Below are 70,302 nucleotides of genomic sequence, written 5' to 3'. Positions count from 1 at the left end.
ATGCCCCGGGGTTGTGCTTCTTCGCAAAGGCATCGAGCTCAGACAGGACCCACTTAAGTCTTCATTGGGATGCGGTGGAAATCGGGTATTGGGTGGCAAGGTCCCAGGCCCCCAGGTTGCCCTGTGAAAGCCTAAAGCCCCCCGTTCTGTCTGGACCACATCCCAGATGCGTGGCTGGTTGGGGATGGCTGCACGGGTGTGGGCCTGTCCACCCACCTGCGAACCTGTTCCCTACTCAGCTCAGCTCAGCTCAGCTCACGTTGAGTCCTTGTGCAAACACAGGCCTTGCAGGGGTGTGTATGCAGAGGACCCCGTGAGCCCCTCACACTCAGGGTTTCCCAGCAGGTGAACCACCGGCCGAAAACGGTGTTTCCCAGCGAAAGAGCTGACCCGTGCTGGGGCGCCCGTCCCCCAAGTCTTCCCAGGGCCCGTCTATGTGGTCTCGGAAGCCCCGAAACGCGTACGGGAGGGAAGAGTAACAACGAGGCAACAAACTGCATCAAACTCTCGCCCCAAGAGATGCATTAAAATGCAGCAACACTCTGTCCTGTCACCTGCACCCCAGCCGCAAGTGTCCCCCCATCCAGTGTCACACAGTGCACAGGGCCCAGGAACACCTCCGCCCCTCGCTGCTCAAACACACCTTACGAGCTAGTTCACGGTAATTTAGGGCCGCGATAAGCCAAATGCAACATAACACCTTCTTTACTATGCATGACAGCGTGTGTGTGTGTAATACGGTATATGTACCCTCTATATAGTTATGAATATGGTGCATAGAGTATATATACTTATATAACCGTATGCATAGCATATATGCGGTATATATGGTGTATATATGGTGTATATATGTGGTATATATAATATATGGTATAATATATATAGTATATAATATAGTATATATTATACCCCATATAATATATATGGGGTATATATAGTATATATACTTATATAACCATATGCATAGCATATATGCAGTATATATGGTGTATATATGTGGTATATATAATATATAGTATAATATATATAGTATATAATATAGTATATATTATGCCCCATATTATATGGGGTATATATAGTATATATACTTATATGACCATATGCATAGCATATATGTGGTATATATGGTGTATATATGTGGTATATATAGTATATATACACATATATGGTTATATGTGGTATATATGTAGTATATACATATATAGTATATACTATATTATATATACTAACATAGTATATATAATATATATACTTACACATATGATATACATAGCATATATATACACACATATATATGGTATTCAAAGTATATATGTTATATGTATTTATATACATACAGTAATGCACAGCATATGTTATATATAATACATATACTATGATAGTTATATATAGTAGTATATAGTATACATATTATGTATAGAATACATATCATATATGGTCACATATAGCATATATCATATATGCTATATATATTTACAATATAATATGTATTATATATTATTTATAGGGGCGCCTAGGTGGCTCCATCGGTTGAGCATCCGACTTCGGCCCAGGTCATGATCTCGTGGTCTGTGGGTTCGAGCCCCGCGTTGGACTCTGTGCTGACAGCTCAGAGCCCGGAGCCTGCTTCCGATTCTGTGTCTCCCTCTCTCTCTGCCCCTCCCCTGCTCATGCTCTGTCTCTCTCTCTGTCTCAAAAATAAAGTAAAAAACATTAAAAATTTTTAAAAATTAATAAATATTATTTATAGTTAGATGTATAGTAGCACATAGTATATATTATACATAGTATACATTTTATATATAGTACATCATCTATGGTATGTATATTACATATTATATGTGTGATATATATACTCTATAAAGCTATTTATAGTACATAAACTATGTGTATATTATATTTAGTATATGTTTTATATAAAGTATGTATTACATATAGCACATACATTTTTTAATTAATTAATTTAAGCATATATTTTTAAAACTTTTAATGTTTATTCATTTTTGAGAGAGAGAGAGAGAGAGAGAGAGAGAGTAGGAGCAGGGGAGGGGCAGAGAGACAGGGAGACACAGAATCGGAAGCAGGCTCCAGGCTCCGAGCTGTCAGCACAGAGCCCGACGCAGGGTTCAAACTCAGGAGCTGTGAGATCGTGACCTGAGCTGAAGTCGGACGCTTCACCGACTGAGCCGCCCAGGCGTCCTACATATAGCATATATATTTAATGTATATATTATACATAGATATACAGGAATATGTAGTTTATATATTAGATATAGTGTGCATATTATGTGTAGGATACGTATCACATATAGTATATATTTTATATGTAGAATATACATCATATATATACAATACATCGTATGTATACAATATATCCTGCAATGTGATAGGGGACGGGCCATATTCTGCTAGAAAAGAAAGCTCCCGCTTTGCAGTTTTCTGCCATTTCCCCTCTGAAAGAACTCGTAAACGTGCCCAACTACCTACACTGGCTCCCATCTGCCTCATGGCTGAATCGTTCGCAACCCTCCCCCCCAGCCCCATCCACAGATGTGTGAGGCCAATACTGAAAATACCACCCTGTCGCCTAAATCGTCAATTCCACACGAGCACGTTCACATAATGCTGGGTGGCCACGCGACCATGATTTTTGAAACAGCTAAAAGACACGTACTCTAAGTGCACGGAATTTCAGCCGCGTCCCCATTTCAGAGGGTCCCAGGCCCAGTTCGGCAAAGCAACGGGAGGGGGCCCCCTTTCCGTCTTCTCAGGAGCCCGTACGTCCAAGCCCCAGAAGCAATGGCAGGTGCCTTATACCTCATCAACTATTAGAAAATTAAACTTCATGAGCAATATGTCTCCGTCGTGTGCAACGCACCTGCTAACGGGATGGTTGCATCTGTCTTGTGTTCCTGCAGCATTAGGCGGCCTTGCCTGTGAATAAAACTCATTTCATTAGGGCGACTTGTGAGGCAGACAGAGAAGATCCCTCGCAGACCCAACACCTCCCTCTCCCGCGCGCAGCATTTGAACCTGACTTGCCCCAGATTCGTGACCAAACCTGTGGGGGGGGGGGGGAAGGGACGTGCGGTGCATACAATCAAGGGGCAGGATTTCTGCCAGGATGCCCGGAGGCTGAGCCCCACGCCCCCGCGTGAGCAGAACCCAGGCCTTTCGCCAAAGCCGGTTTTCAAGCACCAAGAACCCGGCCCTCTCCTTGGAAAGCGTCCCCGTGGTGTGAATTTACAATTGTTGAAGGAAATCACGTGTACACAGTTTGTAAATCAATTGCCGACTGCCCGCACCCGAAGGCTTTCCCAAACACCTCGGTAATTAATCAAATCCAGAGTCGAGCGGAACCCGAGTCAGAAAAGAATTTACAACCTGTGTCGAAACACAAACGTCTCCAGGGGTCTCCGACATCGAGGTCTGGGGGCTCCCGGGGTCTGCCGAGACTCACGCGCGCCCGGCACCATCCATGCTAAACCGGGCTGGGGCGCCGGACGGGATGGCAGGACACGGTCCGAGTGGGGCGCTTTTCGCGCAAACCAAATGCCCTTTCCGCGGGAGCGTGGCGGCTGAGGGCGGCCCGCAGCAGGTTTTCGGGGGTGCGTGTGGGGTTTGCTATAAATCTCAGGGCGGACTTGGCTTCGGGCAAAGAAAACACAAGGCCCTTGGCTCCCGCGGTGCAGCGGATCTGAGCAACACCAGGGGCTCAAAATTCCGCAGGGATTTTGTCGAAACACCCAGACGCATGACCCCAGAGTCACCAGGAACAGCACCACCGGCTGGATCCCGTCTCTTCCGCTGCGCCCGGATGCCGCCTCGGGAAGCTTCATTCTGGCGGCCGCCAACGCGCCCCTCGAGCATGCTCTGTGTCTGGCCCCCTGGGTCACCCCCCAACCCCAACTCCGCACCGGATCCCAAGCGATTTTCCCAACTGTAATTGGGATCTCTTCCCGTCCCCGCCCAAAGCGCCTGCTTGCCTCCCCTCCGAGCCCCCAGCTCCTGGGGCCCCAGGACAAAGTCCACCTCTGGCGGGGGGAGGAGGGGGGTCAGCGGCTGGCATCCGGAGGGGGCCCCGTCCTCTCCCTCACCTCCTCTTGGGCACATCCGTTCTCTTCCTGAGAACGTCCACTCGCCTGCCCCAGGTAGCCCTCCCGGACTGCTGGCCCTGCTTTCGAGCACTGTGTCCCTCTGTGACCTGAGGCTGCCATAGAACCCCGGGGGCCCCCTGCCCTGCTCCAGGGGACCTGGGGTTCCCCAAAACAGGCACCCGCATGGCCGTCTGTGCACCTGGGTCCCCGGAGCTGAGCACGCTTGGTGCCTACTAAGCGCTCAAAAGACCCCTGTGTCCACGTGTGTAAACCAAGCCACGAGTGCGTTTTGTTCCAGGCCACATAAGCCCCCAGTCGCCGTGGCTCCCCGAGGGACCGAGGCGTGGGGCCCAGAGTCGCCCACACGGCCCCAAACCGGGGAGCGGCTGCCTCACACGCCCGCTTTTCGGCGCCTGAGGTCAGCGGCCCGACTTCCTCCAAAGGCCGTTTCCCGCGAAGAACAGAGAAGTCCCTGGGGACGCCCTGCTCTGTGCCCCCGGAACTCGCCCGACCACCCCCGACACGGGAGGCAGGAGAAACGCTGCCTTATTTTACCCAGAAAACGAAACGGTCTCCCTCCGCGTCGTCCGTCCCCAGTGTCGTCGAGGACGACGGCTTTACAGGAGGCAGCGTGCGTTTTCTGCCCAAACGGGAGGACACTGGTCACTCGCGGCCCGCCTGGGCACTTGCGCAGCCGTCCTCAGAGGTCGGGACTCAAAGAGGCGAGCAGGCGACTGTGTTTCACACGGACCCGCCCCCCTGTGCCCGTGGCCCTTCGTCCTTCGCGATTTGGGGGGTCTGGTTTCCGCGCACGTGTGGGCTCAGCCGGACTCCCCAGGGCGGGGGCGGGGGACTCTGCTCTGCCCAACGGGCACCTGTGTGCCCCTTTCCACGTCCTACGCGCCCCAGGAGGGGCCGGTCCTCACGGCGTCTCCTCGGCCACCTCGAGGCACGCTGTCCCTGTCTCTCTGTGTCTCCATATCTGTCTCTCTCCGTCTCTGTCTCTCTGTCTTGCAGCGAGGGCCCCAGGCGATGCGCGCCTCACCATCCGGCGACCTGGTAACAGAGACAGTCACCGCCAGGGACAGGGTGTGCGTGTCCCCCAAATCTGAGCCCGCCGCCGGATGGCGTTTGCAGGCGGCGCCTTGGGGAGAGCACCAGGCCGCCGGGGAGGCACCCGCGGTGAGATTCCAGTCCTTCCTCATCAAGGGGACCCCAGAAGGCCCCCTGCACCGCCCAGCGTCTGAGGCCCCGCGAGCAGACAGCCGCCCACGAGCCTGGAAGACAGAGCAGGTGCGCCGTGCGCGGTGCGGACGCACTTCCCGATCCCTGAGGAGTGATGTCCACTCTGTGACCCGCCCCTCCGTACCCGCACCGTCCGCCGAGACGCTGCCCGTGGTGCGAACACAGACTGACGCGCAGCCCCCACCCGGGCGCAGCCGGACCCACGCATCCGTCCACGCAGCAGCCGCGGCCTGCGAGCCCTGACCAGACCCGCCGTCGGAGGCACAGAAATTGCGCCTAAACATTCGCGGATGGACACGGCGCGAATCCCAACGCCCCAGAAGCCGCTGGCGGCCCCAACGAGGGTCTCCGTGGTGGCTTCTGCCGCGGCCACCCTGAGCGGCCGCACAGGCGCGTGGGGGACACACACGGGCTGCGGGGCTTCCCGGGGCCTCCCCCGTGTCCGCGCCTTGCGACGCGTGAACTCGGAGCTGGGTGCGGGGATGGTGACCCGGGCTGGACGCACGCACGCGCGTGCACACACAGGGTTCACAAGGAAGCAGCAAATATTAAGTGGTCCCAACACACTTGTTGGGCGGGAATCGGGGGGCTGGAACACGGTGCTGGGGAAACCCTGTGGCCGCCCACGCAGACGCACAGCTGTGTTCTCCCTCCTCCCCGCCCCCCTGCCCTCACCACGCGGACGGAGGACGGCTGTGTAAAACACTCCCACCGAGTGTTTATCATGTTTGACGGCCGGCCCTGCCGCCAGACGCCGGGTTATGGTTCTGCAGCGGCTAATGCGCTGGCCTTTCCCCTTTGGAAACGCACGGGCGCCCTTCTGCTCACTCCCCGCGAGCTCGTGTGAACCCCATAGACCCTGCGAGCCCCTTGTGACCGTGCGCATGTCCTGGATCTCCCGCCAGGACGCTCCCTGCTTCCCGCGGAAGGGTCCGCACAGAGGTCGGCGTGGGGCGCACGAGCGGGCAGGTGCGCACGGGTATGGTCGGTACCCACCGTGTGGGTACCAGGGGCGCGGGGAGCGCTTCTGTCCCTTCCTAGTTCCTTCGCTGTCCCCCCACCCCGGGGCTGGAGCCAGAGCCTGCGGGAGCCCCGTAGTGCTCCCCCCCAGCCCCCGGGCCCCCCCCCACCTCCCCAACCCCCCAGAGGTTGGCGGCGCTGCGCTCCCGTCCGCGCGCTCTAGGGAGCATTCGGTGGCCGCGCCCTGTCCTGCTGGCTGTGGGCAGACGTCAGTGCCCCGCGTGTTCAGGACCCAGGTCCCCGCGCCCTCGCTGGCTGTATCCCCACAATGTCTCCCTCACAGCTAACGAATTGGCTCAGTGTCGCTTCGCCCACTTGCCTGCTGTTCGAGAGCATTCCGCGGCGGTCCAGAGGAAAGGTCCCTCCCTGGGACAGCCGCCCAGAAGGGCTGTCGGAACAGCGGGCGTCCTCACCGGCTTGCTCAGTGTGCAGCCTGGGAGCGCGTGCAGTCCTGGCCGGTCGCGCGGGGCTTCCCACCCACCCCCACCGCCACACCTGCTCCCCACCAGTCCTGAGCTCCGTCCAGTTGCCTCGGGGACTTTGCTGCCCGGACCGCCCCCCTTGACCCCAACCACCCTCCACTTTTGTCCGCCCAGAAAGTCCCCCTCACTGGCCTGGGCCCCAAGGCCACCCTCTTCCCCACAAGGGGGACACACCATGATTTGGAGCATCCTGTCGGCCCTTGGGGGGCTCCTGGGTCGCTGGCATTGTTGATGCACTTTCTGTGTCTGACCTCAGAGCAGGAACTGGGCAACCCCCACCCCCACCCCCAGCCCCGCCAGGCCTTTCCACCAGGCTGCAAACGCGAGTCTGGGGGAAACAGAGCTTCCCGCGGATGGTGCCCGGGCGTCTGTAGGACACGGGGTTTCCAGAGTAAGGGGGCTGTGACCCCTGCACCCACCCAGGCCGCCCAGCCCCTGCGCAGGAACCCACCGGGAGAGGTGGGAGCCGACTGGAAGCGAGGGGAGGCTGAGATCACAGAGCACACTGGTCACCCGGCTGGTGACCGAATTTCTCAGAGCAAAGACCTCACAGCGGCCGCCTCCCTGGGGCACCTTCCCCGGCACCGACGGCCCCTCTCAGACGCTTTCCCTGCCTGTGCTCTGAACGCTCCGTTCCTCCTACCCTGGACACCTCAATTCACTTAGAACTCGTCCTCCCCCAGAGTCTTGACAATAGGTGTAACAAGGACGCACAAAATGCGATCATCAAACGGCACGGCTCCCATGAGGGGTGGCTCTGTCTCTGGGTTTCCTGGCAGCCACAGGAAAAAGGGAACGATGTTTATCCTGCGTCCAGCCGACGGGCTCCAGGGTGCCCAGATCCGACGTGGCTCTGAGTGTGTCCGTCAGGGCGTTTCTGGATGCGATTCACGTTGGGATCCGTACCCTGGGTCCGGCGCGTGGTCCTCCACCGCCCAATGTGGGTGGGCCTCGTCTAATCGGTTGAAGGCCGAATTGACTCAAAGACAGAAGAAGGAAGAGTTCACTCCTTTGTTTTTCTTTTTTTTTTCCCCTGCCTGCTTGCTTGAGCTGGCACATGTCACCTCACCCTCTCCTGCCTCCCGGCTGGGACGAATGCCGTCCCTGCTTCTGCAGACTTCACACTTGCTCTCAACTATGCCACAGGCTCTCCAGAGCCTCTGGGCCTGCGGACAGCAGACCCTGCGGCTTTGCAGCTCTGTAGCTGTGTGAGGTGATTCCTCACACCTATGAGGGGAATCCATACCTGTCTGCACATCTGCGGGGCATGTACACCTGTCTGCACACCTGCGGGATATCTACACCTCTCTGCACACCTGCGGGCTATCTACACCTGTCTGCACACCTGCGGGGTATCTACACCTGTCTGCACACCTGCGGGGTATCTACACCTGTCCGCACACCTGCGGGGTATCTACACCTGTCCGCACACCTGCAGGGTATCTACACCTGTCCGCACACCTGCGGGCTATCTACACCTGTCCGCACACCTGCGGGGTATCTACACCTGTCCGCACACCTGCGGGCTATCTACACGTGTCCTCACACCTGCAGGATATCTACACCTGTCTGCACACCTGCGGGGTATCTACACCTGTCTGCACACCTGCGGGGTATCTACACCTGTCCACACACCTGCGGGCTATCTACACGTGTCCTCACACCTGCAGGATATCTACACCTGTCTGCACACCGGCGGGGTATCTACACCTGTCTGCACACCTGCAGGGTATCTACACCTGTCCGCACACCTGCGGGCTATCTACACCTGTCTGCACACCTGCGGGGTATCTACACCTGTCCGCACACCTGCGGGCTATCTACACGTGTCCTCACACCTGCAGGATATCTACACCTGTCTGCACACCTGCGGGGTATCTACATCTGTCTGCACACCTGCAGGGTATCTACACCTGTCTGCACACCTGCGGGGATCTACACCTGTCTGCACACCTGTGGGGTATCTACACCTGTCTGCACACCTGCGGGCTATCTACACGTGTCCTCACACCTGCAGGGTATCTACACCTGTCTGTACACCTGCGGGGATCTACACCTGTCTGCACACCTGTGGGGTATCTACACCTGTCGGCACACCTGCGGGCTATCTACACGTGTCCTCACACCTGCAGGATATCTACACCTGTCTGCACCCCTGCAGGGCATCTCGAGACGTCTGCACACATGTGATGCATCTACCGATCTCTGCAGACACGAAAGCACTTTACGGAGGGGTACCCCAGTGCAAATGTGTCATGAAGGTGCCTCATGAGGGTGCACCCCCCCCCCACTCCGTGGAAGGCAGGCTCAGGTGTGGGAGGTCCAGGACCAGGTGATTTGCAAAAGAGCTGTGTGTGCACCCTCCCGGGGCTGGGGGGGTGGGGTCAGCCATCCTGACTGGTGGTAACCCTAATATCCCACCTGTCCCCGGATGAGTGACGATCCCATTAGCCACCTTGAACTCAGACCTCTGTTCCCAGGCAGACCCTTCAAGATAGATGGAGCCTCGCGAAGCTGCCGCTATTAACACGATTCATTCTGCCGCGAGTTGTCAACTTTAGTAAATTGCTCGTAATTGGCCATCAAGGGAGGGAAACACGAGGCGGTCCCGTGCCCTGTTATGATGATATTGATTTTCAATGATCGCGGCCTCTCTTGGAGCTGCCTGCGTGCCGTGGGCGTGAGCGGAAGAACGCAGAGGGGCAGGCGCGTCCGCCGGGCCTCCGGGGACCCACGGCGGGAAGCTGGTGCGCCGCGATCCTGTGCCCGGCCCTCATGGCAAGTCGCACACGGCCACGGCTGTGTTCTCGGAACCGGTTTATGTGGTCACAGGGCTGGGAGCCGCAGACCACGGACAAGCCCACATGCCCGTCTTTGGGACACACCCAGGGCGCACCTGTTGCCTTCCAGGGCAAAAGGTGGGGTCTTGGGGGACAGAGGAGGGGGTCAGGTGGGGTCCCTGCTTTCCCAGAGACCCCCGTCCACGGGTGTGGATGCCTCCTCGTGGACCCACACAGCCTCTCCACGGCTGTGCTCCTGGGAAACCCGCAGTCCCCTGCACGCCTGACTCCAAGGGCACTGCACTCTGAGGGCGTCTTGGACGAAGACCCCTCCCCAGCAGGACCTCCCGGCCTCCCGTTCCCGGCTCTGGTCTCTGGGCCCCATACCATTCGTATGATGTCACTCACCGAGGCTCCCAGCCTTCTGTACCCTGTGCCTACACGGCCGTGGGGGACCCGTCCTAACCACCCGCCTCTTTTCTTCGTGGTGGCCTTTCGTGCTGTGTATATGTATGTATATTTCCAATGTATATATGCTTTTATGTGTTGACATATGTATAAATAATTTTAGAGGCGCCTGGGGGCTCAGTTGATTAAGCCTCCGACTTCCGCTCAGGTCATGATCTCTCGGTCGGTGGGTTCGAGACCCGCGTCGGGCTCTGTGCTGACAGCTCAGAGCCTGGAGCCTGTTTCGGATTCTGTGTCTCCCTCTCTCTCTACCGCACCCTTGCTCATGCTCTCTGTCTGAGAAATAACATAAAAAAATTTATAATTTTATATATTTATATATTTTCATATATTATATGTATACGTATATGTATATACTTGTACATTTATACATTATAAATATATACTTATATACGTTGATCTATATTATTTATATACATATATAGTCCTATATGTATGTGTATATTTTATATTTTTATATATACTTATATATGTATACTTATGTGTGTGTATGAATTTATGTGTATAAATGTGTATGAACATACTTATATTTATTTATACATATTTATATGTGCATATGTATTTGTGCATGTGTATATATTTCTACATGTGTACATATTTGTAGTTACACGTGTTTAACGTGCATGTACTCAACGCGTGCGCCCCTACACACGCCCTAAATGCTCATTCCCATTCTATATCTCAGACAAAGCCGTTATCCGTAACTTGGGGCCTCCAGGGCCACAGAAACGGAGTTTCAAGAATCCTCGCGCAGTCTCCTTCGGGTGGAGGAGAACGTTCTGGAACAGACCCAGGTGGTGTTTGCCCAGCATCACCGATGCGCGCGCGGCCTCCGAGGCGACCCCTGGTCCTCGGTGAACCTGGGGCCCTGCCGATCCGCGTAAACAAGACGAGAAAACCCAGGTGCACGGAGGGCGCACAGGACCCCCGGCGCAGGGCGCAGAGCAGCGGGTTCCGGGACCTTCCGGCTGTCCTGACGCGCTCCCCGCACCCGGGAGAAGAACCCCACGCACTCCGCTGTCTGTTCTTGCTCAGAAGACACCCGGTGACCCACTGGATGGGGGAAGCGGGCCCCGCATCGTTGGCGCGTCGGTGCCCGGGGGGGGGGGGTCTGCCCCTGGGAGCCTGTGGACTCCCCGACCAGCCCCCCGTTACCGCACACCGCTCCTTCCCATGACGCATCCAGGGGCCTCTCCAAGGCCTCACACGGGCTCCCCCGGCCTTGTTGCACGGATCACGGATGCACCTGCCACGTGGGCCCCCTCCGCGAAGCAAAACCGGGGTTCGAGGCCGGTCCCCGCCTGGCTGGCACCTGCAGGCCTCACACACGGAACCGGGGTTTGCGGCTGGTGCCTCGCCTGGTTGGAGACGCAGGAACAATCGTGGGGCCCTTACAGGCCTCCAGGAAGCGGGGCCGACGGCCCTCAGCTCGTCCTCGGCGGGGGCGGCGACAGCGCCGGGCACAGACGGTGAGGGCTCTGTGCGCCGAGCGCAGAGTTCAAAGAGACCCCCTTGATGGCGAGCTTTTGTTCTCCCAGCACTTCATCCCTCATAACCATTATTTAATGAAGTTTTATTGGAAAAGCATGGCCGCGCTTATGAATTTATTGTGTTCCCTCCGAAAGCAGGGGGGCCGTGTGTTTTCCCTGGCATTAGAGTCTGTGTATTTTAATATCGGGTTTGCACCGACGTTCACTCCGGGGCTCACTCTGGAATCAAGGGCCAACAAAGGGATGCCAGCAGGAAAGGAAACGATGCGCAGAATCCGGGAGGAGGGGGCAGGAAACCAGAGCGTGCCTGCCCCCCCCCCACCTCGCTGCGTCCGCCTGGTCCCCTTGTGGGGGCGGGGGCTGCGGGGCTGGGCAGGCCCGGGGGGCCGCACATATGCCCTTCTTCCAACGCCCAGCGCATCTACGCCCCCAGGTTTCTTTCCTCCTGCAGGAAACGTCAAAACGCACAGAGTGGGGGCCCCTGGGTGGCTCAGTCGGTTAACCGCCTGACTTCAGCTCAGGTCGTGATCTCCCAGTTCATGGGTTCAAGCCCCGCATCGGGCTCTGTGCTGACAGCGCAGAGCCCAGAGACTGCTTTGGATTCCGTGTCTCCCTCTCTCTCTCTCTCCCCCTGCCCCGCTTGTGCTCTGTTTCTGTGTCTCAAAAATGAATAAATGTTTTAAAAAATTGTTTTAATCAAAAAAAATACACAGAGCGGAGTAAGCTTCATCGCAGAAATCCCTCCAATGCAAGGGGGTGCGGGCGAGTCGTCTGGGGGCGCTCACAGGGACCCAGAAGGGACTCCCCAGTTCCTGGCAACACAGGACCCGGACTCTCTGACTTTGGTCACGGTTTGTGCAAAGAAGCGCGCACACCCCCGGACGAGGCGGTGATCCCCACCTCCCCAGAAGATCCCCCACGTGGACGCGTCTCTGGGCACAGAGGACAATCCTTCCCGAGGGCCCAGTTCGTTCACTCCCCACACAGGACAATCCCAGCCCCCCTGGTTGCATACCTGCGGTATATCCAGGTGCTTGTATTATTCCGCACCTTGGGTCCCATGGCGTCGCATATCGCCCACCTGGACCGCTGCGCGTTCGCGCGTTCAGACAGCTCCCCAGACGGTCCACACGCACCGAGTGCCTGGAACAGTGCCTGGAACACACTGGTCCCTCCGCACGCACCTGATCCGGTCAACACCCTGAGCTGGCGGACGGGTGGCCAAGCCATCCGTCCTTAAATAGCACAGGGGAGGCTTCAGGCGGGGGGGGGGGGTGTGTGAGAGGGGGCATTTCACACCCCTGAGCTTCTGCATGCAGAACTCTGGCCGCTGAAAGCCAAGCAGCCCCTCGCTGGGTGCAGAAAACCCTTGCGTCCTCACCCACCTGCACTGGGTGCGTGCGCGCTGCGTCCTCCCGCCACGTTCAGTGCGCATCCATGCGAACAGAATTCATTCGGAGGCAGAAGGTGCTACTTACTCTGTTCAACCGCCACAAGTGAAAATTTGCAAAGCCCTTTGCAAATGCGGTTCCCACGACGGGAACCGTGAACGGGAGCACCGAGGGTGACCCAGGGACCGAGGACCGCTTACATCTTGGACGTGAATGCCTCACCTGGACGGTGACCAGCCCTCCTGGTTGGCCCGGGACGATGGCCGTCCCGGGATGCGGGGCTTCAGCTGAGAGGAACAAGGAAAAATGCAGGCAAAGCTGGGCACCCTGAAGGGGCCTCGCCAAGCTGTGCGCCCGTCCCTGAGGTTCCCGCAGCACGTCTGGGGCTCAGTTCCAGGACGCGGACTTGGCACCCGGAAGAGAGACGGGTCACCTGGACCAGGGGCCACAGGCACTGGGCAAGCAGCCGGCCACCTCCCTGCTGCCCCGTCGTCAGCCTGCAGGGGACACAAGCACGATGCTTGGCGTGTTTGGACGCAGGCGAGGCTCTTCACCAACAGCAGCCCCCACAGAGTCAGGGACACGGACAGGGACAGGGTCCACACCCCACGTCCTTTCCCCTATGAACACCGCCTTCCTGGAAACTGTGTGAAACCACACGCATGACCTGAATTTCACTGAATTTAGTTTAATTATAGTTTCAAGTAGCTTCTTCAGGTCCGTTATTTCCAAGGGGGGGGACGAGCTCTCGGATTCTAGCAAGTCAAACAAAAGAAAACCCAGGACGTGTAGGAACACCAGGGAAGTGGGCCTCAGTGGTGCCCTGGAGCCCAGATGGGGACCCAAGTGTCCCCAAGTGTCCCTGCATCCAAGATCCATGGCCATATATCAAAGATAACATATATATGCTGTGACTTAAGTTTATGAAGTTAATTAACCATAGTGTATGTTAGCTTATGTATAAAGTTACAATATATATTAGTTATATATATTGTATATTAGTTTAGATATAAAGTTACCATATGTATCCATTATATATAGTATATTAGCTTATATATATATAAAGTTAACATATATATTAATTCTATATATTGTATATTAGTTTAGATGTAAAGTTACCATATGCATTAATTCTATATATTGTACATTAGTTTAGATACATATAGAAACTCACCATAAAATGCTACCACTAGCTGCAAAGTAAGAAAAACAAAAAACAACCCTCACCATGTTTATAACATTTGCCATAATTAAAAGAGTGGTTTTGCCCTAATTATCAGTTTCCTGAAGCACAAGACAGAGAGAGCATGATCAGGGAACCTTAACATTCTTTACACCTGGCTAGAAGGAAGCTTTAAACTTGTTTTAAAATGCGGGATTTCCCCCCTTAACGATATTACGGGTTCTTATCCTACGTACTCATTATCCACGTTATTATGTTATAAACTATGTATTGTATATTCATTATATATATTAGTCTGCTCATGCGGCCATAATAAATGCCCCACACAGGGCATCTTAACACACATTTATTCCCTCCCAGTGCTGGAGGCCAGGAGTCTGAGATCCAGGCAGGGCCTAGGCTCAGGGTCTGAGGTCCAAGCAGGGCGGAGGCTGGGAGTCTGAGGTCCAGGAGGGGCTGCAGCTGGGGGTCTGAGATCCAGGTAGGGCTCTGGTTGCGAGTCTGACGTCCAGGAAGCACCAAGGCTGGGAGTCTGAGATCCAGACAGGGTTGGAGGCTAAGAGTCTGAGATCCAGGCAGGGCCGAGGCTGGGGTCTGAGGTCCAGGCAGGGCTGAGGCTGGGGGTCTGAGGTCCAGGAGGGGCTGAGGCTGGGGGTCTGAGGTCCAGGAGGGGCTGAGGCTGGGAGTCTGAGGTCCAGGCAGGGCCGAGGCTGGGGGTCTGAGGTCCAGGCAGGGCCAAGGCTGGGGGTCTGAGGTCCAGGCAGGGCTGAGGCTGGGGGTCTGAGATCCAGGCAGGGCTGAGGCTGGGGGTCTGAGATCCAGGCAGGGCCGAGGCTGAGGGTCTGAGGTTCAGGCAGTGCCGAGGCTGAGGGTCTGAGGTCCAGGCAGGGCTGAGGCTGGGAGTCTGAGGTCCAGGCAGGGCCGAGGCTGGGGGTCTGAGGTCCAGGCAGGGCCAAGGCTGGGGGTCTGAGGTCCAGGCAGGGCCGAGGCTGGGGGTCTGAGATCCAGGCAGGGCTGAGGCTGGGGGTCTGAGGTCCAGGCAGGGCCGAGGCTGGGGTGTGAGTTCCAGCAGGGACTGAGGTTGGTTCCCCTTGAGGCCTCCTTCCTGGGTGTAGACGTCGTCTCCTCTCCCTGTGTCCTCACGTGGCCGTCCCTCTGTACGTGTCTGTGTCCTGACCTCTTCCGATAGGGACCCCAGTCCTATGGGATCAGGACCCACTGTGGCGACCTCATGTTACCTCGATCCCTACTTTAAAGACCCCACCTCCAAAGTCACCACGTTCTGAGGTCCTGGGGCAAGGGTTCAACATGAGAACTTGGGGGGACACAGTGTAACCCTTCGCATGATGTTACTAGATAGTTTGGACTCAAAAGTCAACAAGAACATTTATCAAAAAAGGTTGTACGTTTTCTTCGCTTCTGGGTTAACAAAAGCAGGGAGACACGTGTGTTCTTGTCTGGTCCTCGCTTGCCTCCATCACTTGCCTGGGGGGTGGGGGGTGCTGAGATCCACACAGGTTACAGGACCGGCCCCAAGCCCCCCCAGAGTGTGGGTGCTGGGTGCTGAGTGCTGGGTGCTGAGCGCTCAGTCTTCTCCGTGGCCCATCATCGATCGGTCTGGGCCGAGGAGAAAGTGGAGGCTGTCCTCAGGGAGGTGGGCAGGTTTCCACAGGGTGAGAGCCAGCTCCAGGCACACGGGGGGCTCGTGGCCGAACCCTGAGAGCCAGACCCTGTGCCCCCTGCGCCTCTGTGAACGTCACGTGTTCAGCAAACGAGACGGGAGACGCAGGGCTTATGACAAAGCCTCTTCCGGCTGTGTAGACGGCGCCCGGGTTCACAGGGGCGGGGGGCTCAGGGCAGCTCCTAGGACCAGCTCGGCTGGGCTGGAACAAGACAGCGGCTGATGGAAATATCCAGAAAGATGAGGGACACTCAGGCCTTTCTTCACATGCTGCTGTCACGTGACCGGGTGCCACACGTGTTAACACGCCTGCCCCCCCTTCTGCTCCCCCGTCACCCCGGAACGGGGCCGGGCCAGGGACAGGGGCATGCATGCAGGTGGGGGGGGGGCGGTCTCATCGCTGGGGGCGCCCAGAACCAAAACCTTGTGCCCTTTTGGGAGCCTGGGGCCCGGGAGGCAGAGGAGGGAGGGTCGGATGGAAACCACGACGTGCCAAGTCGGGGTCCAGGAAAGGGTCTTTGAAGGCCCGTCCTCTGTCCCTAAGGAGGGGTCCACAGAGGCTCCTGGGCCAGCGGTGCAGATGTGGACAAGAGCACGGCCGGGGTCGGGGTCCTTACTGTGCTCCCCCTCGAGACTACCGTGTCCCAGGCCTGGGCAGGGGGCGGCAGTGACCCTGAGGGGCCCCCAGGGACACCTTGTCATTGCCCCTGGTGCGGATCAAAGGGTCACACAGCATAACCATTTGTACCTCTGTCATTCATTCAACAAACGTTTGTGGAGCCCCGATTATGTGCTGGCACCACATTGAGGCCACCAGGAGCCCCCTGTTCCAGGTGGGCGATGGGGAGACCGGCCAGTATAAGTCAGTCAAGGATGCGGCCTTCTAGACTCGGCGGGGAGGGAAGGAGGGCGAGGGATCAGAACGTGGGGTGCGGGTGCGGGAATCTCATGACCCAGGAGCCATCGACCGCTGTGAAAGTGACACTGGGGCAGACTCAAAGGAAGGTGGCCCCTCGGACGTCTGCGGAAAGGGCATCGAGGACCGAGGGAACAGCCATTGCGGGATCCCTGAGTCTCACCCAAGAGCACACCCCGCTGATCCCGCAGCCTCCCAATCGTTTTCCTAAACGACCCTCGCGACCGCGCCATGTGGCGTGCACGTGGCCTCGCGGTGGGTTGCCGTGGCTCGTCCCCACGTGCGGGTCCGCGGGGACCGCACAACGAGCTGGGGTCGTGACCACCCTTTTGTGTCCACGCTCTGGAGCCCAGCCAGCAGCCTCGCAGGGAAGGTAACGGATAGAAACCCGGGGGCGGCTGAGCACCGCCGAGCGTGGCTTTACTCCCTCGCGAGCCACGGGAGGACGCTTCATTTGCGTTAGTAATTACGTGTTATTGTATTAGTTCTTCCCGCTGAGGACACGGGAGCAGCCCACCACGTGCTCACGCAGTGGCATTCACGAACACTGTCTGTGAATAAATGAATACAAGATTTATTAGTGCGGAACCTGTGCGACAACCCGGGCGCCCTGCCCCACCAAAATCCGCCTTAGGCTCTGTTGTAACCACACGCTGTCTCTTCAGACGTACGCCCTCCCGGTGTAGACCCGCAGGGAGATAGGGCACCGGGGACCGGGGGTTCCCGGCCACACACTCAACCCCAGGTGTTAATAATTATGAAGTTTTGGTCTCGTGAAAACGTTAGCTCCAAAGATGAGTTGGGGCCGCGTCCCTTTCAAACCAGCTGCAGACAGAACGTTCTCAAAGCAGAATCCACAGCAACGAGACAGGACGTGCCTGCAACGTAGGCACCAGGCCCCCGTGCCCAGAGCAACCTGCCCTTGTGAGGCTGTGCCTTTGGTGACCGGAGAGCCTTAGAAACGTCTGCAGACGGGAGGCTGACGCGACGCATCACGTATGCTGCAGGCCCACCCACAGCGGACTCGGCCGGGCTACGAAGGAGCGGATGTACACAGACGGACTGCCTCCGGGCGGCGCTAAGCTGTGTCTGCGAGACGGCTCTCCGTGATTCATCCGTCTGCAACGCGCGCGCGAGCTCCCACAGGCACGCATTAGCGGCTAAAATATTTGTCACTTCGGCCACGTCCCCAGCAGCAGATTCCCGACGAGGCTGTGCGACCCAGGGGTGTGACCCAGGAGGCGTCCCTGGGAGTTCGGGCAGGACAGTGGGAGGAGAGAGGGGGGACGGGAGAGCAAGAACTCCAGAGTGTGTGTCCCCAAACCTGCCTCCTAACCAGGTGGGGGCTGCTGACGGCCAGGAGAGTCCTGGGGCGGCTGTGACAAATGACCACACACTTGGGGGTTCCACACACAGGAATTTGCGCTCACCCAGCTCTGGAGACCAGGGTCTGAGATGCAGACAGGGCAGGGCTGCTGAGATCGAGGGGCAGGACCACTGAGACCCAGGCAGAGCAGGACCCCTGAGATCCATGCAGGACCACTGAGATCCAGAAGGGGCAGGGCCACTGAGATCCAGGCAGGGCCGGGCTGATGCGATCCAGGCAGGGCAGGGCCACTGAGATCCAGGCAGGGAAGGCCCGCTGAGATCCAGGAGGGGCAGGACCACTGAGATCCAGGCAGGGCAGGACCCCTGAGACCCAGGCAGGGCAGGGCCGCTGAGATCCAGGAGGGGCAGGGCCCCTGAGATGCAGGCAGGACAGGGCCGCTGAGATCCAGGAGGGGCAGGACCACTGAGATCGAGGAGATGCAGGACCACTGAGATCCAGGCAGGGAAGGGCCACTGAGATCCAGGCAGGGCAGGGTCGCTGAGATCCAGGAGGGGCAGGACTTCTGAGATCCAGGAGGGGCAGGGCCACTGAGATCCAGGCAAGGCAGGGTCGCTGAGATCCACCCAGGGCAGGGCTGCTGAGATTCACACGGGCAGGACCACACACACATGCACAGACACACACACACACACAGACACACACACACATACACACGCACATCTTCCAGTAAATCGGCAAACCTGAGCTCAAGTTTCTCCAAGAAACATGGGCTCTGACTTTCTCCCCACAAGCAGTTGGGAGGTTCCAACTCTGCCGGCTACTCTTGGCCAAGAGCCACTTTCAAAGCCTCCCGTCCATCCCGTGACCATCAGACGTCTCTTCCAGACCGTTGCTGGGATGGTGGGACTATCACAGGATCAAAACTCTGAGGGCTGAGTTTCCGCCTTCTATTCATACGAGTTCAAAAACAGAGAGGAAGGAGTACTTGGCAGGAAAAAAATGAGCTTGGAATTCCTATCAAGCAGAAGCATTTGAACACAGCCAGAGGCCTCAGATGTGTCCGGAACGTGGCCAGCCCATCATTCCGTCTGCTGAGCAAAGAGGGGCTTTTCAACTCTGCCTCTCTCAGCGACGATCCTCCTCAGAATGAAAATGCGTCGGAGGCAGGACTGTTCGCGAGAAGACAGCCACGGGGCAAATGTTTTCCTTGCTGGTGCCCCCTGTGGCTTCAGCTCTGCAGACCTCAGGGACGCTCGGTTCATGGAAGACTGGACAGCAGCAGAACCCCCAGCAGGCAAAGCTGCTGACTGGAACTTCCCAGCACTGGGGGTGAGCACAGGACAGCCCTGGGGGTGCTGTAAAAATTACCACAAAGTGGATGGCTGAGAACACTAGGGAGTTATCACAGCTCTGGAGACCGGAAGTCTCAGATCCGGGAGGGGCAGGGCTGCTGAGATCCAGAGGGGACAGGGCCACTGAGATCCAGGCAGGGCAGGGCCACTGAGATCCAGGCAGGGCAGGACCACTGAGATCCAGGCAGGGCAGGGCCACTGAGATCCAGGCAGGGCAGGGCCGCTGAGATCCAGGCAGGGCAGGACCACTGAGATCCAGGCAGGGCAGGGCCACTGAGATCCAGGCAGGGCAGGGCCACTGAGATCCAGGCAGGGCAAGGCCACTGAGATCCAGGCAGGGCAGGGCAACTGAGTTCCAAGAGGGGCAGGACCACTGAGATCCAGGCAGGGCAGGGCCCCTGAGATCCAGGCAGGGCAGGGCCACTGAGATCCAGGCAGGGCAGGGCCACTGAGACCCAGGCAGGGCAGGGCCACTGAAATCCAGGAGGGGCAGGATCACTGAGATCCAGGAGGGGAAGGGCTGCTGAGATACAGGCAGGGGAGGGCCGCTGAGATACAGGAGGGGCAGGGCCACTGAGATCCAGGAGGGGCAGGGCTGCCGAGACCCAGGTGGGGCAGGGCCACCGAGATCCAGGAGGGGCAGGACCCCTGAGATCCAGGAGGGGCAGGGCCACTGAGATCCAGGCAGGGCAGGGCCACTGAGATCCAGGCAGGGCAGGGCCGCTGAGATCCAGGCAGGGCAGGACCACTGAGATCCAGGAGGGGCAGGGCCACTGAGATCCAGGAGGGGCAGGGCCGCTGAGATCCAGGCAGGGCAGGACCGCTGAGATCCAGGCAGGGCAGGGCCGCTGAGATCCAGGCAGGGAAGGGCCGCTGAGATCCAGGAGGGGCAGGACCACTGACATCCAGGAGGGGCAGGGCCACTGAGAACCAGGCAGGGCAGGACCACTGAGATCCAGGCAGGGCAGGGCCGCTGAGATCCAGGCAGGGAAGGGCCGCTGAGATCCAGGCAGGGAAGGGCCGCTGAGATCCAGGAGGGGCAGGACCACTGACATCCAGGAGGGGCAGGGCCACTGAGATCCAGGCAGGGCAGGGCCACTGAGATCCAGGAGGAGTAGGACCACTGAGATCCAGGCAGGGCAGGACCGCTGAGATCCAGGCAGGGCAGGGCCACTGAGATCCAGGCAGGGCAGGGCCACTGAGATCCAGGAGGGGCAGGGCCACTGAGATCCAGGCAGGGCAGGGCCACTGAGATCCAGGCAGGGCAGGGCCACTGAGATCCAGGAGGGGCAGGACCACTGAGATCCAGGCAGGGCAGGGCCACTGAGATCCAGGAGGGGCAGGACCACTGAGATCCAGGCAGGGCAGGACCACTGAGATCCAGGCAGGGCAGGGCCGCTGAGATCCAGGCAGGGCAGGGTTGCTGAGATCCAGGCAGGGCAGGGCCACTGAGATCCAGGCAGGGCAGGGCCACTGAGATCCAGGCAGGGCAGGACCACTGAGATCCAGGAGGGGCAGGGCCGCTGAGATCCAGGCAGGGCAGGGCCACTGAGATCCAGGCAGGGAAGGACCACTGAGATCCAGGAGGGACAGGGCCACTGGGATCCAGGCAGGGCAGGGCCACTGAGATCCAGGCGGGGCAGGGCCACTGAGATCCAGGAGGGGCAGGACCACTGAGATCCAGGCAGGGCAGGACCACTGAGATCCAGGCAGGGCAGGGCCGCTGAGATCCAGGCAGGGCAGGGTTGCTGAGATCCAGGCAGGGCAGGGCCACTGAGATCCAGGCAGGGCAGGACCACTGAGATCCAGGAGAGGCAGGGCCGCTGAGATCCAGGCAGGGCAGGGCCACTGAGATCCAGGCAGGGCAGGGCCGCTGAGACCCAGGCAGGGCAGGGCCACTGAGATCCAGGCAGGGCAGGGCCGCTGAGATCCAGGCAGGGCAGGGCCACTGAGATCCAGGAGGGGCAGGGCCACTGAGATCCAGGCAGGGCAGGGCCAGTGAGATCCAGGAGGGACAGGACCCCTGAGGTCCTGGCAGGGCAGGGCTGCTGAGCTCCAGGTAAGGCTGGACCCCTGAGATCCAGGCAGGGCAAGACCAGTTAGATCCAGGCAGGGCTGCTGAGATCCAGGAGGGGCAGGACCACTGAGATCCAGGCAGGGGAGGACCACTGAGACCCAGGAGGGGCAGGGCTGCTGAGACCCAGGCAGGGCAGGGCCACTGAGATCCAGGAGGGGCAGGGCCACTGAGATCCAGGAGGGGCAGGACCGCTGAGATCCAGGCAGGGCAGGGCCACTGAGATCCAGGAGGGGCAGGACCGCTGAGATCCAGGCAGGGCAGGACCACTGAGATCCAGGAGGGGCAGGACCACTGAGATCCAGGCAGGGCAAGACCCCTGAGATCCAGGAGGGGCAGGGCCACTGAGGTCCAGCCAGGGCAGGACCGCTGAGATCCAGGCAGGGCAGGACCACTGAGATCCAGGAGGGGCAGGACCGCTGAGATCCAGGAGGGGCAGGGCCACTGAGACCCAGGCAGGGCAGGGCCACTGAGATCCAGGAGGGGCAGGGCCACTGAGATCCAGGCAGGGCAGGGCCACTGAGATCCAGGAGGGGCAGGGCCACTGAGATCCAGGAGGGCAGGGCCACTGAGATCCAGGAGGGGCAGGGCCACGGAGATCCAGGCAGAGCTGTGCTCCCTCCAGAGGCTCCAGGGGACGGTCCTTCCTGTCTCTCCCAGCTTCTGGGGCTCCAGGTGTCCCTGGAATTGTGGCCTCATCCCTCCCGTCTCCGCCTCCGGCTTCACGGGGCTCCTCCTCTGTCTCTGTCTCTCCCCTTCTGTCTCTTAAGGCACCTGCCATTGGAGTCAGGGCCCCCCTGGTCCAGGAGGGGCTCATCCCAGATCCTTCACTTACCCACATCTGCAAACACAGTTGTGCTCACGGGTTCTGGAGGTCAGGGCCTGAACTTCTCTTTGGGGAATAAATGTATGTCACCTACAATTCGACCCAATGTTTTCCACGTGCCCAGACGGAGAGTCGTGGTAATGAACGCTTGCATTCGAACGGACACGTGTGCTGGCGAATAACCAGAAGCATCTGGCCACGCTTTTCGAAACACGTGTGCCAGCGAGCCAAGAGCCGCCGCGTGGAGGGACCGCTCACGGAGCGTGCGTGGGCTCTGCGCGTGGGCTCATCTGCCAAGACCCTCGGCCACGGATTGGGCGGCAGGCGCTGTGGGGAAGGAGCACGCCCGGCAAAGGCATCCGTCGGGTCTCAGCTGGCAGGCCGAGCTCCGTGCACGCGGCCCCACGCGCACAACCCGGGCCGGCCCGTGTCGACTGCTGGCAGCCGCCTCTGCCCCAGGTCGTCGTTAATCTGCAGTTGTTGACGGGGACAAACAGTAACCGGTCTCTCCTGTGACTCTCGTGGAGCCCACACCGTGCGCCCCAGCACCGTCCTCCTGCCCCCGGAGAGACCACACCGTGCGCCCCGACACTATCCTCCCACCTCCAGGGAGCCCACACCGTGCGCCCCAACCTCGTCCTCCCACCCCCGCGTAGCCCACACCGTGCACCCCGACCCCGTCCGCCCGGCCCCGCGGAGCCCACACCGTGCACCCCGACACTATCCTCCCACCTCGAGGGAGCCCACACCGTGCTCCCCGACACCGTCCTCCTGCCCCTGCAGAGCCCACACCGTGCGCCCCGACCCAGTCCGCCCGCCCCCGCGGAAGCCACACCGTGCGCCCCGACACCATCCTCCCACCTCCAGGGAGCCCACACCATGCGCCCCGACCCCCTCCACCCGCCCCCGCGGAGCCCACACCGTGCACCCCAACCCCGTCCTCCCACCTCCAGGGAGCCCACACCGTGCGCCCCAACACCATCCTCCCGCCCCCGCGGAGCCCACACCGTGCGCCCCGACACCGTCCTCCCACCTCCAGGGAGCTCACACCGTGCGCCCCGACCCCGTCCTCCCACCTCCAGGGAGCCCACACCGTGCGCCCCGACCCCGTCCTCCCACCTCCAGGGAGCCCACACCGTGCGCCCCGACCCCGTCCTCCCACCTCCAGGGAGCCCACACCGTGCGCCCCGACCCCGTCCGCCCGCCCCCACGGAGCCCACACCGTGCGCCCCGACCTCGTCCTCCCACCTCCAGAGAGCCCACACCGTGCGCCCCAACACCATCCTCCCGCCCCCGCGGAGCCCACACAGTGCGCCCCAACACCGTTCCGCTGCCTCTGCCTGGGTGGGACACCCACTTAACTTGAGTTTCCAACTCTCATTAAGCTGTATTTTAGAATTGATTTTTTTTTAACCAGTAGACTTCCCTTGCGTCACGGCGAATGTTTACACTGGCGAGTCCGAGCGCTGGTGTGAATCTGGCAGCCGTATTTCTTAATATAAATGAGTGTGCCCTACCTCATGCTTCGAGGCTAGATGGGGAAAGAAACGGGCAAAAGTGCATAAGGTGTTATTATAACTGTGTCAAAAGTATGTTCGAAGCCTGCGGAGACTATAGACACGTGGAAACAGATGCTTCTCGCGAGGGGTAAGCGTCAGGGCGATTATTTTCCATCACGGTCACGCTGTGTTCCTGCTGTCGTCCTTGTCTCCCATTTCTGTCATGTCTGTCCCTGTGTCTCTCTTTCCCTGTCTCTGGCTCTCTCTGCCTCTCTTTCTCTCCCTGTCTCTCTGATTTCGTCCTGCGCTCTCCCACCCTTGTCCAGCTCCGTGCTGACAGCTCGGAGCCTGGAGCCTGCTTCGGATTCTGTGTCTCCCTCTCTGTCTGCCCCTCCCCTGCTCGTGCTCTGTCTCTCTCTGTCTCTCAAAAATAAATAAATGTAAAGAAAAAAATGTTAAAAAAAAGACTGTAGAACAAAATAAGTAAAATAAAATATAACAAAATGAAGTAAAATAAAATTAAATGAAGTTAAATTAAAATTAAATTAAAATTAAATAAAATAGGGACGCCTGGGTGGCTCAGTCGGTTAAGCAGCTGACTTCGGCTCGGGTCATGATCTCACGGTTCATGGGTTCGAGCCCCACACTGGGCTTTGTGCTGACCGCTCAGAGCCTGGAGCCTGTTTCCGATTCTGTGTCTCCCTCTCTCTCTGCCCCTCCCCTGCTCACACTCTGTCTCTCTCTGTCTCAGAAATAAATAAACATTAAAAAATTTTTTTTAAATCCTTCCCCTGAAGGAAAACCCGAGTCCCAGTGGGTCTCACAGGTGAATTCTGGTAGATATTTAAAGAATTTACACCAACTCTTCATAATTTCTTCCAAAAATAGTAAAATAGTGTTATCTTCAAAAAGGAGCAGGACGTTGGAGGACTCACTTGCCCTTCCTGATTTTGCAACTTAATAAAAAGCTCTCATAATCCCGACTGTGTGGTTGGGGCACACGGTATATACAGACTGATAGAACAGAATGGGGAGTCCATTGTTAAAGCCATATACTACAGCTAATTGATGGTCGCCGAGGGTGCCACCCAGAGGCGCTGGGAAAACTGTACATCAACACGAGAAAGAGGACGGCTGGATCCCTACCTCACAGGATATACAAAGACCAAAACCATAAAACTCTCAGAAGAAAACATCGGTATACGTCTTCCCAAGCTTGGATTAAGCTGTGGCTTCTTAGGCACAAATCCAAAAGCATAAACAATCAAAGTGAAACCATACGTCAGTTTGGATTTCTCCCAAACCAAAAACCTTTTGTGCTTCAACGCACAGCACAGGAAATGATATGTGCAAGCCGCATATGTGATATGAGCCTCGAATCCACGATATGTAAAGAACCATGACAACTAAACAATAAAAAGGGCATTGAAAATTGGGGCAAGGATGTGAATGCACATTTCTGCCTGCAAAGATACACAAGCGGCTGAGGAGCATGTGAACTATGGAATAAGACTGTTCCCCGTGACGATTTGCCGAAGAAAGAGGAATCGGTAGCCCATCCATGGCTGGCACGTTCGTTTTGGGAAACAGTCAACTCCTTCACATTTTTTTAACGCTCTTATTTATTTTTGAGAGGGAGACAGAATACAAGTGGGGGAGGGGCAGAGAGAAAAGGAGACACAGAATCGGAAGCAGGCTCCAGGCCCCGAGCTGTCAGCACAGAGCCCGACGCGGGTCTCGAAGTCACAAACCGCGAGATCATGACCTGAGCCGAACTTGGGCGCTCAACCAACTGGGCCACCCAGGCGCCCCAACAGCCGATTCCTTTAAAACCTCGGTGTACACTTGACCTATGACCCTGCAAGTCCATTGCCCGCACAAAAGCTCCTACATGGATGCATTATTCATAATTAACCCCAAACGGAAAGCAGCCCAAATGCCCATGAAATTGTCAGAGGAGGCAAATCTGTAAAAGTGGAAAAGACATTCCCGATGAACTACATCCAAGGAACATCTGGGGGCGGGGGAGGGGAGAGGGTTGGAAAAGACAGCTTCACGGGTACAGAGTTCCCTTTGGCGGGTGACGAAAATGTTCTGCAACGGGTGAGGCTTGCACAGCATCTTGAACATACTAACAAACCCCGGAATCGCACACACCGAGAAGGTGAATCTCGGGGTATGTGAATTTCGTTGCGGCCGAGAAGCAAAAAACAAATTATTAAAACGTTTTACAAGATGACGCGGTGCTCTCTACCCGGGAAGGTAATTACGGAGGTCATTAGCACACATTAGCGCTGAGTTCTCGAATAACCCAGGAAACGCCTCTCAGGTTTCGGACTCTATATCCAGAAACAGAATACGCCATAAAGCAAAGGCAACACAGTGACGTTGGGGACCGATGATGGTTAAATGCCCACCCAGGCAGACCCAGCCTTGTGTCAGCACGCAGGGTCAGGGAGATTTTAAAACAAGGGCCCTTATGTCACCGGGTCAGCCCCGGGCTGTGCGTCCCTCTCCAGACCCGACTGCCCGGACGTTGACAATAAATGTCCAACACGTGCCATTTTCCCTCTGAGGTCGTGCATTTGGAGAAATACCTGTATGTATGAAAAAATATATTTCCTTGGAGAACAATTTTACATACATAGGCTGTGGCTCACTCTCTATGGCTGTTTCTGAAACATCTATTGAGCAGAAATTAACCCCATGTTGTAAGCCGTCATAACTGCCAGGTTTCTTAGATTCAGGACATAAATACTCAGACATGATGTGACGCCCGCCTTCCCCAGCCCAGGTCTGACCAGGGCCCTCGAGATTTACGTCCTCTGTACCCTCACAAGGGACCGTATTTGGAAACAGGGTCTTTTCAGATGTGCTGAAGGGAAGGATCTGAGATGAGCCCATCCTGGGTCAGGGTGGCCCTGACTCCAATGGCAGGTGTCCTTGTAGGAGACAGAAGGGGACACACAGACACAGAGGAGAAGCCACGTGAAGGCAGAGGCAGAGACGGGAAGGATGCGGCCACAAGCCCAGGGACGCCTGGAGCCCCAGACGCTGGAAGAGGAGGAGGGACCCTCCCCTGGAGACTCTGGAGGGAGTACAGCTCTGTCCTGCCTGGATCTCAGTGGTCCTGCCCTGCCTGGTCTCAGTGGCCCTTCCCCTCCTGAATCTCAGCAGCCCTGCCCACCTTGGATCTCAGCAGCCCTGCCCTGCCTGGATCTCAGCGGCCCTGCCCTGCCTGGATCTCAGTGGTCCTGCCCCTCCTGGATCTCAGTTGCCCTGCCCTGCCTGGATCTCAGTGGTCCTGCCCTGCGTGGATCTCAGTGGTCCTGCCCTGCCTGGATCTCAGGGGTCCTTCCCCTCCTGGATCTCAGGGGTCCTGCCCCTCCTGGGTCTCAGTGGCCCTGCCCTGCCTGGATCTCAGTGGCCCTGCCCTGCCCTGCCTGGATCTCAGCGGTCCTGCCCCGCCTGGATCTCAGGGGTCCTGCCCTGCCTGGATCTCAGGGGTCCTGCCCTGCCTGGATCTCAGCAGCCCTGCCCACCGCCCCCCCCACCCCCCACCCCCACCCCCGGAGGTCTCAGCTGCCCTTTGCTGCCTGGATCTCATGGATCCTGCCCTGCTTGATCTCAGTGGCCCTGCCCCTCCTCGATCTCAGCGACCCTGCCCCTCCTGGATCTCAGTGGCCCTGCCCCGCCAGGATCTCAGGGGTCCTGCCCTGCCTGGATCTCAGGGGCCTTGCCCTGCCTGGATCTCAGGGGTCCTGCCCTCCTGGGTCTCAGGGGTCCTGCCCCTCCTGGATCTCAGTGGCCCTGCCCTGCCTGGTCTCAGTGGCCCTTCCCCTCCTGAATCTCAGCAGCCCTGCCCACCCTGGATCTCAGCGGCCCTGCCCTGCCTGGATCTCAGTGGTCCTGCCCTGCCTGGATCTCAGGGGCCCTGCCCCTCCTGGATCTCCGTGGTCCTGCCCTGCCTGGATCTCAGTGGCCCTGACCCTCCTGGATCTCAGTGGTCCTTCCCTGCCTGGATCTCAGCGGCCCTGCCCCGCCTGGATCTCAGGGGTCCTGCCCTGCCTGGATCTCAGGGGCCCTGCCCCTCCTCGATCTCAGTGGTCCTGCCCTGCCTGGATCTCAGTGGCCCTGCCCTGCCTGGATCTCAGTGGTCGGACCCCTCCTGGATCTCCGTGGTCCTGCCCCTCCTGGGTCTCAGTGGTCCTGCCCTGCCTGGATCTCAGTGGTCCTGCCCTGCCTGGATCTCAGGGGTCCTTCCCTCCTGGGTCTCAGGGGTCCTGCCCCTCCTGGATCTCAGTGGCCCTGCCCTGCCTGGATCTCAGTGGTCCTGTCCCTCCTGGATCTCAGTGGTCCTACTTGCTTGGATCTCTACAGTCCTTCCCTACCTGAGTCTCAGCAGTCCTGCCCTACCTGGATCTCAGTGGTCCTGCCCCTCAGTGGTCCTGTTCTGCCTGGATCTCAGGGGTCCTGCCCTGCCTGGATCTCAGGGGTCCTGTCCCCCCTGGATCCCAGCAGCCCTGCCCTACCTGGATCTCAGCGGCCCTGCCCACCGCCCCCCCCCCACCCCCCACCCCCACCCCCGGAGGTCTCAGCTGCCCTTTGCTGCCTGGATCTCATGGGTCCTGCCCTGCTTGATCTCAGTGGCCCTGCCCCTCCTCGATCTCAGTGGTCCTGCCCCTCCTGGATCTCAGTGGCCCTGCCCTGCCTGGTCTCAGTGGCCCTTCCCCTCCTGAATCTCAGCAGCCCTGCCCACCCTGGATCTCAGCAGCCCTGCCCTGCCTGGATCTCAGCGACCCTGCCCTGCCTGGATCTCAGTGGTCCTGCCCTGCCTGGATCTCAGGGGTCCTGCCCTCCTGGGTCTCAGGGGTCCTGTCCCTCCTGGATCTCAGTGGTCCTTCCCTGCCTGGATCTCAGTGGCCCTGCCCTGCCTGGATCTCAGTGGTCCTGCCCCTCCTGGAACTCAGCGGCCCTGCCCTGCCTGGATCTCAGCAGCTCTGCCCTGCCTGGATCTCAGTGGTCCTGTCCCTCCTGGATCTCAGTGGTCCTACTTGCTTGGATCTCAACAGTCCTTCCCTACCTGAGTCTCAGCAGTCCTGCCCTACCTGGATCTCAGTGGTCCTGCCCCTCAGTGGTCCTGTTCTGCCTGGATCTCAGGGGTCCTGCCCTGCCTGGATCTCAGGGGTCCTGCCCTGCCTGGATCTCAGCGGCCCTGCCCACCGCCCCCCCCCCACCCCCCACCTGCCACTCCTGGATCTCAGTGGCCCTGCCCTGCCTGGATCTCAGTGGTCCTGCTCTGCCTGGAACTCAGTAGCCCCGCCCCTTCTTGATCTCAGCGGCCCCACCCCTTCTCGATCTCAGTGGTCCTGCCCCTCCTGGATCTCAGCGGCCCTGCCCTGCCTGGATCTCAGTGGTCCTGCTCTGCCTGGAACTCAGTAGCCCTGCCCCGCCTGGGTCTCAGCGGCCCTGCCCTGCCTGGATCTCAGTGGTCCTGCCCCTCCTGGATCTCAGGGGTCCTGCCCTGACTGGATCTCAGCAGCCATGCCCTGCCTCGATCTCAGGGGTCCTGCCCTGCCTGGATCTCAGTGGCCCTGCCCCTCCTGGGTCTCAGTGGCCCTGCCCTGCCTGGATCTCAGCGGCCCTGCCCCTCCTGGGTCTCAGTGGCCCTGCCCTGCCTGGATCTCAGTGGCCCTTCCCCTCCTGGATCTCAGTGATCTTGCCCCTCCTGGATCTCAGTGGCCCTTCCCTGCCTGGATCTCAGTGGCCCTTCTCTGCCTGGATCTCAGTGGCCCTGCCCTGCCTGTGTCTCAGGGGCCCTGCCCTGGCTGGATCTCAGCAGCCCTGCCCCTCCTGGATCTCAGTGGCCCTGCCCTGCCTGGATCTCAGTGGCCCTGCCCCTCCTGGATCTCAGCGGCCCTGCCCTGCCTGGATCTCAGTGGCCCTGCTCTGCCTGGAACTCAGTGGCCCTGCCCCGCCTGGATCTCAGGGGCCCTGCCCCTCCTGGATCTCAGTGGCTCTGCCCTGCCCGGATCTCAGTGGTCCTGCCCTGCCTGGATCTCAGTGGTCCTGCCCTGCCTGGGTCTCAGCAGCCCTGCCCCTCCTGGATCTCAGGGGTCCTGCCCTGCTTGGATCTCAGTGGCTCTGCCCCTCCTGGATCTCAGTGGCCCTGCCCTGCCTGTGTCTCAGGGGCCCTGCCCCGCCTGGATCTCAGCGGCCCTTCCCTACCTGGATCTCAGCGGTCCTGCCCTTCCTGGATCTCAGAGGCCCTGCCCCTCCTGCATCTCAGTGGCCCTGCCCTGCCTGGATCTCAGCGGCTTTGCCCCTCCTGGATCTCAGTGGCCCTGCCCCTCCTGGATCTCAGTGGTCCTTCCCTGCCTGGATCTCAGGGGTCCCGCCCCTCCTGGATCTCAGTGGCCCTGCCCTGCCTGGATCTCAGTGGCTCTGCCCTGCCTGGATCTCAGTGGTCCTGCCCCTCCTGGATCTCAGGGGTCCTGCCCCTCCTGGATCTCAGTTGCTCTGCCCTGCCTGGATCTCAGTGGCCCTGCCCTGCCTGGATCTCAGTGGCCCTGCCCTGCCTGGATCTCAGTGGCTCTGCCCTGCCTGGATCTCAGTGGTCCTGCCCCTCCTGGATCTCAGGGGTCCTGCCCCTCCTGGAACTCAGTGGCCCTGCCCTGCCTGGATCTCAGTGGCCCTGCCCTGCCTGGATCTCAGCGGCCCTGCCCTGCCTGGATCTCAGGGGTCCTGCCCTGCCTGGATCTCAGGGGCCTTGCCCTGCCTGGATCTCAGCGGCCCTGCCCCTCCTCGATCTCAGTGGTCCTGCCCCTCCTGGATCTCAGTGGTCCTGCCCTGCCTGTGTCTCAGGGGCCCTGCCCTGCCTGGATCTCAGTGGCCCTGCCCCTCCTGGATCTCAGTGGCTCTGCCCTGCCCGGAACTCAGACTCTGGTCTCCAGAGCTGATACAGGATTAATCTCTGTTGACTGAAGCCACAGAACTTTTGGCAATGAGTTGTGGCTGGCCCAGGAAACCCCGTGCAAAGCAGGTTCTGGTGCCCGTCAGCCACAGGACAGAATCTCAACGTCATCTGAGGTGCATTTCATGGGCATCTATGTCAGAAGAGGAGAACGAATCAGGAGTGTAACCGCTGGGTGTAAATGCAGCTCTGGGTGTTGTTTGCACCGGCTCGGCCAACGTAACGTCCCAACTGAGGCTAAATTTGTCTTGTTCCTGACGGTCCTGTAACACGTACAGAAGAAACATCTATGTGACTGCATATGGGGCACTTAGTATGACAGGAAAGTTGTCAGGAGCTTGTAGAAAAGCTTGGGGACTTGCACTATGTCAGCAGTGACACCTACTTAGATATCTCGTTTGCAACAGCAGGAGTGGGTCCAGACGCTACGGTGAGAGGAGGAAAGTTAGCACCACGCCCTGGGATCCCACCTGGATGTGCTGGTGATTCCTGGTGCCGGGGCCCCTGTGGATTCCTCCTTTATTCCCCATCTCAGTGTAGAATCTACCTGCTTTCTGGTTCCCCAGGACGTGACCCAAACTATCAACTCGTCTCAGAGCACACTGAAGAGGACGCATTAAAAGGTTGCTCCCAGGGGCACCTGGGGGGTTCAGTCGGTTAAGCCCCCGACTTCGGCTCAGGTCACGATCTCCCGGTTCGTGGGTTGGAGCCCCGCATCCAGTTCTGTGCTGACAGCTCGGAGCCTGGAGCCTGCTTCCGATTCTGTGTCTCCGTCTCTCTGTCCTCCCCCCACCCCACCAAAAAAATGAATAAATAAATAAATGGAACTTAAAAAAAAAAGAAAAAAAAAAAACACTGCTCCCATCGTCTTCCTCCCAGCGGTGCAAGCGGATAGGAACGAGCAGGGGTCACAGTGATACTGGTGATGACAGTAACCACCGGGAATCTAGGAAGACACGAAATTGTGTCAGACACGCACACACTCAGGCTGTATAATTAACAGAGATGAAAGAGAAGGGCAGAAAGTTAGCACAGCTACGCAGATGCCGGGTGTGGAGGTGACGACCAGGTACCTCTGAATAAAGAATGCCAACAATGCGTATGGCACTGAATGCTTTCGGCTGGTTTCTTCTCGTTTCTGTTGGGGGAAACCACTCTGATTTCTATGTATAGGCTCGATCAGAGTGCAGGGTTCTTACTCTGATACCCGCTAAGGGGGCCACCTGGGCGACTGGGAATTTCACAAGCAGTCGCTGCGGTCAGTGTGTGCATGGCCTCGCGCCGTAAAGGGGCTGGGGAAATTTCCCTGTGCCGACTTTGCTCCTCCAGAAAATCAACCAAAACATGTGGTCATACTCCATGTAACTTCCTGAATACACAGCATAATTTTAATGCGTTAAATGTTTCCACTCTGTGTGTGTGTGCCTGATACTGACTCTTTTGCAACCATTGTTAAACCCTCCTGCATCATCGTGAATCTTTTGCAACAATTGTTCAACCCTCCTGCATCATAGTGAATCTTTTGCAACAATTGTTAAACCCTCTTGCACCTCCCTGAATCTTTTGCAACAATTGTTAAACCCTCCTGCACACCTGAATCTTTTGCAACAATTGTTCAACCCTCCTGCACACCTGAATCTTTTGCAACAATTGTTCAACCCTCCTGCATCATAGTGAATCTTTTGCAACAATTGTTAAACTCTCCTGCGTCCGAGTACATTATGTTTTCAGATGAACGGTAGCTCGTGGGGAAACAGCGTGTTTGGGGCATCTTTGGATTGTGTTATCTCAGTGTAGACTCTGTGCAGAGTGCATTGTGATGGCATAACATTTGAGTACACTCTTCTGGGGGTGGGGGGGCGGGAAGCACACGGTGTGTCCCAAAGGCATCAGCCATAATGTTGCATACGGCTTTCCGGGTCCAGCAGGATGCAGACCCTTTGCTCGCCACAGCACAAAGTGCCCATAAAAGCACATCCTGTTTCAACTGGCAGGTCCTGGTCCTAGGAATGTGGGATCAAAGCAAGACCCTGTGTTGGGTCTCAAGGCTGCACTTCAACCGTTGAGACCACAAATCTGCCCGGACTTACAAGGTACTAGTTACCCTCCACGGGACCCAGAAGCAAGCTTCCTCCCCCACCAGGAAGGAAACTCGTTAGCCGCCTTAATGGGTCTGCTCAGTGCACAGGACGATACTGCTTTATATTTGAACTGCTTTTGGGGCGCCTCGGTGGCTCAGTCGGTTGGGCGTCTGACTTCGGCTCAGGTCGTGATCTCACGGTCCGTGACTTTGAGCCCCACGTCCGGCTCTGTGCTGACAGCTTGGAGCCTGGAGCCTGCCTCGGATTCCGTGTCTCCCTCTCTGTCTCTCCCTCGCTCACGCTCTGTGTGTGTGTCTTTCTCTCTCAAAACTAAACATTAAAAAAATTATATTTCAATCGCTTTCTCACAGCCTCATGGCAAACCTTGTTTCCCGTCTGGACACATCTTTTCCGCGGTGCATTTGTGCGTAAGATCGCACACCCATCACGCCTCCTTACACGGCGACAGATTCTGTCTTTGGCCTTTTTAATTTCATAGGGAGACGGATGGCTCCAGTCAGCGAGCGTCCTTTGACGTCTTGAGCACAGGATAACACTTACATCTCACGGCAGAAACAGTAATAGAGGAAGCAACTTGACAACACGGGTTTACTGCGTGTGCCACGGGTCCCTGTGAATCTCTATGTGAAGATCTGCAGATTTTAACCCAAAGTGCTCACGGAAGCGGGTGAGGTTCCATTGTTTTAAAATCCAAAGCTAATTCTCCATGGTTTTAGGTAAACGCTCCACACAAAGGATACTGAAAGTGAAAGGCTCCACTTTAACCAACGTGGGGAGAGAAACCCACAAATGAACCACCACACGCACAGCCACACGTGGAAACTAACCAGACATGTCCACATACACTCAGTATTCGTCTTTATTCTGAGAATCTCCACGTTCCAAGGAAAGAAATCAAGGCATGTTTTCAAAAACTCACTAGCGCTGGATCACGGAGGGACTTCAGCCGCGGGGGTGACCGATGTTACTTCCCTTGCCTGTGCCTCCTTCCGAGCATAGATCCGCTGGTGAAATCTCAAACCCGTTTATTTTCCCTGACAACTGCCCCCTGCACAATTTGGAGAGCTCGTGTGTGTGTGTGTGTGTGTGTGTGTGTGTGGGTGTAACATACGCGCCCAGCCAGCTCACGGTTTTTCCTTTCTCGGTATATCCCTCTCCTTCCCCCTGCCGCCCCTGGTTGAATACGAAAGTCAGACGCCCCAGCAGAAGCCCCAGAAGCCCGGAAAGGAAAACACGTCTGCGGGAGGCAACGTCAATGTGCTTTCCTGTTCCATTTAGGGATTTCGTAACTGGGGGTAAGACACGGTTATCCGAAAACCCCTCGGCTCATTCGTCTGTGTGTGCAAATTAAAATATTCCAGTATATATTTGAAATGTATATATATTTATATAGTGTTCTGGTTCAAGAAAAGTCTGCAGCAGAAACCACAGAAAAATCTGAAAGGGATTCAAGATTCTCTCCAGGTCAGACTCCGTTTCAAAGGGAAGGGTGCCCCCAAATATGTTTGACACCAGGAACAGATCTGCTGAACACAGACGGACATTTACGGTCGTGTGAACCACAGAATATCTGCTCCAACTACGTTCGCAGCAAAGCCACAGGGGGAGTCCACAGGTGTCCAACCGGGCTGCATTTACCCCCAAAGGACAAGAGGTTTCCGGAAGCCAGGGGTGCAGATTTCAGACAGGCTGATGGGGAACCCCGTCAGGGACCACACACCCTGGGGTCATGCACAGGACGTGCCCTCTGTTCGGTGACCTCGGTCCCCGTCGCCCGACAAACCCCACTTTCTTCCTTCCTGCAGGACAGGAACGGGTCTGTGGGAGGGAGCTGCGGGTATGGACCGGTTTTGTGGCATGCGGGCCACAAAAGAGAAAGGAAATGTTGAGGCTGGAGGGTCAGCAGCAGAGAGCAAGTCGTCCAAGTCTCCTCCGTGGCTGGAGGAGGAGAACCTGGGTGCACGGGACTTTCGCACCTGTCTGTGGGCTCGCCCCCCCCAAGCACAGAGAGACCCCCCAGCCCTCCTGGCCAGCCATGGTGCCAGTGTCTCAGGGATGGCTTCACCCAGCCCACGTCTGCCCTGCCCTGTGTCCACACATGTGGTTTCTATCCGCTCTGGGAACCCGCAAGCGCGGCTAAGTCAGGTCGTTAACTTTCCTTCACATAAAGAGATACAAAGCCAAGGCCAAAAAATGTTCTCATTTTGAAAGCTTGATTTTTTCCCCCATTCATTCTTTTTCTTTCTTTCTTTTTTTTTTCCAAAATGACTCAACCATCATTGCAATGCCGAGGTGGTCCCTCCTTATACCGTCCCGCGAGAAAAGAAAAAAAAATTAAAATTGGAAACTCAAAACCAACATCCTCGGGCTTCTCAGAAATGCCTCCACGGTCATCCCAACCTTCTGAGTTGATTCAAAATGGGGATTTTTTTTCTTTGTTTCTCTTCCTTTCCCCGGCTTCTGGGAGGATGTGGACTTGGATAGTAAAAAACTAGGAAAAGGTACACGTCCATAAGGGGGTGTTGGTTACAGGAGCAGAAATCAGAGGCTGCTGAAAACCCGGGAGACGGGTGCCAGACGCGAGCCGGAAATACACAGACACACACTTCTGTGTGGACGAGAAAACAACGCTCTCTTTCCAGCCCCAGCCCACACCTGCATGTTGCAAGGAGCCTGCCTCAGGGGAGGGGGGGTGGAGAGTGGAGAATTTTTTTTAACACTTGACTACAAATATTTATAAGTTTATTTATATCTCCGTTTGACAAGATGTACATTCATACTATATGGTTTGACAAAATACACTTTGTAACTAGAACTAAACGTGAGAACATTTCATGTTACCAACCTGCAAGCATGGCCAGAAAAACCCCTCCCGCATGGTTTCCGCCCACCGCCACCCCCCAGCCCCACGATAGCAGAGGGATACAGGTTTTCAAGACCGCTGGTTTGGGAAAGCTTCTGTTACTTCTTTTCATTGGAGCGATCCCTGAACACGTCTGTAGGTGCAGACAAAGCTCGTATGCATAACCCAAACGCTGTGGCTGTGCCGTAAATCCTAGTCGCTCCTCATAATTCGGGGGCGGGGGGGGAAGGGGGAGGGGCAAAAGCAAGAGGCTTAAAAAATATAAAAATAAATGCAAGGCAATGTCAAATTTACACTCACCATAATTAAAATAGCACATATTTATGAACTTCCAACCAAAAAAAAAAAAAAAAAAACCAAAGGCAATAAATAACACATCCACATACATCCAAAGTCAAAAAGCAGAGAACCTTGCCTCCCTCTGATGCCACCTCAACCTACAACAGGGCTCGGTTATCAAACTATCACCTTTCAATAAATAGCACGCTTAATAGCTTTGAAAGTTGATATTTTCTACATTCTTCAGCTGATTTCTCATTAAATATCAAATTTCAATAAAACATTTATAAATTGCATCAAGTTTTCACGTGTATTGAAAACAAAACAAAAAAAAAAGTCAGCATATCCCTAAGCTAATTTTTAATAAATTTCAATAAATTAGGCACCAGGTTTTAAAACTTGTCAACTGAACAGACCTCCCCCTCCTCCCCAACCTCCGAAACTCGGAGCAAGGAAGGGGCAAAGTGCCTGAAAATGTTGGGTCCTTGTGCTCAGCTCTGTGCCCCCGTGAAAATTCCCAGGAAAAGGGGCTTGTGCCTTGAGGAAAATTAAGGGATTAGATTGGAAGCCAAGTGTGGGAGCAGAGAAGGCTGTGGTGTCCTTTCCATCGACCAGGGGGGTGGCCGTGAGCTCACACACCGGTGCCCAACGTGCTCCTGGTTCCACTTTAAACACCCACATGTCCCCCCATGGCACAGACCACAGATGCTCATGGCCAAGGACACAAGGAAGCCCACACCTGGAACTCAAGACTTGCAGGGAGCGGAGGCAGCCACAGTGCCCAGCTTGCATTGCAGTGAGGTGTGGGGACAGTCCCTGCCCCAGGAGATCAGGGGGCATTTGAGGCTCTGAAGGCCCCCCCCCCACCCTCAAGCACGGATGCCAACCCAATTAGCTGATGGACGTGGCAACGCCTCAGAACACGTGCTCCAGACTGGCTTGCTTTTCCCATAAGTGATTCAGGAACCCCGTCGGGCCCAGTGCTCGATTCTGTCAGAGTGAAGAAAGTCACCATGTGGATGCCCCATACAGACAAGAAGAAAAGGACATCCCCGTGCCTCTGAACCAGCAATGCTGGGTAGCCGTGCTTCCCCAAGCACGCAAGAGCCACACACATCATCCGTAGAGTATGCCCAGCACCCCAGATCCAGAAACTCCAGAACCTTCCCCAGTGACGTCATCGGTCGCGGTTTCCCAGACACACAACCCAAGGAAGGAAAGATGGAATTCGTAACAAAGGTCCAAGAGAGCAGCAAAATCTTACAAGAACTCCGTTTTGCCAAACCGGGCGATTTCCGTCCTGACAGTACTCTTTGGCCAAGGTTTCAGAAAAAGAAAAAGCATCCTGGGGCTGACGCCTCCTCGCGAAGTGGGCCCGGCAGAGCCGGGTGGATATGGGAACCAGCCTGTGGCTCACCCCGTGCGCCCGCAGGAACCCTCTGTAGGTCTGACAAACCCGATAGTCTGCCTACAGCCGTGTCAACACGCAACCCTGCCCAACATGCTTTCCAGGTGACATTTCCCGCTGTGACCGAGGCGCTGTTGGGATGTCCCACGAATGACTTTGAAAGGGATCCTGGTTTGAGCAGAAAACAGCAACAACAGCCCAGAGGCATCCGTTTCACGCGTGTCATTTGTCTGACGCCCTGTCCCAGTTCTGCACCACGTGCACGCCCCCGGGTGATGCCACGGCCCCCGGGTGACGGCCCGGCGCACCTAGACCCACACGAGGATTAGGTGACCCCTGTCCAGCACGTCCTGGGTGCCACCAGCACAACCGGAACTGGAAGCTGCGGACCCCATGTCTTGTGCTCACGTGGAGGGAGTTTTCTGGGGCGGAGGGAGTGGTCTGTGAAGAGTGTATCTAGGCAAAAATTTTGTAAGCTTTTTCAAACAAACGAGAAAATACGGACGCACACGCTTTACCTGGAACCTTCGCCAAGTGTTACATTTTCGGATGAATGCCACTAGCTTTAAAAGGCTGGAAATGCGCTGTTTGCATGGAAAGGAAAATTCAAGCTTTGTAGGACCTCCTGTTTTGTTTTTCTGGTTTTTTTATTCACAGCTGTTTGAAAGCAAAACTGCACATTTCAGGCAAACTCTACGTCGCCGTGAATGTCTGACATAAAAAGTTGCAAGTGATTTAAAAATACTGACCTTGCTTTCTCTGTCTTGCTCTGTCATTTTAGAGCTTTACTAAAATTTCGGGGGGGGGGATGTCGGAGGGGCCTTTCGGTTCCTATAAAGAATTTCAGATGATAGAAATGAGACGCGTCCAAACGTGTCTGCATCTCAGCCCCGTGGAAAGGTAGAAAATGTTTCCTTGCCCGGAAGGAAACGTTTTCTGTCTCGTGAAGAAAATATACCAAAGTTCGGGGATAAGGAAAGACAGCCGCCAAGGCCAAATCCGGAAAGCGCGAAACGTCTTTTGGACACAGAATGAACGCGTGCAGCTCATGAAACGCTGGCTGGACGGCCGGGTAGGGGTTGGCACACTGATGGAGAAAGCCGCTTCCGTCTGGGCAGCCCTCGGCGACTAAGGCAAAAACACAGGCGTCTCTCCGAGGTAGACAAGCCCAGCCCTGGTGCGTGGCCCCCGGAGCCCACGCAGTGCCCGCAAAGCGCTTCGCCCGGAACTCAGGTGCATCGCTGGGGACCCTGAACCCTGTGGCTACACCATTTCAAGCGACTTTCCTATCCCATGCCACCTGCTCAACTAAGTCGCCGTGTGGTGCTTACACAACGCAGCCGGGAGGGGGGCTTGGGGGGGGGACTCGGGGAGAAACAAAAAAGAGAAGGAGAAGTAAAACCTGGGACCTTGGCTACAAAACACTGTCTTCAAACTCGCTGCCCGGAGGACGTCACTCACTCTTCCCTTCTCAGAAACAGCTCAGCCAGCAGCGTCACATCCTGACAGGCCCCCGGTCTTGCTCGGCCCACGCCAGACACCCCCCCTCGGGTTTGGCGATGGGCCCCCAGTCGGCCGGGCCCGCAGCATGCAGGAGGAGGGTAATGCCCTTGGAATTCCGAAGCTGACGGGGTCAAGAGTGCACGGCTATTTTTTTTTAAATCTATAATATTTACAGTATTGCACTTAACTGCATTTCACCAAAGTTAATGCTGCATCAGTATCATACCTTAAAACCACCCGCCCCTGTGTCTCTATGCAAGTTATTTGCATCTGAATTCTGTAAAACAGCAAAAAAAAAAACAAAAAAACAAAAAAACAAAAAAAAATCATCAATTCGGGAATCAAATGCTGGAAAAGTTATAAAGTCGCCTGTACTATGGCACAAGGAATCCTAAACTCGGTGCTTTGGGGCCAAACATGTGCGTGAAGACCGTGCTCGTTATTCAGGTTCAACCCCCTCCCCCCCCCCAAAAAAAACGGTCCCAACCTGGGAGAACCAGGTCTCTCCCACCCCCACCCCACCTTGTGGAGGTCCTCAGACGCGGTTCCTTATTGCTGCAGAGTATGGCCCCTGCCTGGCAGGCGAAAGTCCACATTGAAATCCATACCCGTCCTGAACCTCCTCAGACGAAAAAGCAAGTTCGTGGCAGTGAATAAAAGTGTTGGTATCTTCAGCGGAGACCAGCCCCAGATCTTTTGTTTAATAGACTCTAAGATCTTCCAAAGGCGAGTAGGAAGCCACATGCACAGGGTAGGAACGCCGCCGGCAGCACAGGGGCGCACAGGGGCGCACGGGGGCGCACGGGGGCGCACAGGAGCGCGCGGGGCGCACAGGGGCACACAGGGGCTCCCGGTGGCGCAGGGTCCCAGGAAGTGCAGACAGCGCGGCAAAGGGCTGGGTGGTCAGAGCGTCACCTGCGTTCTTCCGCACGGTCTCTGCGAGGGTCTGGCGGGGTCGTGAGGGCCCCGGAAGGCCCCCTCCCTAGGCCAGTGGTGGGCCCCACCCCGGGCTGCCCCGAGCGGGGAGGCCTTTGCCCCAGGGCCCGCGCGCTCGCTGCAGGGCGTCCGTGCGAACCTTCGGGGGGCGCGGAGGGGGCGCGTGCAGGACGCAGCGTGGGCGGGGTCGTGGGGCCGGGGCCGGGCGCGCGGCGGGCGGTGGGTCAGAGCCCCAGGGCCTCGGCGTGCTTCCGCGCCTTGAGCCGCAGGTCGGCGATGCTGGAGTTTTTGCTGTTGCTTTTGGCGGCGGCGGCCACGACGGCGGCGGCGGAGGCCGACTCGGCCAGGGACGCGATGGGCAGCCCGAAGGGCGGCGGCGGGAACATCAGGTAGGGCGCGTGCGCGGCCAGGTGCGGGTGCAGGTGCGGGTGCGCGTGCGCGACGCCTTCCAGCTGGAGCTGTGCCTGAACCTGGGCGGGCAGAAGGCGCAGTTAGGCCTCGTGTGCAACGGGAGGGACCCTGGGGCGTCCGTTTCTGGGGAGTCGTAGCCCCCTGCCCCCACCCCGGGGACCACCATCGACTCCTCTGCACCAGCCGGGGGCGGGAGAGGGGGTCGCAGCTGTGCTCCTGGCACGCGTGTCCGCGGGGGGCACTGGCTGCTTTGCGCTGTGGGAGCTGGAGAATCTGAACAGAGCCCGGCACCCACCCCCCCACCCCCCGGTGGCGCCCACGCCCCTGTCCTCGCCAGCATCCCGGTGTCTGCATCTCCTCACGGGAAGCTCAACTTCTCTGAACTTGTGACTTGTCCCCACTCGACCCCTGGACTGCGGGGTGCTGGCCTCCTCTTACCCCCCTCCCCCGCGGGACGCCTCTGAATCCCACCCCCACCCCCCGCGCCCCAACAGCCTCATTGCAGCATGGCCTCAGGGCGGACCCCACTCTGGGCTGTAGGTCGTGTGGAGAGACCGCCCTCCCCGGGGAAAGACGTGCGCCCAGGCGCGGAGTGGGTGAGGCCAAGCGAGAGACAGGGACGCAGGCCCTTACCCAGCGCAGGCGCGGCCCTGGACTCCCTTCGCCTTTGGGCACCTTGAGTCTGACAGCACAAGGCGCCAGCGCCCCGCTCTCGGTGAGGGCCCTGTTTATTGACCCCTCACCACCTCTACCCGCGCCCTAGCTGACCCGCAGAGGCCCGTAGCAAACACAGGTCCAAATATAACCCCAGGCCTGCTCCCTGGAGCAAAGCCGTGCAGGGCGCGTGGTGAACACGCCTCCGCTCTGCCCACAGCACCCCAGCTCCGCCAGCCCGTGCGCTCACATATTCCCCCAACGGTGGGGCCCCAACCCGCGCGCCCCCAGGTCCCGCGCTGGCGCGAGTCCGGGGCACGTGAGCCCTGCGCTCTCGCCCCGGGCGCCCGCGCCTCGCCCCACGCAGGTTCCACCATCCACCGGTAGCTGCTCCGGAGCAGAAGGCAGCCCTCGGGGGTCTCCGGAAACCCTAGACGTCCACGCCAGGCAGCCCTCAGCGCTGGGGCCTCCCGACTCCACTTGGAGCGGAGCCCCGATGACCCGGGCTCTGAGGTGGAGGGGGAGGCCCAGGTACGGGAGGGGGCGTGGGGGGGGGCGCAGACACCTCACTTGAGGCTTGGGGCAGGCGAGGTGGGGGGCTGGGTGTAGACGCAGGGCCTCCCGGCCAAGTACACCATCCCCGCGCCCCACCCCCAGCCAGGCCGCCTGGGTGGGTGGGATTTTTTTTTTTTTCACTCCGATTTGATTTTTGTAAAATTGTGTTTGGGTTTAAACCCTGGCCCTCCCCAAGGTGACTCTTGGAGTTTTACAGCGTGATTTTAATACGTGCCAACGGCTCCATAAATGCCCCCTTGTAAAAGCGCCAGCCTTTCTTCCGCGGGGGCGGGAGCGGCGGGGGGAGGCAGGACGCCAGGGAGGCGGGGAGGTGGCGGGCCCCCGCGCGGCTCAGAAGGAAGAAAAACGGGCTACCTGTTGGAAAGGCATTCGGAGGGCGCCCATGTTCACGTAGGGGGCCACCCTGCAGGCGTCCAGGTGGCTGGCGGTGCCCAGGATAACGCCTGCAAGGGGAAAAAAGGAGCCGTGAGGGCCGCCGAGGTCCTCCCGTGTCTGCACGCGCTCCCCACCTCCGCACCCACCTTTATGCATCTGGTTCTCTTGCTTCCGGCACTTAGCTCTCCGGTTCTGGAACCAAACCTGAGGACAGAACAGAGACACGCGCGCAGCCCCGTGAGCCCGCCGGCCTCTTTCCCCCCAGGAGGCTAGGCGCACGGCGGCGCGCGCTCCGGTGCCAGGACACCAGGGTCGCAGGCGGGCTCCCTCCCGCCCCAGCCACCCCCCCCCCCATAGCTGGCCACCTAGAGCTACGGATTCCGAAAGTCGCTTCTGAGCCCTGCCTGTGTCCCCAGGTGAGGAGCCTTGACGGCTCATGTATTTAAAGTGGAAAAGTGCGCACCAGAACGGCGGGGTGGATTCGAGAACTTTCCAGGAGCAGTGGACGCCCTCTTCCACTCTGCCAGGCCCCGGGAGCGCCTGATCGTCCTGCTCGGAACCTTAGCTGCCCGCTAACGGGGCGCACAGACGCATAAAGAGCTTCCGATATGACCCCCCCCCCCCGCCCTGGTGCAATTCGGGACACCCTGAGTCCAGAACCCTCCGCGTCCCCAGTGTCCCTCATGCCCTCCTTGGAAGCCTGGAGGGTCCCAGTTAGCAGTAAGGACTCCTCAGCGTCCTGGATCCGGAAACACCGGGTCACCCCCAACGACTGCGGCCACCGGCCTCTCTTGCAAAATGTCTCATTCTTGGAGAAAGGGTATCCGCGGAACCTTCCCCAGTTCAGCTCGATTCGCAGGCCCGATGTCAACATTTTGGAGCAAAGGACGCCCCACCAAAGTCCCCCCACCTCGTCCAGACAGCCCTGGTTCTTGAACCCCGTGGCCCCCAAGCTGTGCCTGCGGAAATCTGGAGGCCCCTCGTGCACAGTTTTAGCACCTGATTGTTCCTAACTGGCTTTCTCCCGCAGCTTTCCTGCCGCCCTCACTGGCACAGTTGTTGCAATGACATCAGGGGCCTCGCAGAATAATTAGCACAAAGCAAGCCTTCCCTTTGGCCAAACCGCCCGGACAGCTCGGCCCCGCTGCCCCCGACCCTGCACGGGGGAACCTCAGCAAACCCGGGAGGCCAGACCCAGCGGAGAATGTAAGAAACCTTCACTCTTCCTTCCCAGACTCTTCTGAGACAGCTTTTTATCCACGGCTGAGCCACCGCCCTCCCGTTTGAATCGGCCTTTCCGGAAGGCTCGAAAAGCTCGGCCCCGCCAGGCTACATACGGGGAGCTTGGGAAACTTCCAGCCTGTTCCCCGAAAAGCAGTCCCAAAACGGTCCCTCCGACCCACCCACCCAGCAAGGTGGGCCGCACCAAGTTTCACTCCTGTGTGCAATCCCTGCATCCGTGGCCGGCCTCCCCGCACAACCCCGGGCGGTCCAGACAGCACGACTGCACCCCGGAGGGCCCCTCCGGGGCTCCTCCCTCTCCTTGGGGTGCCCTGCTCAGTCCTCAGAGGGGAGACCCAAACCAGGCGCAGGAGACAGCAAATTCTGCACCCACCCCCCCACCCCCCCCCACCAAGGGCATTTTTCAAAACCAGAATCCCATTTAAACGTGGAAAGAAAGCTGTTCTCCCTTCAGCAGGGGTGGGGGGGGGCGGGTGGGTGGAAATAACATTACCATGAATAAAAGTGATGAATTAGCCGCTGCGTGAAGCGATAATAAATCAGTCTTGGGGTGATTCACGATCAATTCGAATTAGTCCTGAATATGCTAAGGAGAGCTCAGTGCACTGGTTAAACACTTATTTCTTCATTAAGGACCAGTCACTGATTTCTTTCACAAACGCTGTAATCTGATTTCCTTTTGATTTCCATTACAGACAGTGAATAATGACATTTAATTTAGCTCTGCGCCATAAACCCAAAGATATTTGTTGTAATTAAATTACCGCCTGGTCCTGCGCGTGGTCTCATAACTTTCGATTATAACCCTGACAGCTGGGTGATACGAGGTCCCAGTACACGACTAAAAATAAAAGGTTAATAAAGACCAGCCTCCGTAGGATCCCCAATTTATGTACAGCAGATTTCCGCACTAAATTGAACCTCTACTGTCCTAACGGCACGGGACGGGCTGTGCCCAAAAGGGACGACCCAGAGGGTTCAGGCACAGGAACAAAACACAGCTCCTTCCTGACCCCCTGCCTTCGCCGCCCGCCCCCTCGCCCTGGGCGCGCTGACCCATTCGTTTTAACTAATTGATGTTTACGAGCCCCTTTCCCCCTGGTGTTGATCCCCTGACTCTGTTCCCCGTGGCCCGCAGAAAATCGTCTCTCCCATCCCCGTGTTTCTTTTTATTATTATCTGCAGTCGTTAAGTTTTAATTCACCTCTGGATGGACAGCCACTTGCGCCCCTTCTCCTCCTCCACACAAACGCCCACCCCCCACCCCCCCCCCTTGATTTTAGGGTTTTCTCAAGAGCTGCAGACACACGAGAACCAGTTTTCTGCCGGTGGGTCCCTCCTGCTAAGGTGCTGCGTGTAATAGACTGCTCAAAGAAATAGTGTAGAATTAAATTACAAGTAATTTATTTTTATAGAAACAGTACATCAAGGCCTGGGAGATATTACAGATCCCAGGCAGAAAGACACCGGGAGATAACATAAAAGTTGATGTCCCCCTCAGCGAAAGTTTAATCTTTTCATTAATTTATAGGGGGAATGCCTATCCATCTTGCCCGAGAAAGGTGGCCAGCGGGGAAGCCACTCTGGGCCCTGCCAGCCGCCTCCCCGTGCGGGGGGCCGCTGATGCCCAAACGCACCGGACGCCCCCAGCCCCCACGAGGCGTGGGGGGACAGGGTGGCCAGAGCTGCTGTGCGCCTGGGTTCCACCTCGCCGGGAGGCTCTGTCCCCGCTGGCTGTAGCCTAGAGCCGGCCCTACACGATTGCCTTGCAATCCTAAGAAACCCTTCCCTCTGCAGCCACACGGAAACGCCGAAGGGGGGCTGGGGACCAAAAACAATTTTCTTTTCCAAATTAAAGATTTCATAAGACACTATCTATACCACACGTTCGTGTTTTCGTTTGGAAAGTAAACTCGGGGGAGGGTGGGGACTGGTGTTTGAACGTGTTGATATTCCAACCCAACGGGGGAAACCCGTGCGTTCAAAGCCCTGCGCTTTTTTTTTTTCTCATGCCCCCCCCCCAGCTCCCCGTTTGGCAATATTAATTCCGTGTATTTAAAACCAGTCCCCAGAGCCCCGGGGATGCTGACCCCTTCTTCTCTCCGCCTGGCGCGCTGCTGTCGTGCCCAGAACCGTGAGGAAGGACGGGAACCTTCCAGGCCCCGGGCTCCCAGGCGGGGTCAGCATTCGGAGGACGCGAGCGGGAGGGAGTTTTTGCTACCGTGCCCCAAAAAGGCATAAATAAATTTAACCTAGCGGCTTGCCACAGCGTCCCCTCCGCGCACGTGCCGCGCACGGCCAGGGCCCCCGCAGACACTGGCTCGCCAGATGGGGCTTTATGAATTCATGCGCCCGCGCCCCCGCCCCCCGCCCGCGCCCGAGCTAATCCGGCCCCGCGCGGGCATCAGCCGCGCTCATCAAGATGCCCGTGTGCGCGACTCCCCCCACCTGGCCCCTCGCCTCCCCTCCCTGGAGTGCAAGGGAGGAGGCTGGGGGCCGCGGAGAGGAGCTGTGCAAAGAGGTGAGGTCAGATCCCAGTGCCTGAGCACCTCCAGGTGGGGAGGGCGGCCGGCTCAGGCGGGGCACGCGCCCTGGGTGCGACCCGTGCGACCCGCGCGCACGCGAGGGCCCTGGGCGTCTCCGGGAGGCCCTGCGCTTCGGGGCTGGCGGGCTCCTACCTGCACGCGCGCCTCCGAGAGCCCCAGGCGCTGGCTGAGCTCCTCGCGCATGAAGGCGTCGGGGTAGTGGGTCTCGTCGAACAGCCTCTCCAGCTCGTTGAGCTGCTCCAGCGTGAAGTTGGTGCGGCTGCGCCTCTGCTTGAGCTTGGTCTGCCCGTCCTCGTCCTCGGACTTGACGTCCTCGCGCTTGTCCTTGCACTCGTAGATGCCTGCGGGGGCAGCGGGGGGCGCAGGGCTGAGGGCGCAGCGCTCCCCGGGCCGCCCCCGCCCTCCCCGTCTGCCCAGAAACACGGCCGCGCTGCGCGGAGGTGCAGGACCCGGCGAGCACCGCGTGCGCGCCTGCGGAGGAAGGGGCCCCGGCAGCCAACGCGCCCCGACTGCCTGACCAGCCCACCCCCACCCAGGGCTGCGTCAGGTCGATAAAGCGGACTCCAGGGGCAACCCACGCCGTTTGGTAATAACTCGGGCATTGGCGGCGCTGAATTTCTCGGCCTAACCTCGGAATGGTTTCCTCAAGGTTCCCCTTTGCGCCTGTTGACATATTGACATAGCCACATAGCTTAATCTCTCTCTCTCTCTCTCTCTCTCTCTCTCTCTCTCTCTCTCGGAGTGGGGTGCGAAATATTATTTTAAGTCAAACAAGTTTGGGCAGAATCGCCCTAGTGTGGGTCCCGCGAAGGGCACCGGGCGCACCAGCCGGGTAAGAGCCTCCCTCCCCACGCGGGTGGATCTGGGCCGTGCGGGCCCCTCCCTGGACTCTTTTCTCTCACCACACTCACACCCTCACGCTCAGCCCGGTGCCTGGGGGCGCATCGCTGAGCAAGGTCCCCAAGCTTACTGGCCTCCCGCTGCCCCCTCCGTACATACATCCAGCGATGGGGCACACAGCCACCAGGGCACCAAGCTTGGCACTTTCTTACTCCAAACATTAGGAGAGCGTCTGTGTTTGCTGGTGGAGGGGACGGTAGGGGGCTAAGCGGCAGGCAGTTATAAGGCCAACATTGGGAGCCTAACCCGGAGACCTCGCCTTCCCACCTGCAGCAAAGGCAGCCCAGAAGTTGAAAATAACGTGATCACCCCAAAGCCCGGCTGGCGGGAGCCGCGCCTCCCGGGCCCCCTGTGTCTCCCTGTGCTTTCCCTCCGCCACAGATCGTGCCGGGCACAGCCACAGAGCACCTCCGTGCCCTCCTGACTCGGCCCCCGGTGCCCAGAAGGGGCTAGCCTTCAGGAGGCCCGCCCCAGGACCGCAGTCCTGAAGGTCTGGAGGCAGCACGCACAGAAGGCCTCTCCGTACCTCAGCCCGGAGCCTCGCCAAGCGGGAAGACGCGAAGCAGCCGTGGGGACAGGGGACACCCCCCGGGATCCCCGAGTCGGCCTGGACACCAGAAGCCAAGCCCTGAGTCTGCCCGACAGCCTGCCCTCAGGCCTTCTGAGCACGGGACGCGGAACCCCAACTTGGCTTTGGAATCCCCTTTTGCCTCCGGAAAGCGTTACATGTGCAAACCAGCACCCCATTTCTGCCCCCACCGCGAATCCTGTCCTGGAGGCAGCCCTGATCCTTCCTTCCCTTCCCGTCCCTGAAGTCTGGCCCCAGGGACGGATCCCAGCTGAGCAGCTGGCCTTCAAAGGCCTTGAGAACCCAGGGCGGGCTCTGCAAAATCCACAGCTCGGCGGGACAGGCCGTGCAGGAGCCCAGGACCTCCGGGTTTCTGCAGGAAGCCAAAGGTCTCCCACACCACACGGCTCAAGCGCCAGGGACGTGAGTCCTGGGTGCTGGAAACCTCTGACCTCACGTGTGGGCCCGGAGTGGCGTCCAGCCAGGCCGTGTCTCCGTGAAAGCAACCTCTACATGAATTGCATGTGCCCTGCGGGGCGGGGGGGTGAACCCCGAAGTAAGACAGGCCGGGCCGAGCGTCCCCAGGCCACAGGAGGTCAGGGGCTCATCTCTAAGCCTCCAGCTTCCCTGGGTGGAGGCCTCAGAAAGATATCTGGGGCATCCCCACGGTCTCAAGGCCGCGGCCCAGAGCTCTGCCCTTCAGAGATCCCAAGTGTGGGGTCCCAGCGACCAGGACGCAGTGGCTTCACGGGGCAGGGCTGGCGGGGGTGGTGAGGAATGTCCTCCGTACGGAGACCCTCCTGACCTCCCCCAGCGCTGACACCGTGTGCACCAGGGGGCGAAGCCACTGTGTTTCCTCTTTGCAATGAAATATAGGCATTCGTAACAGTTTTACGCTGTGCCCCCGCCCGGAGAAATCCAGCCAGTTTTACGCCACTGATTTGCCGCTGCTGGTTGCCCTGTTTGTACGGAGACACCCCCCCCCCCCCCGCTTGGGACCACCCCGTGCCCGGCTGGGAGAGCTGGGAGAGCCCCCCATAAACCCGCCGGTTCCCCTCCTCCCCCCCATTCAGCAACAGGGCGAACCGCGGCGAACGTGGCTGGAAAAGCAGGAAGGAAGGAGGCCCGGGACGCGGTCCGCCCCGCAGCGGGGCCGGCTGTCCTCTCACAGCCTGGGGTCGGGAGGCCCCGCGCGCAACGGCCATGACCTTCCCGGGAATCCTTCCCTCCGCGTCCAGACCCCGGCCACCTGCGGGCACGCGAGTGGTTTTAATTTGCAGGCCCGCGTCAGCTCCGGGCTCAAGGGGGAAAGTTTCCCCTAAGAGGAAACTGAGCAGAGAGGTTCAGCGGGCGCAGGACGCAACGCTCCCTCCGGGACCAGCGGCCGGCGCGTCCTCAGCGCCGGCCCAGGTCGGACGCTGGGGCAGCCGGGGGGCGCTGGGAGAGACGCCTGGGATCTGTCGTGTGTGCGCTTGGGAGCAGACACTAGACAGCCTGGCGGGCGGGCGGGCGCGCACCCAGCGGCCCTACAGCCGACCCCGCCTTTCGGGCTCGTCCGCCCGATGGACTCCGACCCGGGAAAGTTCCCGCGGCGACGCCCGGCGCAAGGGCGCCGGGGAAGCCGGCCCGCCAGCAGCGCGCGGCCCCGGCCCGGCCCTCGCTCGCTTGGCTTCCCTGCCTCCCTTCCTCTCTGGCTCCGCCGCCGCGTCTTGGCGTCTCCTTCCTTTCTTACGAAAACACTGGCGACGGGTGGCCGGGGCCTTTGCGTGCGAGCGTGGCCGTACATTCAGAGTTGGGGGCGGAATTCTGGGCGAGCCGCGGCCCCCGGGGCCTCCCCGCGCGCCGAGCCAGGGCCAGGCCCGCAAGCGCGGCGGCGAGGAGACGCCGTCCCCGGGAGGGGCGCCCAGCCGCGCCCCGGCGAGCTTACCTTCCGCAGCCCTCCCCGTGCCGAACTCTTTCAGTTTGTCCTTGTCGCTGTCCACGTGGTCCTTAAACAGATGCACCGGGCAGTGGCCGCTGCCCTCCGTAAGGTCCTGGAGGCTGGACTCCGAGCTCCCCAGCTCCCGGGAGCGCGCCAGTCCGCTTTCCAAAACTTCCCTGTACGTGATCGAATCCTTCTTGCCGCCGCCGCCGCCGCCGCCGCCGCCGCCGCCGCCCTCCTTGCTTTTCTGGTCAAAAGATTTGGATACAAAAGCCGTGAGTTCCTCCATGGCTGCCCGGGGGCTGCGGGGTCCGCGGGGGGCGCGGCGGGGCTGGCCGGGAGCCGGGCTGAGGTCCGCACGCCTCCCCGCGCGGAGAGGACTGTCCGTGTGAGGGTAGATCCCTTCTGGTGTTATTTATGCCTTTCAACTTGAGATCTCACTATTTATACACCGCTACCTCGGCCCAGCCCCCCGCGCTCCCTGTCTACAGCAATTAGGGCGCCCGGATCGGCGGCGGGCGCACGCAGAGACGCTATCTCTCCCCCACCTCCAGTCCGGCAATTGGCTTTCTTCTCATTTCATCACTGTTTGGCGTCTGTGCACCTCGGTGTGGGGACCTAGAGATCCAATTTTTGCAGGGAGAGGGAGAGAGCGCGCGCGCGCGGGCGGGCGCAGGCGCCGGCGCCCCAAACAGGTACCCGCATCCCCTCAATGGCTGGCGGAAACGAAACTCGAGGAGGAGTTTACGGATGGTCGGGAGGTCCCCGCCGGCCCCGCGCCCCCGGAACGCGTCTCCGCAGGATGGGTCCGCGCGCGGCGACGCGGAGACGCCGAGGGCACCCCGGGCGACGGTGACGCGCGGTCTCACGGACGACGGTCGAGTGCGAGTCGGAGGGAGATGCGGTGGGATTTCGGGCCCGCTGCCGCCGGTGCGCGCGGGGTGGCCGGGACGCGGGCGGAGGGCCGCGGAAGGGGGAGGAAGGGGCCCACGTCGACCCCAGCGTGGACGCCGGAACCTCGGCGGCGGAGGCGGTGGAAAGCGGCTCGCAGACCTCGGAGGAGGGGTCGGCGCGGCGGAGGCCGGGGACCCGGACGCTGCCGGGGGCCGCGGGCGTCTGCGGAGCGCGGGGGTCCACACGCGGAGAAACCGGCGCGTCGTGGGGAGACCTGGTTTGTACACGGCGGCCCCTCGGGCGCGCGTCAGCCCCCGCGCGGCCGCACCCAGAGCCCTGCACTGGACCTGGAGGCCAGGATATTTACTGGGGGGGGACTACGTGTACTTGGGGTTGCGCCACGCTGCTCCTCGCTCGCCCCTTCCCACGGCCCGTCTCCAGGGTGCACGGGACGACCCACTCTCTCGAGGGCAACACGAAAGCATTTTACGACCCCGGAAGTCAAACGTGTCCTGTCCGCACAACTCCGTCTGCAAATAAAGTTGACTTTACCCTCTTCCCTCTTTTATCTACAACATCCCCCGCCCCCCCCCCACCCCCGGCTCCCCTCCTTGCCCCCTCCCCCACGCCGGAGTGCGGACCAGGCTTCTTGGGGAGCTGCGGGGCAGGTGGAGGGGGGGCTGGGGGGGGGGTCTTGGAGAAGATCCGTGCGCACGTTCCGAAGGCGGCCCCTGCGCGCTGGGTGTGCTAACCGGGACCCGGGATCGGGGTCACCCCCGGCGGTATCCGGGGTTCGGCACGGCCCCGCAGCGCTCTCCTCCGGTTGGAAGGAGAGGGAGAGCTTTCTCCGCGGCTCCTGAGGCCTGCGTCCAGGCACTCGGGGTTCGCTGGGGGAGGGGGGGGGCTCGATCTGGGAGGGGCTGCGGGTGTCCGACCCGCGCGACAGGGACAGGAGGAGGAGCACAGGGCAAATGGGGGGAGCAGCGCTTTCCCCCGCGCCCCTCCGTCCTCCCTCCTTCCTTCCTTCTCTCTCCTTCCTTCCCTCCCTCCCTCCTTCCCTCCTTCCTTCTCTTTCCTTCCTTCATTTTTCTCCTTCCTTCCCTCCCTCCCTCCCTCCTTCCTTCCCTCCCTCCCTCCTTCCTTCCTTCATTTTTCTTCCTCCCTCTCTCCTTCCCTCCTTCTTTCTCTCCTTCTCTTTCCTTCCTTCATTTTTCTCCTTCCTTCCTTCCCTCCCTCCCTCCTTCCTTCTCTCCCTCCCTCCTTCCTTCTCTCCTCTCCTTTCCTTCCTTCTCTCTTTCTGTCTCGTCCTTCCCTCCCTCCCTCCTTCCTTCTTTCCGTCCCTCCCTCCCTCCTTCCTTCCTTCCCTCCCTCCTTCTTTCCTTCCTTCCTTCATTTTTCTCCCTCCCTCCTTCCTTCCCTCCTTCCTTTTCTCCTTCTGTCTCCCCTCCTTCTTTCTTTCATTCCTTCCTTCTTCTCTTCACTCCCTCCTTCCTTCCCTCCTGCCCTTCTCCCTCCTCCCCTCCCTCCCCTCCTTTTCTCCCCCACCCCCACCCTCCCTGCATCCTTCCTCCGGGAGTTGTGCGCCCTGCGCCTCTCCGCGCGGCCCGGGCTGCTGTGTCCCGCGTGCGGCGGCTGGACCCGGGGGCCGCCGCGTCCTCCGGACTTCAAACGCGCAAGGCGAGGAAGCCCTCCCAACTTAACAAACAGGTCTTTGTCACCGCGGCCCTCTAATCAAAGCGGAGGCGCGCACATATCACACAGAATTACAAATAGCCCCTCATGTATTATGCATGCAGCAGGTCGGCGGGGGAGACGCCGAGGGCCCGCGCCCGGAGCGGGGGTGCGCAGGGCGCGCGCGGGTGAGGGCGCAGGGCGGCCCGCGAGTTGACAGCGCTTTCCTGGGGCTGCGGCCCCACCCTCACCCCTGCCACCCTGCGGGGACCAGCCTCTGCCCCGACAGGCTTCTGGAGACACCCTCACCGGCCCCCCCTCCTCCCTGCAGAAGGAGCAGAAGAGGCGGAGGTGGGTAGAGGACAGAGAACACTCGGACACAGGGACCTCGGGCAGGTTGTGGGAAGGAGGCTCCGGGCCACAGCACTTTCTCCAGCTGGAGGGGCGGGGGACAACTTCTTCTCCCACGTGTGCACCTCAGCCCCCCACCAGCCCCAGGTGGGGAGACCAGGTCCCCAGGCTCCTGGGGGTACAAACGTGCCCAGTCTTCCCAGAATCCTCCCTGTCCCTTCTGTACATCCCCAGGGTCCCCGAGGGCAGTGCAAGCTTGGCCTGAGGTTCCTCTGCAGGGGAGGGGGGTTCCAGGAGACCAGGATGGTCCCCTCTCCTCCTGAGTGAGGTCCCACCCCTACCTAGCGGGGAATCCAGCCCCCCCCCGCACCCCCAGGGTCTGGCAGCCTCCAGGACTGTCCCCAACAGGCACCGGATAGGGCCTCTGCATACACAAAGTCCTCAACCCTGAGAAAAGCTAACGCCCCCCAACACTGCTGCAACCCCGTCTCCTTCCCACCCCACTGCAAACGCGTGGCTTCCCAATAACCCTCCAGAAAAGAAACACAGACCACGCTGGGCTCTTGGCTCCCGTGGCAAGGCCTGGCCTGCTTCAGGAGCCGCGGGCCGCGGAGGGGGGCCGCCTTTCCACAGAAGCAAGCTTGGTCTTGCCGAGGAGCAAAGAGACAAGGTCCTTCTCCAGCTGTTGGGGACCCCGGAGCGTGGGGTCCCCCGAAGCCCCTCCCCTCCCTGGCCCTGAGCCCACAAGGCCCCCTGACATGCTCTCCTTCAAAGACAGAGACCGGAAGATAGCTAGGAGCTGTGTTATTTTTCATAGTTTAGGCAGTGAGTTTTTGTAGCACATATTTGTGCTAATTCAAGACAGCGGCCGAGGGCTCCGGGTGGGCACGCTTTATGGAACGTTGCATTTGCACTTGTGCTCCCGCGTGCCTGCAGGCAGGAGGGGAGGCTGCCCGGGCCTCGGCACAAGGGGCGCCTGTGTGAGCCTCCGTGCGCCCCCCCCCCCCAGAAAGACGAACCAGGAAGAAGAGAGAACAGAGGTTTAAAATCTCACAACGGGTCTCGTGAGAACGTGGGTGCTTCTCTGTCTCCGGTGCGTGTTTTTCTCTCCCCCAACTCGTAAGGGAGCAACGGGTTTCAGGGAAGTTTGCGGATAGAAACGAAAGCACATCCCTTCCTAAAAAACACCAGCAAAGAAGTACAAGAGAATTTGTTGGCTGGGGGGGTGGGGGGTGGGGAAACCTGCTTTCTGGATGGAAAGACAAGTTCCGAGGTGCAGTCGACCAAATCGTGGGCGGCACTCCGGGCCCCCGCACCCCGCTCCCAGAATCCGCGTCGGATGCGGGCTGCCCGGGGTCGTGAGCGCCAGGGGCTGTGATCCGTGCTGTTTCCTGCCTGTTGCAGCACACGGAAACAAAACGCGGTAAAAAGGAAGTAAAAATGCCAGGAGACCTTGTGCTCCGGACGAAGGAAGGGTCCTGGCCAAGTGAGACAAGGTTGGGGGGTCACCGACACGACCCCGCATCTTGGAGGCACCGTGGGGCCTCGTGGCCCCAATCCGCCGCGTGCTGTCCTGCCCGCACCAGCCTGCCGTCCTGGCGGGAGAACAGAGAGACCCTGGCCAGGGTGGCCCCAGGAGACCCGCGCCCACCGAGGCTCAGGGCCCCCCTCTCCCGGCACGCTGCTCCCAGAATCGGGGTCCGCTCACACAGCACCTGGCCCTCCTGAATTGTTGCAGACCCCCAACCCCGGGGAGGCCACCCAGTGCTGGAGGCCAGACCTGCCCCGTCTGGAGGTGCTGAAGCTTGTGAGCCTCTGTACCCTCTGGGGACCCTGGCGGGCAAGGCACAGGGGTCACGCTTTCTGTCCAGGCCCTGCAGCCCAGCCCGTGTCCCCCCCCCCCCAGAAACCCAGGAAGAGGGGCCGTGAAGGCACAGCTCACCACGGCGCCCGGCCGGCCGCGTGCCAACCGGGCCCCTCCGGGCCACGCCAGGTGCAGAGTGACCCCGGGAGCGGGAGCGGGTGGGGGGGAGGGGCCGGGACAGGGACTCCGGCAGTTTTCGATCTGACAAAGTGATCTTTCTGCGTGCGAAGTAGGTAAATCCTAACAAACAGAAGCTGCTGTTTACGGCTCTCTCCTTCTCTCTCACCGTCACCACGCCAGGGGAAAAGGGGGTCATGAATATTCAAACATTTGGTATTTCGTTTACTTAATTGCTAAAAGACGCGGCTCGGATTTTTCACGAACAGCCCAGAAAGCACAGGGACCCCTCCCCACCCATGAAATATGTATACGTATCGATCACGAGTGCAGGATTTCACGGACGTCCTAACACATTTCATAGAGGGGCTCCTCTCCCCCCCCAACCCCCCCCCACCCCCACCTTGCAAATTTAGAAACCTGCATTTGCACACGCCCTCCTACCCTGGTGATTGATTTACACACACGTCCGGGTTTCAGACGCGGGGCTAACAGATTTTCATCACGGTGGCCCCGTTAATGCAGCTCCTGAATGGAACTGAATGATCCCGGCCACACGTATGCTATCCCACGGGCCGGATTCGCTCTCTCCTCCCCAGAGAGGGTGTTTTCCAGGGTCCACCCAGAACGCGTCCTTTCCGCTCTGGTCGTGGGTTGTTGTTGTTTTCCTACTTTGTCTGACTTTGGCTACAAAAGCCCAGAATTCACGTTGTAGGGGAGGGAGTTCCAACACAGCCCTCAGGAAATGCTGTTTGCTTTTGATGGGATTTTCTTTTTCTTTTCCTTTCTTTCCCGCTTTTCCTTTTTTTTTTTTTTTTTTAATGTCCTCGCCGTGTACTTTGTAACATATGGTGGGCATTAAAACTCTTTGCTTTCAGATTTAATCGCAGGACCCTTGGTCTCTGTTTTATTGAAGAAAAACATTATTTCTGCGGGGAGCAAAGCAGTCTCTCACCACCGCGACGGACCTCTGAACAGGGCCGTTTTCTGGAAGCCAGGGCCGCGCAAACAATGGGGCCAGGCTCTCTGCGATGAATACATTAAGCACCGGCTTAGGCGTGTACTTTGATTTTCGCTCTCCTTTGTGGCTCGGAGCCTCGGCTAGGGGACGCGCGAAGAGCCAGTCCTGTCCTCCTCGTCCCGGCGTCCCCCACCCCGCCCGACTGGCCACCGAGGGCTTTGAACTCAGCTCCCACCAAACTGGGCTGAACGTCTTCTGCCTTTTCCGTGTGGTTTCCGTCTGCGGATGAAAGAAGGAGATACGTGTCCTGCCCACAGCCTTGGAGAGAGACGTTGTTGTGGGTCGAGAGCGGCCCCTGGGCCGGGACCTTCGGCACAAAGTTACACAAACCCGCGTGGCCTTGCTGGGGGGGGGGTGACGGTGGGCCCCAGGTGGCCCGGGGGCGCCCCCAGAGCGCACAGGGCGCCGCCCCGAGGGCCGCCTGCATTCCGGCTCAGGCCCCCGGGCAGCGTCCCCGGACACGGGGGGGGGGGGGGGGGGGGGGGGACGTGACAAATCTATCTCTGTGGTCACCGTCAGCACACAAGGCCACGGCTCCGGGACCACGTCTACCTGCCGGGAGTGTGCAAGGGGTTCCACAAACCGCCCGTGTCCCCAGCTTCCAAGGGAGGCCAGCTTTACCCACTGGTGTGGGACCCGCACTGGGTCCCCACTCGGGGAGGCTGGTCCCCACTGGCCACCGGCTTCCTGATGCCACGTCTGGAGAAAAACGGTCCAGGACAGGACCCTGCAGGTCTAGAAGGGAACCACTAATTAATTGGCCAACCTGCCACGGATACAAAGGCCCTGGGATTCTCCACAACCAGAGCCTGCCCTGCGACGGAGCAACCCCCCCCCCCAAAGCAGGCCCAAGTTCAAATGCCAACTTCACATTCCGGAAAGACAGCTGTCTGGGTGCATGAGCGGCGGGGCGCCGGGGACCCCCCAAGACTGCTTGGGGCCTAGCTTCCCATCCTGGAAACCCCTGCACGCCTGGCTCCTCTCAGCACCCTCCCTCCCTCCCTGGGCACACCAGGATTGAATCGTAAGGAGGTCCCCCCACCACCCCAGCTCACTGTCAGACCGCTGGCCTGGCATTCCTGGTCTCTGGAGGGGGGGCACCACCCAAGGGTCGGCCTTTCCTCCCCCCATGAGTGTGCTTACCACGCAGGAGGGCCGCGCTGGGGAGGGGCCCCGTGCTGCCTCCTTCCTGGGCCTATGGGCCCCGCCCCGACTACCCAGGCATCAGGCTGGCTGCCCAGGGTTGTCTCTAGGGGCCCAGGGGTGTCCCCCCTGCCCTGCTGGAACTGGGGGGCTCGCTGGCCCCTGCAGGGGCGGCGGAGGGCACAGGAGCGGCTGTCTCCAGGCCGGAGGGGGTGAAGGCAGGAAGGGAGGCGCAGGGCTGTAGGGGCGCGGGGGTCCGGGTACCGCTAGGATAATCGGGGAGCGGAGGCGCCGGCAGGGCCTGAGCGCGGGGGAGGGGCCCCGGGGCGAAGGGGGAGGGACGCGGCCCGCTCCCGCCCGATGGCCTTTCCTCCCGCGGCTCAGCCTCCTGGCCTGAGGCGAAGCTTGGGGCTAGACCCGGCTGGACACCCGCCAGGAGCCCACCTCGGCGCTCAGCACCGCCCCCTGCCCGCCGGCCGCGCGCGGGGGAGGGGCGCGCAGGGCTGGGGGCAGGGCGCGCCGGCCACTGGCCTCTCCAAAGGCACGGGTTGGGGGCGGAGGGGCGCGGGGTGTGCAGCGGCGCAGCGGGGGAAGGGGAAGGGGAGCCGAGGGGGGGGCAAGGGGGTGCGGGTGCCGAGAGGGGAGGGCGAGCAGGCCGGGGCCTCGGGGGCAGAAGCCAGCTCGCCCTTTGCGCGCAGCAGGCCTGCGCGCGCTCGTGCTGTCCCACCGGCTGGGTGTGCGGCAGGGAGGGGACAGCGGTCCGTAACCGGCCGAGGCAGGCCCATCCCGGCCCTGAAGACGCGGGGCGTGGGCGCGGGGCTGGGCCTCCCCTCGGAGGACGCAGGACTCCTTTCATTCCTTCCTTCCCTCGCCCAGCTCTGTGCCGTTCCCCGGACCCCGCAGTGGACAAGCTTGCGAGCTGACAGTCGCCGCCCCGGGCGGCTGGCTGGTGCCCCCCCACCCCATCCCCCCCGCGCCGGCCGGTTCACCTCTGGCCTTGGTTCTGAGGGCGGCAGGAAGCAGGTTTCAGATTCGGGCCCAGGCTGCATCTGGGCCTACAAACGGCAGCCTCCCCCTCCAAGTCTGGAAGGTCGGTGGACCCCCAGGAGATCTGCCTTTATGTGAGGACTAGTGCACTCACAGGTGGGGCAGGGTCCCAAGAGCGGGCAGGGAGGAGGGCAGGGAAAAGGGCTTTGGGCCCCTGCGTAGACCCCCTCCCCCAGGGTTTCAGTGGCTTCAAGGCACAGCCTCCATGGTTGGGGTCACCAGGGGTCCCTCCTGTTGGTGTCGTTCTGGACTCTGTCCACCCCGCATTGGAGAGGCTTTTCCATACAGGTCAGGAGGGGGGCTTGGCTGGGGCGTCCCCAAGGCCATAAGTACGACTGGTGGAAGATAGAACAGGACTCAGAGGACAGGACTGTCTCCTCCACGAGGAGGAACTCGAGGGTCCCCACGTCAGCCCCGGGCTCGCCCCTCAGCAGCAGACCACGGGTGACGGACGGGTCTCCGGGGAGAATTCATTATGTTGGCAATACTCCACCTCTCATTCTGCAACTGTGTTCCCGATAGGAGGTATGAGACCCCTCCGCTTCCGGCTGGGCTCTGGGTACCACCGTCACCTCCCCCAGAGTCAGGGAGACATCAGTCCTTCCCGAGGCCCGCTCCCCGCACGCTGCCTTCTGAGCTGCCCCCTTGAACAAGCCTTGGGAGAAAAGATCCCGGGTATGGATTCGTCGTCTTGCCACCAAGTACTTACTGAACTCTGTGGTGGCTGGAGGGGTGCCCCCTTCCCCCCAGAGACGTCCACAGCCTCCTCCCTGGCCACCGGAATTATGTTTCCTTACGTGGAAAAGGCACTTTGCAGATGTGATTAAATGAGAGTCCTTCAGAAGGACACAGATCCCAGATTATCCGGGTGGGTGGGTCCAATCTAATCACGTGGGGCCTTGAAAAGCAGAAGACTTTCGGGGCGCCTGGGTGGCTCAGTCGATGAAGCGTCCCACTCTTGGTTTCGGCTCAGGTCACGATCTCACGGTTCATGAGTTCGTGCTCCGCATTGGGCTCTGCGCTGACGGCACAGAGCCTGCCCGGGATTCTCTCTCTCTCCCTGTCTCTCTGCCCCTCCTCCACTCTGTCTCTCCAAATAAATGAACTCTAAAAAAAAAAAATAACAAAACAGACAACTTTCTCTGGCTGGAGTCAGAGAGAAATTCCACGTGTGAGACAGATCGCATCTGCCGTTGCTGGAGGGGACCTCCTGGAAAGGGTACCAAGGCATGTATGTAGGTGAATTTCAAGAGCAGAAACCAGCCGTGCGAGGAAGAGCGGTCAGTCCTACAATCCCCAAAACATGCCTTTGGCTCAAAAGCTTCAAGGGGCTTTGAAAGGAGAGCTTTCCTCAGAGCCCCTGACAAGAGCCCACCGAGGTCAACTCCTTGAGTCTGGCCTTGGAAGGCCCTGACCAGCGGACCCACGTTGTGCCTGGACTTCACCCCCTATTCTCACGGGGCTCACCACTGATGGGGACACACAAGACAACAAACAGAGACACGAATTTTAAAATCGGGTATCATTTCACGTGGAAAGAAGTACATCGAAAGTCTAGGAGTTAGAGAGTCTCCGGGTTGGGGGAGCTGTTTAACGAACAGGGTCAAGGGAGGTGATATTTTCAGAAGCCACAAGCCGTAGGGGAAGGACGTTCTAAGCACAGAAACCAGGACAGGAGGCTGATATCGATCAGTCCTGCCGACAAATCCCAGAATGGACACAGCAGACAGTCCTGGAGGACGGTTCACAAGCACGAGCTGCACAGGGTCTTAGAAGGGTGAGGGCTTTGGGCTTGCGTGAGCGCAGGGGGCGGCCATTGAAGATTTGTTGGGGGGACGGCTGGTGTGTGCTTCCATAGCTCCCCCCCAACCCTGGCTGCTGCGTGGACAGTAGACAGAAGGGGATCAAGGGTGGAGGCAGGAAGAAGCTGGTGACATCAGGTGAGGGTTGACAATGGCACCAACCAGTGGGGAGCAGGGGAGGTGGTGGGAATCAGGCAGGTTTGCAACATGCTTTGGAACTAGAACGAACAGGACTTGGTCGTGTACCGAAAGTGAGGCATAAAGAGAGGAGCCACATGGTGAGCTTTGGCCAGGACAAGCACATGGCACCCAACCAGAAGCGGTGTGCCATTTTCCAAAATGGTGGAGGGCACAGAAGCAACTTTCCGAGGTCCGCTGTTTCCTGTGTGAGGGTGTTTGTGCTGGGACACCCACTAGACCTCTGAGATGTTGCCTAGCCCATCGGGTTGGTGAGTCTGGGCTCGGGAAGGAAGTACAGGTAGAGATATTCCGTTCATTTGGAATCACCGGGAGAAGCCATTGGACTGGGTGAGATCCCCGGAGCGTAGATGGGCCTGGAGACAGGGAGACACCCATCAACTGACCCTGAGCCCCTCTAGCAGTAGGTTGGGTAGACGGTCAAGATGCACCAAACTGAAGAAACTAAGAGGGGCCGGTTTTTGGGGTGTTGGTAGGGGACCAAGAGAGGAAGGTTGTGGAACCAAATATTTTACAAAGGAAGAAATTTCAAGTCAACGTTAGAAGGGTAACAAGGGAGGGTCGCCTGGGTGGCTCAGTCGGTTAAGCGTCTGTTCTTGATTTCGCGTCATGTCATGGTGTCTCGAGCCCCAAGTCTGGCTCCGTGCCAACAGCACAGAGCTTTCTTGGTATTGTCTCTCTCCCCGCCCCCCCCGTCTATCCCTCCCCTGCACTCACATATGCAGGCATGCTCTCTCTCTCTCTAAATAAATAGTAAAGAAAAAAGGACACTGAGGGAATATTGCTAAACATTGCTAAAGCTAACACGAGAAAAAATAGAAGACACCAGTAGTCTTATATATGTAATATGAAACTGCAGTTGTAATGAACAGCCTGACCTCGAGGAAAGAGATCTCTGGACTCAGATTGCCCAGTGAATTCTACCAGGGAGGAGAAATGATGACTCCTTCACAAATCCTTTCAGCACGGAAAGGGATAGGGGGCGGTCAGTTCGTAACTCATTCTACAAGTCTTGTATTCCTCTGATGACAAAGCCAGACAAAAAAATACGACAAGGAAGGAAAACTATACACCAATATCTCCCAGGAACACAGACACAGAAATTCTTTTTTTCTTTCTTTTTTTTTTAGGTTTGTTGACAAATTTATTTATGATGTATTTTTGAGAAAGGCAGAGTGCGAGCAGAGGAGGGGCAGACACAGAGATGGAATCACAAGCAGGGTCCGTGCTCTCAGCGTAGAGCCCCACGTGGGGCTCGAACTCACGAACTATGAGACTATGACCTGAGGCGGAATCAAGAGTCAGACGCTTAACCGACAGAGCCCCCCCAGGCACCCCAAGACGCAGAAGTTCTTAACAGACTGTTAGCAAACTGAATCCAAAGGGATGTATATTAAAAGAATAACACACTGTGGCCAAGAGGGCTCACTCCCAGGAATTCAAGGTTGAACTGACATTTCAAAGTCAGCCAATGCAATCCACACGGCTTATAACCTGAGATGCTGGTGAGTCACAGACAATCAAAGGTTATGTCTTCACGGATATGGGACAATTAAGGGATCCCCTGAATCCAAACCTTCTGACGGGCTGAGGGTTCCTTCCATGAACTCTGGACACGTTTGTGCAAGAATCTGCCCAAGGGTAGGACACGCGGGCTTTGGCTCCAAACCTTTCCAACTCGATCCCCGTTCCGTAGCCAACGTTTTTGCAGACCTTTGGCCATATGACCTTTCCCCGCGTCCCAAACACCAGCAGACCGTCTTGCAAATCCTAATCTGACACCTGCTACAAGCTTATCCACCCCAAAGGCATGCGGGAGGCCCCTTGGCTCCTTCTCTCTGCTTGCAAATTAAAAACCAAGCATTGCAAGAGGAAAACGTGCTGATGATTGCAGACATTTTAGGAATGATTCTCCCCCTCGTTTGGAGAAGGGAAGATTGCCCTGAAGCCAGAGGTGACCTTGCCAGGGCCATGTCTTCAGGGAAGCTGGAGGTGAACACACATCCCCATCTACAGACACGGCAGGAGTCCGAGATCCTGGCGGGGCTTTGTGAGTCAGTGGCACGTCAGTTTACGACAGGAGGAAACGTACGCGGTACTGAGGGGTCTGCGTAAGAGAGAGAAGAGGCAGGCGGCAGCAATCAGGAGATCCCTCACTGGGAATGTTTTAAGTGAGTCTCCAAAAAGCATACTTTGGGAATCCCCACTCTCGATTTACAAAGAGACTCTTAGCATTGGTCTCTCCTGTTGTGTCCACACAAGCGTCCTGGTTTTTCTGCCCCTGGACTGATGTCATAATTGAGTCAGAAGAGGTTCCAGCTATAAGCAACAGGTGTTCTGGAGGCAGGAATTGGCCCCGGGCCTTGTCCTATTTTTAAATTCACCAGAAAGTCACTGTGAAGGTCGCAGTCTGTGGTGAGTAGAGTGGCTGAAGCCGCTAAGGGACAATAGGGAACTGTTGCGGGTTGTCTGACGAACCAGGAGGATTGGCAACTTTCTGAGTGTTGATGACGTCTTTCAATTCGCCCTGTTCCTGTAACAACCATCCCCTCCAATCAACTTTCACCACGTTCTGGAAGAGACAGCCTTCTGTGTTTTTTCTGTAATACGTTCCAGATTCCCTGTAATGTGCTTTGTTTCTAGGGGAGTTGAGAAGGTTCAGGATCCCTAGTGAACTCTGTTGCAGGGACCAGGGGCCCCACGTTGGCAACCTGAACAGCTACGTTTCATGGACAGAGCAGAATTCCACCTCAAGTCCTCTCTCCTATGCTAGAAATTAACTGCTCTTGCCTTCTGTGTACATGTCCTTTGCTTTTTACAAAGAGTTTTGTATTTTTAATTTATTTTAGACAGAGTGAGAGCACAAGCAATGCAGAGGGAGACAGAGAATCTTGAGCAGCCACCATGCTTAGCAAGGAGGCCAACGTGGGGCTCGATCCCATGACCCCAGCATGGTGACCTGATTAGATATAGATGGACACATGCATAGATGGATGGATGGGTGGTTAGATAGATAGACACATTATAGATAGATAGACATCGATAGATGATGGATGGATGGATGGATGGATGGATGGATGGATAAACAGATGGACACATCGAAGGATGGATAGACAGATGGATGGATGGATGGATGGATGGATGGATGGATGGATACATTGGTAGAAGATAGATAGCTGATAGATAGGTAGATATAGATACATGATGGATGGGTGGATGGATGGATAGATAGGTATGGATGGATAGATAGATAGATAGATAGATACATAGATAGATGATGGATAGAGGATAGTGGATGGATAGATAGATGGATATATGGATGGATAGATAGATAGGCGATAGGTAGGTAGATATAGATACATGATGGATGGATGGATAGATAGATACATAGATAGATATGAATGGATAGATAGATAGATAGATAGATAGATATGATGGATGGATACATTGATAGAAGATAGATAGCTGATAGATAGGTAGATATATGATGGATGGATAGATAGATAGACAGATAGACATGATGGATCGATGGGTAGATGGATGGATAGATAGATAGATACATAGATAGATGATGGATAGAGGATAGTAGATGGATAGATAGATAGGTGATAGGTAGATATAGATACATGATGTATGGATGGATAGATAGATAGATAGATAGATAGACATGATGGATGGATGGATAGATAGATACATAGATAGATAGATAGATAGATAATGATGGATGGATACATTGATAGAAGATAGCTGATAGATAAGTAGATATATGATGGATGGATGGATAGATAGATAGACAGATAGACATGATGGATGGATGGGTAGATGGATGGATGGATAGATAGATGATAGATAGATATTGGTGGATAGATAGATCAATGATAGATAGAAGATATATAGATGATAGACAGATATGGATATGTGATGGATGGATGGATGGATGGATGGACGGACGGACGGGTGGACAGATGGATAAACAGATGGTAAACAGTCTCTCATGATACGTCAGGGCTTCTCGGCCACAGCCCGGCTGACACGTGGGGCTGGATGAGTCTGACGTGGGCGTCCTGTGCACTGCAGGGCCCTGAGCAGCATCTCTGGTCTCTACCCGCCACATGCCAGCAGCACCCCCTTCTCCAAAAGGCAACTGCAAACGAAGTCTTCGGACCTACCGAATGTTCCCACAAACTCGTGTTTGCGCACGGCCCACCCTTAGCAGTTTACTGCGCACCTGCTCTGTCTCGGGCATGCTCCGTGGAGGTTTATGCACGTGGTCTCAGGTCGTCGGAACAACCCCGAAGGGCCCTTGTGATTGTGCTCACTTTGCAGAAGACAAACACGGGAGTCACGTAGTCAAGTGCCTTGGGCTGGAGAGACACAGCCGGGAGAGGAGGGGAGGGAGGGTTTGCAGATTCCGCTGGTCTTCTTTCCCATGGGTTCCGCAAGTGTCTCCTGCCAGTGTCCTCGGTGGACAGAGGAGGTGGCCGTGGGCCGGAAACGAGAGGAAGGCTTGGGACGCCCATGTCACAGCAGGGAGCAGGGCAAGAGCCGTCCGACGCGTGTCTGTCTCTGGACGTTACGACCTTCTGCGTGTTAGAAACCACCCTCAGTCTCCCCAGGCGCTCTCCGAGCCCCGGAATATCGGGGGGCTGTGTGCAGACACACGTGGCCCAGACCTCACGGGGTGGGCGGCCGGTCCCCGGCCAGCCATCTGCAGAACAGACAGCTCTCGGTAGACAGACCGCATCCGAGTCTCTTCTTGACAAACTCGGATGCAACCCTGGAGGAAAGACGGAGAAGTCCCGTCCGTGCCTGTGCCCCCCCCCCCCGCCGCCCCGCCACCCTGTTTGAAAACCTCCGCTCCCCTGGCTTCCACACACGAAAAAACTTCCAAAACAATCATTTTAAGAGGGATCTATTTTTGTTTGCATATGAAATTCTGTTTAAAAAATGCCACAGGCAGAAAATCCAGGCGGCACATTATGTACTTGGTGAATGACAACACAAGGAATGTGGTCTCGTTAAGATGGGTAATCGCTCTAATTTTTTTTTTTCTTCATTCCGTGACTCTTTGGCAGGCGTTCCGACGTCCCGACGTGATTCCCGGGCACCTTGGTAACATCCGCGGTGACAGTTTGGGATGAAGAGACCCGTGGCTGCTTCCTGACATAAGGCTTGCCTTCCACCGGACGACGCGCTTTGGAAACGCAGCGGGGTGGTGAGGGCTTCCTTCGCTGTGCCGGGCGCCAAAGCCTGTCTCTGGCCATAAATCAAATTCCCCCCACCCCCCACCAGCCCCACCTTGGGCTTTTCTGAAGCCTGGAAACGGGGACAGCCACCGAGAAAAACGTCACCTCAGACAGAAAGCAATGCAGCTGTGTGAGCCTCTCTCCCAAGGCTCGAAAAGTGGAAGTCTCCAGTGAATTGTATCTCGCTCGGGCCCCGCGGGGCCATCGCCCCGACCCCGAGCCGCTCACAGACCATCAGATCATTTGCCTTTCCCGGCCCCCAGATCCGCAGGGACGTTGTGCAAGCCTCTCTCCCTCCGTGGGCACGTCCACGTATGAAGTGAAAATGTCTAGCTTCATCTGTGACCCGGGCACAGGGCCAGTTGCCACAAGTGTGTGCACAGAGAGGCACATCGTTTGTTATAGGCCCGTGCACACATGTCCACAGGTGCACAGGGCCGTGCGAGGGAATCTCTTCCACTTTTCCCTTTAAGAGAAAGTATGAAAACTCACGATCCGTGCCATGAAAAGGGATCTTGGAAATGTTCTTTTCAAGGGACGTGTCCTTGAGTTTGTGGGCCAGTGGGGAACAGCCCCAGCGTTTGTGACCCTCCGGGCTTGGCCTGTGATTCACGCACACCTACCCTGGCCACGTCCCTCCCGGAAAAGCCAAAGACGCCGTCATGAAGAGAACATCGGGCCCTGATGGAGGGAGGTGGACGGATCTTTACCAACGTGACTCTTCTGAGCAGGAAACACCCCCACTGTGCACGTTGCTTTAAACATGTTTAATTGCCTGTGTCTTAAACATTCGTAGATGAAACCGGGTGCAGATACACGACTCCCATTCGGAATTGGATGATTTGCCCACGAATGCACAGCCAACGTCGCGTCTGCAGGATTCACAGCTTTGTCTAAAGGTGGCTTTTTGTTTGTGGCCTCTGTACGCACAGCTGTGCACAGCCCCTCGTGCGTTGGGCCTCCGAGGGAGTCAGGGACGCCGGGCTCTTCTGTGCAGCCTTATTTGAAAAGCGGCTCTCGTAATGCAGTGCTATTAATTAGGGGATTATCAGCTCCCCGGGGTTGGCGAGTGGACCGTGGGGGAAAATTCCAGACCTTGGATAATACAGTGGGGGGTGACTGGGGACACAGCTGTGTTCTCCATTCAGGAGGGCTGGGCTGTCAGGACAGGAGTTGGCACCCGGGGCCCGTGTCCAGGCCGACCGGCCCTTCTGGGTCGCTCCGGCAGAGTTCAGAATACCCCAGCGCGGAGGACAGAGGTCCGCCCAAAATGTGCAAAGAGTGGGGTCAGGTGGGGCCAAGGATGCGTCCTCCTGGGGCCTCTCTGCGTGGGGCGTAGACACCATGTCCTGCCTCTGTCTTCACGTGGCGGGGAGAGAGAGAGAGCTGTCAGGGTCCAGCACGGGAAGCCGTACCCCCCGTGTCGTCAGTTCTGGAAAGACCCAGAACCGGGTGCTTGCCGTGCGAGGCGAAACCAGCCTGCAACCCTCAGCCCCTCCCCACACAGCTCTGTCTTCAATGAGTTCCATGCGAGCAGCCTCCAGCCTCGCGGGGAGAATGTTCTAAATGAGACAAAAATAGCGTAGATCTCTAATTTGTCATTTTCTTCCCCCCTCAGTTACATGTCCTGATTCCTTTCAGCGCTGGAAACATCTGTACGATTCAAAATCCGTTGTTCACGACGCAGAGGTCATGGGTGCCCCCGAGTGACACCCCCAAGCACTTCAGGGGTGACGGACGGGGAGGGAAGGGGCCCAAGTCCAGCCGGGCTCCTCGGGTGCCGTTGACTCGGGTTTTTGAACCGTGTGTCCTGACAGTTGAAGCATGTGACTAATGATCCCAGGGAAATAATGTGAAACGTTATTTAAATAAGCGGAAAATCTATGCTGACCCACAGCCAATACCCATTTGCCCAAATTAAAGGCAATGAGAAATCAGAGGCTGTAGGTGCCAGAAATCGTGGGGCGTCTGGAAACTCACCTGGACGCCTTTTGGAGACGCAGGGGAGCGCGGCCACGGGCAGGTGGGCTCCGTGGGGTGAGCTGCGAGGCGGACGCCCCCCTCTTCTCCTCTCCTCCTTGAGGGTCTCATCAGGTCCCGGGAGAACACTTGCTGGCCAGGCTGAAGGGTGGGCTTCTGCTGCAAACGAGCTAAGTCTGTGTTCATGCTGTTCTCCGTTGCTTTGTTGCAGGAAGTGAGATACCACCCGGCAGGGACTGGAGAGGCGAGCAAGGCACTGGAACACAGGGAGGCGGGGTCCTTCCCAGTGTGGAGGGTTACTCACGGCCCCGCAGGGCACAGGGTTGGGCTCAACAGGAGAACTCCTGGGTGGGAATAGAAGACGGTGTGCAAAAAGGGTATCTCTCCTCTTACGGGAAGCTGGACACAGGGTCAAGGCCGTGTGAACGGGCAGGTGGAGGTCAGGACGCTCTGTCTGCAAGGCGGGAGGGCACCACACGTGAACGGGGAGGCTCGGACAGACGCCTGGAAACTCCAGAAGGAACCAACCCTGAGGACACCTTGATCTTGGAGTTCTGGTCTCTGGAACTGAAGGAGAGTGCATTTCTAGGGGCCATCTGCTACAGCACCTCTAACAAACTGATGCAGGTGTGGGCGTTGACTGAGCCTGAGTCCTCGTCGCACTCAGCTTGGGCCGCCCTAAACAAGCTATTGTAGACCAGGGTGCCTGAAACAACACACACTTATTCCCTTTGATTCTGGAACCTGGGAGTCGGAGCTCCAGGCAGGACCAAGGTTGCGAGTCTGAGATCCAGGCAGGGCCGAGGCTGGGAGGCTGAGATCCAGGAGGTGCTGGAGGCTGGGGGCCTGAGATCCAAGCAGGGGTGAGGCTGGGGCTCTGAGATCCACCTGGGGCCGAGGCTGGGGGTCTGAGATCCAGGCAGGGCTGAGGCTGGGAGGCTGAGATCCAGGCAGGGGTGAGGCTGGGGGTCTGAGATCCAGGCAGGGCTGAGGCTGGGGGTCTGAGATCCAGGCAGGGCTTGAGTTTAGGAGTCTGAGACCCAGGCAGGGTTGAGGCTGGGAGTCTGAGATCCACCTGGGGCCGAGGCTGGGGGTCTGATATCCAGGCAGGGATGAGGCTGGGAGGCTGAGATCCAGGAGGTGCTGGAGGCTGGGGGCCTGAGATCCAGGCAGGGCTGAGGCTGGGAGTCTGAGATCCACCTGGGGCCGAGGCTGGGGGTCTGAGATCCAGGCAGGGATGAGGCTGGGAGGCTGAGGTCCAGGAGGTGCTGGAGGCTGGGGGCCTGAGATCCAGGCAGGGGTGAGGCTGGGGGTCTGAGATCCAGGCAGGGCTGAGGCTGGGAGGCTGAAATCCAGGCAGGGCTGAGGCTGAGGGTCTGAGATCCAGGCAGGGCTGAGGCTGGGAGGCTGAGATCCAGGCAGGGCTGAGGCTGGGAGGCTGAGATCCAGGCAGGGCTGAGGCTGGGGGCCCGAGATCCAGGCAGGGTTGAGGCTGGGAGTCTGAGATCCAGTCGGGGCCGAGGCTGGGGGTCTGAGATCCAGGCAGAGATGAGGCTGGGAGTCTGAGATCCAGTCGGGGCCGAGGCTGGGGGTCTGAGATCCAGGCAGAGATGAGGCTGGGAGGCTGAGATCCAGTCGGGGCCGAGGCTGGGGGTCTGAGATCCAGGCAGAGATGAGGCTGGGAGGCTGAGATCCAGGAGGTGCTGGAGGCTGGGGGCTTGATATCCAGGCAGGGGTGAGGCTGAGGTCCAGGCAGGGCCGAGGCTGGTTTCTCCTGTGGCCTCTCTCTTGGGCATGAGGTCACCGTGTTCTCCCTGTGCTTCATGTGCTGGACCAATAGAGACCTGTGGTGTCTCTCCCTGTTTTACAGGGTCTAAATCCCCTCATGGGGACCCCGGCCTCATGACCTCTTCTCAAACTGATGTCCCCCCGAAGTCCCATCTCCAAGCACCACCCAGTTGCATGCAGAGAGGGCTTCTACATATGGATTTTGGGGGGCACGCGTTCTGTCCGTTACAGCCCTGGAGGCACCAACAGCCACGTGAGAGAGGTTCTGGAAATGAGCCCCAGTCGAGAGCCATGAACACCCTGGCGGTGCCCAGGGCTGCTGGGCCAGCAATGTGAGGTATTTCAGGGTTAACAGCCCAGATACAAGCGTGTGGCCCCAGAAGGCGACCAGAAGTGTGGCTCGGGGAGGCAGGGAGACGTCTGGACGGTCAGGGCTGCAGGCTGCACAGAGAGGGCACAAGGCTCAGGTCTGTGCCGCGTGTAAGCAGTGCCTGAGGGCCCTTTGTGAAATTCTGGGCTGATAGAAGTCGACACCAGATTCCAAAAGAAATGTACTGGTGAGCTATTGCTGCGTAACAAGCGATCCCACAATTTAGCAGCTGGGAACAGCATGCTTTTATTGCGCAACTGTGTCTGTGGGTCAGGATTCTGGGCACGGCCCGGCGGGGTGTCTGGGCCCCGCCATGGTTTCGGCAGGGGCCACAGGTCACGGTGCACTTCGAAGTCGCAGAGGGAGAGGGTCCGCGCGGGAAGGCGTGTGAGAGGGGTCCCTTTTCGCCTCCTGTGACAAGGAACAACTCACTGCTTTTGCCCTAAGCCGTGGGTAAGAAGCGACTCGCCGGTCCAGTGCGACCTCCTGGCAAGGGACACACAAGTGTGGACGCACCTGGAGACACGGGCCATTACGAGTCCCTGCAAGGCGGTTGGGAACCACGGGCGCGGCCAGCCGTGACGAGCGCCTCTGGGAGCAAGGTCAGCTCCAGCGGGAGCTCACGGAAGCGGCCATTGGCTGCACCTGCAAAGACCGTGCCCCGAGCGTGCGGTGTGGACGTCCTCGAGGGCGGGACACCTGGCCTGAAACCAGGGAAGATGCCGCCACTTGGCGCCTTGGCACGTCGATGCGATTGCTACCTGCCTTTGACACGGAGGCAGCCGGGACTCTGCCGCGTCCTGTTGGCCTCCGATGTGACAGGCGCCCAGCAAGCAGACAGAAGTAGCTGGGGGTGGGGGCTGCGTGCTGCCACGGGCCGTCCACACCCACCCCCGCTGTAGGCGTCTCCAGGGCAGGGCAGGAAAGGTGGACAGCACATTCCCGAAGGCCCCTGATTCGAGGATCCCGCACAGAATTCGCTTGCAGATCAGCAGGGACGAGAGCTGGGACCAGCCGGAGGTTCAACGGTGGCTCCCCAACATATACGTCCACCTGGAGCCTCCAGATGTGACCTCGTGTGGTGGCGGGAAAGGCGTTTTGCGGTTGTAATTAAGCGAGGGATGTGAGATGACCCCATCTTGGATCGGGGGGCCCCTAAACCCAGTGGCATGTGTCCTTAGAAGAGGCAGACAGGAGACACAGACACAGAGCAGAAGCCGCGTGAAGGGGGAGGCAGAGACGGGAGGGACGCGGCCACGAGCCCAGGGGCGCCTGGAGCCCCAGAAGATGCAAGAGGCAGGAAGGACCCTGCCCTGGAGCCTCTGGAGGGAGCACAGCCCTGCCTGGATCTCAGCGGCCCTGCCCCTCCTGGATCTCAGTGGTCCTGCCCCTCCTGGATCTCAGTGGCCTGACCCTCCTGGATCTCAGTGGTCCTGCCCCTCCTGGATCTCCATGGCCCTGCCCCTCCTGGATCTCAGTGGCCCCGCCCTGCCTGGATCTCAGTGGTCCTACCCTGCCTGGATCTAACTGGTCTTGCCCTGCCTGGATCTCAGGGGTCCAGCCTTACCTGGAGCTCAGCAGCCCTGCCCTGCCAGGACCTCAGGGGTCCTGTCCCTCCTGGATCTCAGGGGTCCTGTCCCTCCTGGATCTCACTAACCCTGCCCTGCCTGGATCTCAGCGGCCCTGCCCTGCCTGGATCTCAGCGGTCCTGCCCCTCAG

General features: G+C 58.5%; 1 protein-coding gene across 1 annotated transcript; it reads right to left on the bottom strand.

The window, feature by feature from the left end:
- Nucleotides 1-40,122: 40,122 nt before the first annotated feature.
- Nucleotides 40,123-49,380, bottom strand: SHOX (short stature homeobox). Its single transcript, XM_030305621.1, has 5 exons — nt 49,098-49,380; nt 45,835-46,043; nt 42,061-42,118; nt 41,894-41,982; nt 40,123-40,368 (listed from the first exon to the last, which is right to left on the bottom strand). The coding sequence occupies exons 1-5, from the start codon at nt 49,378-49,380 to the stop codon at nt 40,123-40,125; spliced, it is 885 nt and encodes a 294-aa protein (XP_030161481.1).
- Nucleotides 49,381-70,302: the final 20,922 nt, after the last annotated feature.

This window comes from Lynx canadensis, chromosome X (genome assembly GCF_007474595.2).
Source record: "Lynx canadensis isolate LIC74 chromosome X, mLynCan4.pri.v2, whole genome shotgun sequence".
Taxonomy (NCBI): Eukaryota; Metazoa; Chordata; class Mammalia; order Carnivora; family Felidae; genus Lynx; species Lynx canadensis.
Note: the sequence above shows the minus strand (reverse complement) of the source record. Positions and strands in the feature narration are given on the sequence as shown.

What these genes read in the sequence shown, in the direction of transcription:
- SHOX (XM_030305621.1), bottom strand. Translation starts at nt 49,380, where the DNA reads ATGGAGGAACTCACGGCTTTTGTATCCAAATCTTTTGACCAGAAAAGC. An exon ending in CACGGGGAGGGCTGCGGAAG is followed by an intron (nt 46,044 to 49,097) that starts GTAAGCTCGCCG and finishes CTGCCCCCGCAG; the next exon opens with GCATCTACGAGTGCAAGGAC. An exon ending in TCCGAATGCCTTTCCAACAG is followed by an intron (nt 40,369 to 41,893) that starts GTAGCCCGTTTT and finishes CTGCCCGCCCAG; the next exon opens with GTTCAGGCACAGCTCCAGCT.